Source organism: Gorilla gorilla, chromosome 23 (genome assembly GCF_029281585.2).
Source record: "Gorilla gorilla gorilla isolate KB3781 chromosome 23, NHGRI_mGorGor1-v2.1_pri, whole genome shotgun sequence".
Lineage (NCBI taxonomy): Eukaryota > Metazoa > Chordata > Mammalia > Primates > Hominidae > Gorilla > Gorilla gorilla.
In genome coordinates, this window is record NC_086018.1 from 7,721,467 (window position 1) to 7,793,555 (window position 72,089).

The following is a 72,089-nucleotide window of genomic DNA, read 5'->3' on the forward strand; positions in this document are numbered from 1 at the left end:
TGCAGAGTTATGATATCACAATGAACACTAAGGCAGATGACAGACTAGGGCCTGGGGCTTGGGTGACCATTGCAGAATCATGAGGTCACATTTCCCCGTTAGGCAGATCACAGACAAGGGCCTGTCTCCTGGGTACCCAGTGCAGGGTTATGATGTCACAATGTCCCTTAGGCGGATCACAGACAAGGGCTTGTCACCTGGGTGCCCAGTGCAGAGTTATGATGTCACAATGCCCCCTTAGGCAGATCACACACAAGGGCCTGTCACCTGGGTCACCAGTGCAGATTTATGAAGTCACAATGCCCCCTTAGGCAGACCACAGGCAAGGGATTGTCACCTGAGTGACCAGGGTAGGGATATGATGTCACAATGTCCCTAAGGCAGATCAAAGACAAGTGCCTGTCACCTGGGTACCCAGAGCGCAGTTATGATGTCACAATGACCCCTTAGGCAGATCACAGACAAGGGCCTGTCACCTGGCTGACCAGTGCAGAGTTATGAAGTCACAATGCCCCCTTAGGCTGATCACAGGCATGCGCCTGTCACCTGCATGCCCAGTGCAGAGTTATGATGTCACAATGCTCCCTTAGGCAGATCAGAGGCAAGGGCCTGTCACCTGGGTGACCAGTGCAGGGTTATGATGTCACAATGCCCCCTTAGGCAGATCACAGACAAGGACCTGTCACCTGGGTGCCCAGTGCAGAGATAGGATGTCACAATAACCCCTAAGGCTGATCAAAGACCAGGGCCTGTCACCTGGGTGCCCAATTCAGAGTTACGATATCACAATTCCACCTTAAGCAGAAAACAGACAAGGGCTTGTCACCTGGGTGCACAGTGCAGACTTACGATGTCACAATTCCCGCGTAAGCAGATAACAAACAAGGGTCTGTCACCTGGGTGACAAGCGCAGAGTGATGAAGTCACAATGCCCCCGTAGGCAGATCACAGACAAGGGCCTGTCTCCTCGGTGACCAGTGCAGAGTTATGATATCACAATGCCCCTTAGACAGATCACAGACAAGGGCCTGTCACTTGGGTGACCAGTGCAGGGTTATGATGTGACCATGCCGTCCTAGGCAGATCACATACAAGGGCCTGTCACCTGGGTGCCCTGTGCAGAGATACGATGTCACAATGCCCCCTTAGGTAGATCCAAGAGAAGGACATGTCACCTGGGTGCCCAGTGCAGAGTTACGATGTCACAATGCCCCCTTAAGCAGATCACAGACAAGGGAATGTCACCTGGGTGACCAGTGCAGATTTATGATGTCACAATGCCCCCGTAGGCAGATCACAGACAAGGGCCTGTCACCTGTGTGCCTAGTGCAGAGTTATGATGTCACAATGCCCCCTTAGGCAGATCACAGACAAGGGCCTGTCACCTGGGTGACCAGTGCAGAGATATGATGTCACAATGCCCCCTTAGGCAGATCACAGACAAGGGCCTGTCACCTGGCTGACCAGTGCAGTGTTATGATGTCACAATGCCCCCTTAGGCAGATCACAGACACGGGTCTTTCACCTGTGTGACCAGTGCAGAGTTATGATGTCACAATGTCACCTTAGGCAGATCACAGACAAGGGACTGTCACCAGTGTCACCAGTACAGAGTTATGATGTCACAATGCCCCCTTAGGCAGATCACAGACAAGGGCATGCCAACTTGGAGCCCAGTGCAGAGTTAGGGTGTCACAATTTCCCCTTAGGCAGGTCAAAGTCATGGGCCTGACACCTGGGTGCCCAGTGCAGAGGTTTGATGCCACAATGCCCCCTTAGTCTGATGAAAGACATGGGCCTGTCACCTGGGTGCCCAGTGCGGAGTTAAGATGTCACAATGCCCCCTTAATAGGATGAAAGACATGGGCCTGTCACCTGGGTGCACAGTGCGGAGTTATGAAGTCACAATGCCCCCTTAGGCAGAACACAGACAAGGGCCTGTCACATGGGTGCCCAGTGCTGTGTTATGATGTCACAATGCCCCCTTAGGCAGATCACAGAAAAGGGGCTCTCACCTGGGTGACCAGTGCAGAGATATGATATCACAATGCCCCTTAGACAGATCACAGACAAGGGCCTGTCGCCTGGGTGACCAGTGCAGGGTTATGATGTGACCATGCCCTCCTAGGCAGATCACAGACAACTGCCTGTCACCTGGGTGCCTAGTGCAGATTTATGATGTCACGATGCCCCCGTAGGCAGATCACAGATGAGGGCCTGTCACCTGGGTGCCCAGTGCAGAGTTATGATGTCACAATGCCACCTTAGGCAGATCACAGACAAGGGCCTGTCTCCTTGGGGGCTACTGCAGAGTTATGATGTCACCATGCCCTATTAAGCAGATCAAAGGCAAAGGTCTGTTACCTGGGTTTCCAGTGCAGAGTTATGATGTCAAAATGCCCCCTTGGACAGATGACAGACAAGGGCCTGTCACCTGGGTGACCAGTGCAGAGTTATGATCTCACAATGCCCCCTTAGGCAGATCACAGACAAGGGCCTGTCACCCGGGTGACCAGTAAAGATTCATGATGTCACAATGCCCCCTTAGGCACATCACAGACAAGGGCCTGCCACCTGGGATACCAGTGCGGAATTATGATGTCCCATTGCACCTTTAGGCAGATCACAGACAAGGGTCTGTCACCAGGGTGAACAGTGCAGAGTTGTGATATCACAATACCCCCTGAGGCAGATCACAGACAAAGGCCTATCACCTTGGTTACCAGTGCAGTGTTATGATGTCACAGTGCTCCCTTAGGCAGATCACAGACAAGGGTCTGTCACCTGTGTGCCCAGTACAGAGTTATGATGTCACAATGCACCCTTAGGCAGATCACAGACAAGGGCCTGACACATGGGTGCCCAGTGCAGAGTTATGATTTCACAATGCCCCCTTAGTCAGATCAAAGACAAGGGTCTGTCACCTGGGTGACCAGTGCAGAGTTATGATAACACAATGCCCTCATAGGAAGATCACAGACAAGAGTTTTTCACCTCGGTGACCAGAGAGGAGTTATGATGTCACAATCGCCCCCTTAGGCAGATCGCGGACAAAGGCCTGTCACCTGGGTGACCAGTGCAGAGTTATGATATCACACTGCCCCCTTAGGCAGATCACAGACAAGGGCTTGTGACCTGATAGACCAGTTCAGGTTTATGATGTCACAATGACCCCTTAGGCAGATCACAGACAAGCGCCTGTCACGTGCATGCCCAGTGGAGAGTTATGATGTCACAATGCACCCATAGGCAGATCACAGACAAGGGTCTGCCACCTGGGTGACCAGTGCAGGGTTTTGATGTCACAATGCCCCCTCAGGCACGTCACAGACAAGGGCCTGTCACCTGGGTGCCCACTGCTGGGTTATGATGTCACAATGTCCCCTTAGGGAGGTCACAGGAAAGGGTCTCTCACTTTGGTGACCCGAACGGAGTTATGGTGTCACAATGCCCCCTTAGGCAGATCACAGACAAGGGTATGTCACCTTTGTGACCTGTGCAGATTTTTGATGTCACAATGCCCCTTCAGGCAGATCACAGACAATGGTCTCTCACCTCGGTGACCAGTGCAAAGTTATGAAGTCACATTGCCCCTTTCGGCAGATCATAGAAATGGGTCTGTCTCCTGGGTGACCAGTGCAGAGTTATGACGTCACAATGCACCCTTAGGCAGAGCACAGACAAGGGTCTGTCACCTGGGTGACCAGTGCAGACTTATGATGTCACAATGACCCCTTAGGCACATCAGAGGCAAGGGCATGTCACCTGGGTGACCAGTGCAGAGTTATGATGTCACAATACCCTATTAGGCAGATCACAGACAAGGGTTTGTCACCTGGGTGACCAGTGCAGGGTTATGATGTCACAATGCCCCCGTATGAATATCAGAGACAAGGGCCTGTCCCCTGGGTGCCCAGTTCAGAGTTATGATGTCACAATGCCCCCTTAGGCAGATCACAGACAGGGGTCTCTCTTGTTAGTGACCAGAGCAGAGTTATGATGTCACAATGCCCCCTTAGAGAGATCACAGACAAGAGTCTATCTCCTGGGTGACCAGTGCAGAGTTATGATGTCACAATGCCCCCTTAGGCAGATCAAAGACAAGGGCGTGTCAATTGGGAACGCGGTGCAGAGTTATGATGTCACAATGCCCCCTAAGGCAGATCACAGACAAGGGCGTGTCACCAGGTGACCAGTGCAGAGTTATGATGTCACAATGACCTTTTAGGCAGATCACAGACAAGCGCCTGTCACCTGCTTGCCCAGTGCAGAGTTATGATGTCACAATGCACCCATAGGCAGATCACAGACAAGGGCCTTTCACCAGGGTGACCAGTGCAGAGTTATGATGTCACAAAGCACACTTAGGCAGATCACAGACAAGGGCCTGTCACCAGGGTGACCAGGGCAGAGTTATGATGTCACAATGCCCCCTTTGGCACATCACAGAAAAGGGGATGTCACCTCGGAAACCAGTGCAGAGTTATGATGTCGCATTGCCCCCTTAGGCAGATCACACACAAGGGACTGTCACCAGTGTCACCAGTACAGAGTTATGATGTCACAATTCCCCCTTAGGCAGATCACAGACAAGGGCATGCCAACTTGGAGACCAGTGCAGAGTTATGGTGTCACAATTCCCCCTTAGGCAGGTCAAAGTCAGGGACCTGACACCTGGGTGCCCAGAGCAGAGGTTTGATGTCACAATGCCCCCTTAGTATGATGAAAGACATGGGCCTGTCACCCGGGTGCCCAGTGCGGAGTTAAGATGTCACAATGCCCCCTTAGTAGGATGAAAGACATGGGCCTGTCACCTGGGTGCACAGTGCGGAGTTATGAAGTCACAATGCCCCCTTAGGCAGATCACCGACAAGAGCCTGTCACATGGGTGCCCTGTGCAGGGTTATGATGTCACAATGCCCCCTTAGGCAGATCACAGACAAGGGTCTTCCACCTGCGTGACCAGAGCAGAGTTATGATGTCACAATTCCCCCTTAGGAGGATCAGAGACTAGGGTCTGTCACCTGGGTGCCCAGTGCAGTGTTATGATGTCACAATGACCCCTTAGGCAGATCACAGAAAAGGGCCTCTCACCTGGGTGACCAGTGCAGACTTATGAAGTCACAATACCCCTTACGCAGACCACAGACAAGGGCCTGTCACCCGGGTGACCAGTGCAGAAATATGATGTCACAATGCCCCCTTGGGCAGATCACAGTCAACGGCCTGTCACCTGGGTACCCAGACCAGTGTTGTGATGTCACAATGCCCCCTTGGACAGATCACAGACAAGGACCTGTCACCTGGGTGACCAGTACAGAGATATGATGTCACATTGCTCCCTTAGGCAGATCACAGACAAGCGCCTATCACCTGCGTGCCCAGTGCAGAGTTAGGATGTCACAATGCACCCTGAGGCAGATCACAGACAAGGGCCTGTCACCTGGGTGACCAGTGCAGAGTTATGGTGTCACTATGCCCCCTTAGGCAGTTCACAGACAAGGGCCTGACACCTGGGTGACCAGTGCAGAGTTATGATTTTGCAATGCCCCCTTACGCGGATCGAAGACCAGGGTCTTTCACCAGGGTGACCAGTGCAGAGTTATGATGTCACAATGCCCCCTTAGGCAGTTCACAGACAAGGGTCTGTCACCAGGGGGAACAGTGCAGAGTTGTGATGTCACAATGCCCCCTTAGGCAGATCACAGACAGGGGTCTCTCACGTTGGTGACCAGAGTAGAATTATTATGTCACAATGCACCCTTAGGCGGATCACAGGCAAGGGTCTGTCACCTGGGTGACCAGTGCAGATTTATGATGTCACAATGCCCCCTTAGTGTGATCACAGACAAGGGTCTCTCACGTGGGTGTCCAGTGCAGGGTTATGATGTCACAATTACCCCTTAGGCAGATCAAAGACAAGGGCCTGTCACCTGGGTGCCCAGGGCACAGATATGATGTCACAATGCCCCTTTGGTGGATCAAAGACTGGGGCCTGTCACCTGGGTGCTCAGTGCAGAGTTATGATGTCGCAATGCCACCTTAGGCAGATCACAGACAAGGGTCTGTCACCAGGGTGACAGGTGCAGAGTTATGATGTCACTATGCCCCCATTGGCAGTTCAAAGACAAGGACCTGTCACCTGGGTGACCAGTGCAGAGATTTGATGTCACAATGCCCCCTCAGTCAGATGAAAGACAAGGGCCTGTCACCTGGGTGCTCTGTGTAGAGTTATGATGTCACAATGCACCCTTAGGCAGATCAAAGACAAGGGTCTGTCACCTGGGTGACCAGTGCAGAGTTATGATATCACAATGAACACTAAGGCAGATGACAGACTAGGGCCTGGGGCTTGGGTGACCATTGCAGAATCATGAGGTCACATTTCCCCGTTAGGCAGATCACAGACAAGGGCCTGTCTCCTGGGTACCCAGTGCAGGGTTATGATGTCACAATGTCCCTTAGGCGGATCACAGACAAGGGCTTGTCACCTGGGTGCCCAGTGCAGAGTTATGATGTCACAATGCCCCCTTAGGCAGATCACACACAAGGGCCTGTCACCTGGGTCACCAGTGCAGATTTATGAAGTCACAATGCCCCCTTAGGCAGACCACAGGCAAGGGATTGTCACCTGAGTGACCAGGGTAGGGATATGATGTCACAATGTCCCTAAGGCAGATCAAAGACAAGTGCCTGTCACCTGGGTACCCAGAGCGCAGTTATGATGTCACAATGACCCCTTAGGCAGATCACAGACAAGGGCCTGTCACCTGGCTGACCAGTGCAGAGTTATGAAGTCACAATGCCCCCTTAGGCTGATCACAGGCATGCGCCTGTCACCTGCATGCCCAGTGCAGAGTTATGATGTCACAATGCTCCCTTAGGCAGATCAGAGGCAAGGGCCTGTCACCTGGGTGACCAGTGCAGGGTTATGATGTCACAATGCCCCCTTAGGCAGATCACAGACAAGGACCTGTCACCTGGGTGCCCAGTGCAGAGATAGGATGTCACAATAACCCCTAAGGCTGATCAAAGACCAGGGCCTGTCACCTGGGTGCCCAATTCAGAGTTACGATATCACAATTCCACCTTAAGCAGAAAACAGACAAGGGCTTGTCACCTGGGTGCACAGTGCAGACTTACGATGTCACAATTCCCGCGTAAGCAGATAACAAACAAGGGTCTGTCACCTGGGTGACAAGCGCAGAGTGATGAAGTCACAATGCCCCCGTAGGCAGATCACAGACAAGGGCCTGTCTCCTCGGTGACCAGTGCAGAGTTATGATATCACAATGCCCCTTAGACAGATCACAGACAAGGGCCTGTCACTTGGGTGACCAGTGCAGGGTTATGATGTGACCATGCCGTCCTAGGCAGATCACATACAAGGGCCTGTCACCTGGGTGCCCTGTGCAGAGATACGATGTCACAATGCCCCCTTAGGTAGATCCAAGAGAAGGACATGTCACCTGGGTGCCCAGTGCAGAGTTACGATGTCACAATGCCCCCTTAAGCAGATCACAGACAAGGGAATGTCACCTGGGTGACCAGTGCAGATTTATGATGTCACAATGCCCCCGTAGGCAGATCACAGACAAGGGCCTGTCACCTGTGTGCCTAGTGCAGAGTTATGATGTCACAATGCCCCCTTAGGCAGATCACAGACAAGGGCCTGTCACCTGGGTGACCAGTGCAGAGATATGATGTCACAATGCCCCCTTAGGCAGATCACAGACAAGGGCCTGTCACCTGGCTGACCAGTGCAGTGTTATGATGTCACAATGCCCCCTTAGGCAGATCACAGACACGGGTCTTTCACCTGTGTGACCAGTGCAGAGTTATGATGTCACAATGTCACCTTAGGCAGATCACAGACAAGGGACTGTCACCAGTGTCACCAGTACAGAGTTATGATGTCACAATGCCCCCTTAGGCAGATCACAGACAAGGGCATGCCAACTTGGAGCCCAGTGCAGAGTTAGGGTGTCACAATTTCCCCTTAGGCAGGTCAAAGTCAGGGGCCTGACACCTGGGTGCCCAGTGCAGAGGTTTGATGCCACAATGCCCCCTTAGTCTGATGAAAGACATGGGCCTGTCACCTGGGTGCCCAGTGCGGAGTTAAGATGTCACAATGCCCCCTTAATAGGATGAAAGACATGGGCCTGTCACCTGGGTGCACAGTGCGGAGTTATGAAGTCACAATGCCCCCTTAGGCAGAACACAGACAAGGGCCTGTCACATGGGTGCCCAGTGCTGTGTTATGATGTCTCAATGCCCCCTTAGGCAGATCACAGAAAAGGGGCTCTCACCTGGGTGACCAGTGCAGAGATATGATATCACAATGCCCCTTAGACAGATCACAGACAAGGGCCTGTCGCCTGGGTGACCAGTGCAGGGTTATGATGTGACCATGCCCTCCTAGGCAGATCACAGACAACTGCCTGTCACCTGGGTGCCTAGTGCAGATTTATGATGTCACGATGCCCCCGTAGGCAGATCACAGATGAGGGCCTGTCACCTGGGTGCCCAGTGCAGAGTTATGATGTCACAATGCCACCTTAGGCAGATCACAGACAAGGGCCTGTCTCCTTGGGGGCTACTGCAGAGTTATGATGTCACCATGCCCTATTAAGCAGATCAAAGGCAAAGGTCTGTTACCTGGGTTTCCAGTGCAGAGTTATGATGTCAAAATGCCCCCTTGGACAGATGACAGACAAGGGCCTGTCACCTGGGTGACCAGTGCAGAGTTATGATCTCACAATGCCCCCTTAGGCAGATCACAGACAAGGGCCTGTCACCCGGGTGACCAGTAAAGATTCATGATGTCACAATGCCCCCTTAGGCACATCACAGACAAGGCCCTGCCACCTGGGATACCAGTGCGGAATTATGATGTCCCATTGCACCTTTAGGCAGATCACAGACAAGGGTCTGTCACCAGGGTGAACAGTGCAGAGTTGTGATATCACAATACCCCCTGAGGCAGATCACAGACAAAGGCCTATCACCTTGGTTACCAGTGCAGTGTTATGATGTCACAGTGCTCCCTTAGGCAGATCACAGACAAGGGTCTGTCACCTGTGTGCCCAGTACAGAGTTATGATGTCACAATGCACCCTTAGGCAGATCACAGACAAGGGCCTGACACATGGGTGCCCAGTGCAGAGTTATGATTTCACAATGCCCCCTTAGTCAGATCAAAGACAAGGGTCTGTCACCTGGGTGACCAGTGCAGAGTTATGATAACACAATGCCCTCATAGGAAGATCACAGACAAGAGTTTTTCACCTCGGTGACCAGAGAGGAGTTATGATGTCACAATCGCCCCCTTAGGCAGATCGCGGACAAAGGCCTGTCACCTGGGTGACCAGTGCAGAGTTATGATATCACACTGCCCCCTTAGGCAGATCACAGACAAGGGCTTGTGACCTGATAGACCAGTTCAGGTTTATGATGTCACAATGACCCCTTAGGCAGATCACAGACAAGCGCCTGTCACGTGCGTGCCCAGTGGAGAGTTATGATGTCACAATGCACCCATAGGCAGATCACAGACAAGGGTCTGCCACCTGGGTGACCAGTGCAGGGTTTTGATGTCACAATGCCCCCTCAGGCACGTCACAGACAAGGGCCTGTCACCTGGGTGCCCACTGCTGGGTTATGATGTCACAATGTCCCCTTAGGGAGGTCACAGGAAAGGGTCTCTCACTTTGGTGACCCGAACGGAGTTATGGTGTCACAATGCCCCCTTAGGCAGATCACAGACAAGGGTATGTCACCTTTGTGACCTGTGCAGATTTTTGATGTCACAATGCCCCTTCAGGCAGATCACAGACAATGGTCTCTCACCTCGGTGACCAGTGCAAAGTTATGAAGTCACATTGCTCCTTTCGGCAGATCATAGAAATGGGTGTGTCTCCTGGGTGACCAGTGCAGAGTTATGACGTCACAATGCACCCTTAGGCAGAGCACAGACAAGGGTCTGTCACCTGGGTGACCAGTGCAGACTTATGATGTCACAATGACCCCTTAGGCACATCAGAGGCAAGGGCATGTCACCTGGGTGACCAGTGCAGAGTTATGATGTCACAATACCCTATTAGGCAGATCACAGACAAGGGTTTGTCACCTGGGTGACCAGTGCAGGGTTATGATGTCACAATGCCCCCGTATGAATATCAGAGACAAGGGCCTGTCCCCTGGGTGCCCAGTTCAGAGTTATGATGTCACAATGCCCCCTTAGGCAGATCACAGACAGGGGTCTCTCTTGTTAGTGACCAGAGCAGAGTTATGATGTCACAATGCCCCCTTAGAGAGATCACAGACAAGAGTCTATCTCCTGGGTGACCAGTGCAGAGTTATGATGTCACAATGCCCCCTTAGGCAGATCAAAGACAAGGGCGTGTCAATTGGGAACGCGGTGCAGAGTTATGATGTCACAATGCCCCCTAAGGCAGATCACAGACAAGGGCGTGTCACCAGGTGACCAGTGCAGAGTTATGATGTCACAATGACCTTTTAGGCAGATCACAGACAAGCGCCTGTCACCTGCTTGCCCAGTGCAGAGTTATGATGTCACAATGCACCCATAGGCAGATCACAGACAAGGGCCTTTCACCAGGGTGACCAGTGCAGAGTTATGATGTCACAAAGCACACTTAGGCAGATCACAGACAAGGGCCTGTCACCAGGGTGACCAGGGCAGAGTTATGATGTCACAATGCCCCCTTTGGCACATCACAGAAAAGGGGATGTCACCTCGGAAACCAGTGCAGAGTTATGATGTCGCATTGCCCCCTTAGGCAGATCACACAAAAGGGACTGTCACCCGGGTGACCAGTGGAGAGTTATGATGTCACAACCCCCCCATAGGGAGATCACAGACAAAGGCCTGTCACCTGGGTTACCAGTGCAGTGTTATGACGTCACAATGCCCACTTAGGCAGATCACAGAGAAGGGCATGTCTATTGGGTGCCTAGTGCAGAGTTACGATGTCACAATGCCCCCTTAAGCAGATCACAGACAAGGGAATGTCACCTGGGTGACCAGTGCAGATTTATGATGTCACAATGTCACCTTAGGCAGATCACACACAAGGGACTGTCACCAGTGTCACCAGTACAGAGTTATGATGTCACAATGCCCCCTTAGGCAGATCACAGACAAGGGCATGCCAACTTGGAGCCCTGTGCAGAGTTATGGTGTCAGAATTCCCCCTTAGGCAGGTCAAAGTCAGGGGCCTGACACCTGGGTGCCCAGTGCAGAGGTTTGATGTCACAATGCCCCCTTAGTCTGATGAAAGACATGGGCCTGTCACCTGGGTGCCCAGTGCGGAGTTATGAAGTCACAATGTCCCCTTAGGCAGATCACGGACAAGGGCCTGTCACATGGGTGCCCAGTGCATGGTTATGATGTCACAATGTCCCCTTAGGCAGATCACAGACAAGGGTCTTCCACCTGCGTGACCAGAGCAGAGTTATGATGTCACAATTCCCCCTTTGGTGGATCAGAGACTAGGGTCTGTCACCTGGGTGCCCAGTGCAGAAATATGATGTCACAATGCCCCCTTGGGCAGATCACAGTCAACGGCCTGTCACCTGGGTGCCCAGACCAGTGTTATGATGTCACAATGCCCCCTTGGACAGATCACAGACAAGGACCTGTCACCTGGGTGACCAGTACAGAGATATGATGTCACACTGCCCCCTTAGGCAGATCACAGACAAGCGCCTATCACCTGCGTGCCCAGTGCAGAGTTAGGATGTCACAATGCACCGTGAGGCAGATCACAGACAATTGCCTGTCACCTGGGTGACCAGTGCAGAGTTATGATGTCACTATGCCCACTTAGGCAGTTCACAGACAAGGGCCTGTCACCTGGGTGACCAGTGCAGAGTTATGATTTGCAATGCCCCCTTACGCAGATCAAAGACCAGGGTCTTTCACCAGGGTGACCAGTGCAGACTTATGAAGTCACAATACCCCCTTAGGCAGACCACAGACAAGGGCCTGTCACCTGGGTGACCAGTGTAGAAATATGATGTCACAATGTCCCCTTGGGCAGATCGCAGTCAACGGCCTGTCACCTGGGTACCCAGACCAGTGTTAGGATGTCACAATGCCCCTTTGGACAGATCACAGACAAGAACCTGTCACCTGGGTGACCAGTACAGAGATATGATGTCACATTGCCCCCTTAGGGAGATCACAGACAAGCGCCTATCACCTGCATGCCCAGTGCAGAGTTAGGATGTACCAATGCACCCTGAGGCAGATCACAGACAAGGGCCTGTCACCTGGGTGACCAGTGCAGAGTTATGATGTCACAATGCCCCCTTAGGCAGTTCACAGACAAGGGTCTGTCACCAGGGGGAACAGTGCAGAGTTGTGATGTCACAATGCCCCCTTAGGCGGATCACAGACAGGGGTCTCTCACGTTGGTGACCAGAGTAGAATTATTATGTCACAATGCACCCTTAGGCGGATCACAGACAAGGGTCTGTCACCTGGGTGACCAGTGCAGATTTATGATGTCACAATGCCCCCTTAGTGTGGTCACAGACAAGGGTCTCTCACGTGGGTGTCCAGTGCAGGGTTATGAAGTCACAATTACCCCTTAGGCTGATCACAGGCATGCGCCTGTCACCTGCATGCCCAGTGCAGAGTTATGATGTCACAATGCTCCCTTAGGCAGATCAGAGACAAGGGCCTGTCACCTGGGTGACCAGTGCAGAGTTATGATGTCACAATGCCCCCTTAGGCAGATCACAGACAAGGACCTGTCACCTGGGTGCGCAGTGCAGAGATAGGATGTCACAATAACCCCTAAGGCTGATCAAAGACCAGGGCCTGTCATCTGGGTGCCCAATTCAGAGTTACGATATCACAATTCCACCTTAAGCAGAAAACAGACAAGGGCTTGTCACCTGGGTGCACAGTGCAGACTTACGATGTCACAATTCCCGCGTAAGCAGATAACAAACAAGGGTCTGTCACCTGGGTGACAAGTGCAGAGTGATGAAGTCACAATGCCCCCGTAGGCAGATCACAGACAAGGGCCTGTCTCCTCGGTGACCAGTGCAGAGTTATGATATCACAATGCCCCTTAGACAGATCACAGACAAGGGAATGTCACCTGGGTGACCAGTGCAGAATTATGATGTCAAAATGCCCCCTTAGGCAGACCACACGCAAGGGCCAGTCACCTGGGTGCCCAGGGCACAGATATGATGTCACAATGCCCCCTTATGCAGATCAAAGTTAAGGGCCTGTCACCTGGGTGACCAGTGCAAAGTTATGATATCACAATGCCCACTAAGGCAGATGACAGACTAGGGCCTGGCGCTTGGGTGACCAGTGCAGAGTTATGATGTCACATTTCCCCCTTTGGCAGATCACAGACAAGGGCCTGTCTCCTGGGTTCCCAGTGCAGGGTTATGACGTCTCAATGGCTCCATAGAGAGATCACAGGCAAGGGCTTGTCACCTGGGTGCCCAGTGCAGAGTTATGAAGTCACAATGCCCCCTTAGGCACATCACAGACAAGGGCCTGCCACCTGGGATACCAGTGCGGAATTATGATGTCCCATTGCACCTTTAGGCAGATCACAGACAAGGGTCTGTCACCAGGGTGAACAGTGCAGAGTTGTGATATCACAATACCCCCTGAGGCAGATCACAGACAAAGGCCTATCACCTTGGTTACCAGTGCAGTGTTATGATGTCACAGTGCTCCCTTAGGCAGATCACAGACAAGGGTCTGTCACCTGTGTGCCCAGTACAGAGTTATGATGTCACAATGCACCCTTAGGCAGATCACAGACAAGGGCCTGACACATGGGTGCCCAGTGCAGAGTTATGATTTCACAATGCCCCCTTAGTCAGATCAAAGACAAGGGTCTGTCACCTGGGTGACCAGTGCAGAGTTATGATAACACAATGCCCTCATAGGAAGATCACAGACAAGAGTTTTTCACCTCGGTGACCAGAGAGGAGTTATGATGTCACAATCGCCCCCTTAGGCAGATCGCGGACAAAGGCCTGTCACCTGGGTGACCAGTGCAGAGTTATGATATCACACTGCCCCCTTAGGCAGATCACAGACAAGGGCTTGTGACCTGATAGACCAGTTCAGGTTTATGATGTCACAATGACCCCTTAGGCAGATCACAGACAAGCGCCTGTCACGTGCGTGCCCAGTGGAGAGTTATGATGTCACAATGCACCCATAGGCAGATCACAGACAAGGGTCTGCCACCTGGGTGACCAGTGCAGGGTTTTGATGTCACAATGCCCCCTCAGGCACGTCACAGACAAGGGCCTGTCACCTGGGTGCCCACTGCTGGGTTATGATGTCACAATGTCCCCTTAGGGAGGTCACAGGAAAGGGTCTCTCACTTTGGTGACCCGAACGGAGTTATGGTGTCACAATGCCCCCTTAGGCAGATCACAGACAAGGGTATGTCACCTTTGTGACCTGTGCAGATTTTTGATGTCACAATGCCCCTTCAGGCAGATCACAGACAATGGTCTCTCACCTCGGTGACCAGTGCAAAGTTATGAAGTCACATTGCTCCTTTCGGCAGATCATAGAAATGGGTGTGTCTCCTGGGTGACCAGTGCAGAGTTATGACGTCACAATGCACCCTTAGGCAGAGCACAGACAAGGGTCTGTCACCTGGGTGACCAGTGCAGACTTATGATGTCACAATGACCCCTTAGGCACATCAGAGGCAAGGGCATGTCACCTGGGTGACCAGTGCAGAGTTATGATGTCACAATACCCTATTAGGCAGATCACAGACAAGGGTTTGTCACCTGGGTGACCAGTGCAGGGTTATGATGTCACAATGCCCCCGTATGAATATCAGAGACAAGGGCCTGTCCCCTGGGTGCCCAGTTCAGAGTTATGATGTCACAATGCCCCCTTAGGCAGATCACAGACAGGGGTCTCTCTTGTTAGTGACCAGAGCAGAGTTATGATGTCACAATGCCCCCTTAGAGAGATCACAGACAAGAGTCTATCTCCTGGGTGACCAGTGCAGAGTTATGATGTCACAATGCCCCCTTAGGCAGATCAAAGACAAGGGCGTGTCAATTGGGAACGCGGTGCAGAGTTATGATGTCACAATGCCCCCTAAGGCAGATCACAGACAAGGGCGTGTCACCAGGTGACCAGTGCAGAGTTATGATGTCACAATGACCTTTTAGGCAGATCACAGACAAGCGCCTGTCACCTGCTTGCCCAGTGCAGAGTTATGATGTCACAATGCACCCATAGGCAGATCACAGACAAGGGCCTTTCACCAGGGTGACCAGTGCAGAGTTATGATGTCACAAAGCACACTTAGGCAGATCACAGACAAGGGACTGTCACCAGGGTGACCAGGGCAGAGTTATGATGTCACAATGCCCCCTTTGGCACATCACAGAAAAGGGGATGTCACCTCGGAAACCAGTGCAGAGTTATGATGTCGCATTGCCCCCTTAGGCAGATCACACAAAAGGGACTGTCACCCGGGTGACCAGTGGAGAGTTATGATGTCACAACCCCCCCATAGGGAGATCACAGACAAAGGCCTGTCACCTGGGTTACCAGTGCAGTGTTATGACGTCACAATGCCCACTTAGGCAGATCACAGAGAAGGGCATGTCTATTGGGTGCCTAGTGCAGAGTTACGATGTCACAATGCCCCCTTAAGCAGATCACAGACAAGGGAATGTCACCTGGGTGACCAGTGCAGATTTATGATGTCACAATGTCACCTTAGGCAGATCACACACAAGGGACTGTCACCAGTGTCACCAGTACAGAGTTATGATGTCACAATGCCCCCTTAGGCAGATCACAGACAAGGGCATGCCAACTTGGAGCCCTGTGCAGAGTTATGGTGTCAGAATTCCCCCTTAGGCAGGTCAAAGTCAGGGGCCTGACACCTGGGTGCCCAGTGCAGAGGTTTGATGTCACAATGCCCCCTTAGTCTGATGAAAGACATGGGCCTGTCACCTGGGTGCCCAGTGCGGAGTTATGAAGTCACAATGTCCCCTTAGGCAGATCACGGACAAGGGCCTGTCACATGGGTGCCCAGTGCATGGTTATGATGTCACAATGTCCCCTTAGGCAGATCACAGACAAGGGTCTTCCACCTGCGTGACCAGAGCAGAGTTATGATGTCACAATTCCCCCTTTGGTGGATCAGAGACTAGGGTCTGTCACCTGGGTGCCCAGTGCAGAAATATGATGTCACAATGCCCCCTTGGGCAGATCACAGTCAACGGCCTGTCACCTGGGTGCCCAGACCAGTGTTATGATGTCACAATGCCCCCTTGGACAGATCACAGACAAGGACCTGTCACCTGGGTGACCAGTACAGAGATATGATGTCACATTGCCCCCTTAGGCAGATCACAGACAAGCGCCTATCACCTGCGTGCCCAGTGCAGAGTTAGGATGTCACAATGCACCGTGAGGCAGATCACAGACAATTGCCTGTCACCTGGGTGACCAGCGCAGAGTTATGATGTCACTATGCCCCCTTAGGCAGTTCACAGACAAGGGCCTGTCACCTGGGTGACCAGTGCAGAGTTATGATTTGCAATGCCCCCTTACGCAGATCAAAGACCAGGGTCTTTCACCAGGGTGACCAGTGCAGACTTATGAAGTCACAATACCCCCTTAGGCAGACCACAGACAAGGGCCTGTCACCTGGGTGACCAGTGTAGAAATATGATGTCACAATGTCCCCTTGGGCAGATCGCAGTCAACGGCCTGTCACCTGGGTACCCAGACCAGTGTTAGGATGTCACAATGCCCCTTTGGACAGATCACAGACAAGAACCTGTCACCTGGGTGACCAGTACAGAGATATGATGTCACATTGCCCCCTTAGGGAGATCACAGACAAGCGCCTATCACCTGCATGCCCAGTGCAGAGTTAGGATGTACCAATGCACCCTGAGGCAGATCACAGACAAGGGCCTGTCACCTGGGTGACCAGTGCAGAGTTATGATGTCACAATGCCCCCTTAGGCAGTTCACAGACAAGGGTCTGTCACCAGGGGGAACAGTGCAGAGTTGTGATGTCACAATGCCCCCTTAGGCGGATCACAGACAGGGGTCTCTCACGTTGGTGACCAGAGTAGAATTATTATGTCACAATGCACCCTTAGGCGGATCACAGACAAGGGTCTGTCACCTGGGTGACCAGTGCAGATTTATGATGTCACAATGCCCCCTTAGTGTGATCACAGACAAGGGTCTCTCACGTGGGTGTCCAGTGCAGGGTTATGAAGTCACAATTACCCCTTAGGCTGATCACAGGCATGCGCCTGTCACCTGCATGCCCAGTGCAGAGTTATGATGTCACAATGCTCCCTTAGGCAGATCAGAGACAAGGGCCTGTCACCTGGGTGACCAGTGCAGAGTTATGAAGTCACAATGCCCCCTTAGGCAGATCACAGACAAGGACCTGTCACCTGGGTGCGCAGTGCAGAGATAGGATGTCACAATAACCCCTAAGGCTGATCAAAGACCAGGGCCTGTCATCTGGGTGCCCAATTCAGAGTTACGATATCACAATTCCACCTTAAGCAGAAAACAGACAAGGGCTTGTCACCTGGGTGCACAGTGCAGACTTACGATGTCACAATTCCCGCGTAAGCAGATAACAAACAAGGGTCTGTCACCTGGGTGACAAGTGCAGAGTGATGAAGTCACAATGCCCCCGTAGGCAGATCACAGACAAGGGCCTGTCTCCTCGGTGACCAGTGCAGAGTTATGATATCACAATGCCCCTTAGACAGATCACAGACAAGGGAATGTCACCTGGGTGACCAGTGCAGAATTATGATGTCAAAATGCCCCCTTAGGCAGACCACACGCAAGGGCCAGTCACCTGGGTGCCCAGGGCACAGATATGATGTCACAATGCCCCCTTATGCAGATCAAAGTTAAGGGCCTGTCACCTGGGTGACCAGTGCAAAGTTATGATATCACAATGCCCACTAAGGCAGATGACAGACTAGGGCCTGGCGCTTGGGTGACCAGTGCAGAGTTATGATGTCACATTTCCCCCTTTGGCAGATCACAGACAAGGGCCTGTCTCCTGGGTTCCCAGTGCAGGGTTATGACGTCTCAATGGCTCCATAGAGAGATCACAGGCAAGGGCTTGTCACCTGGGTGCCCAGTGCAGAGTTATGAAGTCACAATGTCCCCTTAGGCAGATCACAGACAAGGGCCTGTCACATGGGTGCCCAGTGCAGACTTATGATGTCACAATGACCCCTTAGGCACATCAGAGGCAAGGGCATGTCACCTGGGTGACCAGTGCAGAGTTATGATGTCACAATACCCTATTAGGCAGATCACACACAAGGGTTTGTCACCTGGGTGACCAGTGCAGGGTTATGATGTCACAATGCCCCCTTATGAATATCAGAGACAAGGGCCTGTCCCCTGGGTGCCCAGTTCAGAGTTATGATGTCACAATGCCCCCTTAGGCAGATCACAGACAGGGGTCTCTCATGTTAGTGACCAGAGCAGAGTTATGATGTCACAATGCCCCCTTAGAGAGATCACAGACAAGAGTCTATCTCCTGGGTGACCAGTGCAGAGTTATCATGTCACAATGCCCCCTTAGGCAGATCAAAGACAAGGGCGTGTCAATTGGGAACGCGTTGCAGAGTTATGATGTCACAATGCCCCCTAAGGCAGATCACAGACAAGGGCGTGTCACCAGGGTGACCAGTGCAGAGTTATGATGTCACAATGACCTTTTAGGCAGATCACAGACAACCGCCTGTCACCTGTGTGCCCAGTGCAGGGTTATGATCTCACAATGCACCCATAGGCAGATCACAGACAAGGGCCTGTCACCAGGGTGACCAGTGCAGAGTTATGATGTCACAAAGCACACTTAGGCAGATCACAGACAAGGGCCTGTCACCAGGGTGACCAGTGCAGAGTTATGATGTCACAAAGCACACTTAGGCAGATCACAGACAAGGGCCTGTCACCAGGGTGACCAGGGCAGAGTTATGATGTCACAATGCCCCCTTTGGCACATCACAGAAAAGGGGATGTCACCTCGGAAACCAGTGCAGAGTTATGATGTCGCATTGCCCCCTTAGGCAGATCACACAAAAGGGACTGTCACCCGGGTGACCAGTGGAGAGTTATGATGTCACAACCCCCCCATAGGGAGATCACAGACAAAGGCCTGTCACCTAGGTTACCAGTGCAGTGTTATGACGTCACAATGCCCACTTAGGCAGATCACAGAGAAGGGCATGTCTATTGGGTGCCCAGTGCAGAGTTACGATGTCACAATGCCCCCTTAAGCAGATCACAGACAAGGGAATGTCACCTGGGTGACCAGTGCAGATTTATGATGTCACAATGTCACCTTAGGCAGATCACACACAAGGGACTGTCACCAGTGTCAAAAGTACAGAGTTATGATGTCACAATGCCCCCTTAGGCAGATCACAGACAAGGGCATGCCAACTTGGAGCCCAGTGCAGAGTTATGGTGTCACAATTCCCCCTTAGGCAGGTCAAAGTCAGGGGCCTGACACCTGGGTGCCCAGTGCAGAGGTTTGATGTCACAATGCCCCCTTAGTCTGATGAAAGACATGGGCCTGTCACCTGGGTGCCCAGTGCAGAGTTATGAAGTCACAATGTCCCCTTAGGCAGATCACAGACAAGGGCCTGTCACATGGGTGCCCAGTGCATGGTTATGATGTCACAATGCCCCCTTAGGCAGATAACAGATAAGGGTCTTCCACCTGCGTGACCAGAGCAGAGTTATGATGTCACAATTCCCCCTTTGGTGGATCAGAGACTAGGGTCTGTCACCTGGGTGCCCAGTGCAGTGTTATGATGTCACAATGACCCCTTACGCAGATCACAGAAAAGGGCCTCTCACCTGGGTGACCAGTGCAGACTTATGAAGTCACAATACCCCCTTAGGCAGACCACAGACAAGGGCCTGTCACCTGGGTGACCAGTGCAGAAATATGATGTCACAATGCCCCCTTCGGCAGATCACAGTCAACGGCCTGTCACCTGGGTACCCAGACCAGTGTTAGGATGTCACAATGCCCCTTTGGACAGATCACAGACAGGGACCTGTCACCTGGGTGACCAGTACAGAGATATGATGTCACATTGCCCCCTTAGGCAGATCACAGACAAGCGCCTATCACCTGCGTGCCCAGTGCAGAGTTAGGATGTCCCAATGCACCCTGAGGCAGATCACAGACAAGGGCCTGTCACCTGGGTGACCAGTGCAGAGTCATGATGTCACAATGCCCCCTTAGGCAGTTCACAGACAAGGGTCTGTCACCAGGGGGAACAGTGCAGAGTTGTGATGTCACAATGCCCCCTTAGGCGGATCACAGACAGGGGTCTCTCACGTTGGTGACCAGAGTAGAATTATTATGTCACAATGCACCCTTAGGCGGATCACAGACAAGGGTCTGTCACCTGGGTGACCAGTGCAGATTTATGATGTCACAATGCCCCCTTAGTGTGATCACAGACAAGGGTCTCTCACCTGGGTGTCCAGTGCAGGGTTATGATGTCACAACTACCCCTTAGGCAGATCAAAGACAAGGGCCTGTCACCTGGGTGCCCAGTGCAGAGATATGATGTCACAATGCCCCTTTGGTGGATCAAAGACTGGGGCCTGTCACCTGGGTGCTCAGTGCAGAGTTATGATGTCGCAATGCCACCTTAGGCAGAGCAGAGACAAGGGTCTGTCACCAGGGTGACAAGTGCAGAGTTATGATGTCACTATGCCCCCATAAGCAGTTCAAAGACAAGGGCCTGTCACCTGGGTGACCAGTGCAGAGATTTGATGTCACAATGCCCCCTCAGTCAGATGAAAGACAAGGGCCTGTCACCTGGGTGCTCAGTGCATGGTTATGATGTCACAATGCACCCTTAGGCAGATCAAAGACAAGGGTCTGTCACCTGGGTGACCAGTGCAGAGTTATGATATCACAATGAACACTAAGGCAGATGACAGACTAGGGCCTGGCGCTTGGGTGACCATTGCAGAGTTATGATGTCACAATGTCCCCTTAGGCGGATCACAGACAAGGGCTTGTCACCTGGGTGCCCAGTGCAGAGTTATGATGTCACAATGCCCCCTTAGGCAGATCATAGAGAAGGGCAAGTGACCTGGTTGACCAGTGCAGATTTATGACATCACAATGCCCCCTTAGGCAGATCACAGACAAGGGTCTCTCACCTTGGTTACCAGTGCAGTGTTATAATGTCACAATGCCCCCTTAGGAAGATGACAGACAAGGGTCTGTCACCTGGGTGCCCAGTGCAGTGTTATGATGTCACAATGCCCCCTTAGGCAGATCACACACAAGGGCCTATCACCTGGGTCACCAGTGCAGATTTATGAAGCCACAATGCCCCCTTAGGCAGACCACAGACAAGGGCTTGTCACCTGGGTTACCAGTGCAGGGATATGATGTCACAATTCCCCCTTATGCAGATCAAAGACAAGGGCTTGTCACCTGGTTACCCAGAGCAGAGTTCTGATTTCACAATGACCCCTTAGGCAGATCACAGACAAGGGCCTGTCACCTGGCTGACCAGTGCAGAGTTACGAAGTCACAAAGCCCCCTTAGGCTGATCACAGGCATGCGCCTGTCACCTGCATGCCCAGTGCAGAGTTATGATGTCACAATGATCCCTTAGGCAGATCAGAGACAAGGGCCTGTCACCTGGGTGACCAGTGCAGAGTTATGATGTCACAATGCCCCCTTAGGCAGATCACAGACAAGGACCTGTCACCTGGGTGCCCAGTGCAGAGATAGGATGTCACAATAACCCCTAAGGCTGATCAAAGACCAGGGCCTGTCACCTGGGTGCCCAATTCAGAGTTACGATATCACAATTCCACCTTAAGCAGAAAACAGACAAGGGCTTGTCACCTGGGTGCACAGTGCAGACTTACGATGTCACAATTCCCACGTAAGCAGATAACAAACAAGTGTCTGTCACCTGGGTGACAATTGCAGAGTGATGAAGTCACAATGCCCCCGTAGGCAGATCACAGACAAGGGCCTGTCTCCTCGGTGACCAGTGCAGAGTTATGATATCACAATGCCCCTTAGACAGATCACAGACAAGGGAATGTCACCTGGGTGACCAGTGCAAAGTTATGATATCACAATGCCCACTAAGGCAGATGACAGACTAGGGCCTGGCGCTTGGGAGACCAGTGCAGATTTATGATGTCACATTTCCCCCTTTGGCAGATCACAGACAAGGGCCTGTCTCCTGGGTTCCCAGTGCAGGGTTATGACGTCTCAATGGCCCCATAGAGAGATCACAGGCAAGGGCTTGTCACCTGGGTGCCCAGTGCAGAGTTAAGATGTCACAATGCCCCCTTAGGCAGATCACAGACAAGGGCCAGTGACCTGGTTGACCAGTGCAGAGTTATGATGTCACAATGCCCCTTAGGCAGATCACAGACAAGGGTCTCTCACCTTGGTTACCAGTGCAGTGTTATAATATCACAATATCCCCTTAGGAAGATGACAGACAAGGGTCTGTCACCTGGGTGCCCAGTGCAGTGTTATGAAGTCACAATGCCCCCTTAGGCAGATCACACACAAGGGCGTGTCACCTGGGTCACCAGTGCAGATTGATGAAGTCACAATGCCCCCTTAGGCAGACCACAGACAAGGGCTTGTCACCTGGGTGACCAGTGCAGGGACATGATGTCACAATGCCCCCCTAGGCAGATCAAAGACAAGGGCTTGTCACCTGGGTACCCAGAGCAGAGTTATGATGTCACAATGACCACTTAGGCAGATCACAGACAAGGGCCTGTCACCTGGCTGACCATTGCAGAGTTATGATGTCACAATGCCCCCTTAGGCAGTTCACAGACAAGGGCCTGTCACCTGGGTGACCAGTGCAGAGTTATGATTTCACAATGCCCCCTTACGCAGATCAAAGACAAGGGTCTTTCACCAGGGTGACCAGTGCAGAGTTATGATGTGACAATGCCCCCTTAGGCAGTTCACAGAAAAGGGTCTGTCACCAGGGGGAACAGTGCAGAGTTATGATGTCACAATGCCTCCGTAGGCAGAACACAGACAGGGTTATGTCTCCTGGGTTACCAGTCCAGATTTGTGATGTCACAATGCCCCCTTAGGGAGATCACAGACAAGGGTCTATCCCCTGGGTGACCAGTGCAATGTTATGATGTCACAATGCCCCCTTAGGCAGATCAAAGACAGGGGTCTGTCACCTGGGTGACCAGTGCAGAGTTATGATGTCACAATGACCCCTTAGGCAGAGAAAAGCCAAGGGTCTGTCACCTGGCTGACCAGTGCATAGTTATGATGTCACAATTCCCCTTAGGCATATCACAGACAAGTGTCAGTCACCTGGGTGACCAGTGCAGAGTTATGATGTCACAATGCCCTCTTAGGCAGATCAGACAGAAGGGCCGGACAGCTGGGTGACCAGTGCAGAGTTATGATGTCAAAATGCCCCCTTAGGCAGACCACACACAAGGGCCAGTCACCTGGGTGCCCAGTGCACAGATGTGATGTCACAATGCCCCCTTAGGCAGATCAAAGACTAGGGCCTGTCACCTGGGTGACCAGTGCAAAGTTATGATATCACAATGCCCACTAAGGAAGATGACTGACTAGGGCCTGGCGCTTTGGTGACCAGTGCAGAGTTATGATGTCACATGTCCCCCTTTGGCAGATCACAGACAAAGGCCTGTCTCCTGGGTACCCAGTGCAGTGTTATGATGTCTCAATGGCCCCTTAGAGAGATCACAGGCAAGGGCTTGTCACCTGGGTGCCCAGTGCAGAGTTAAGATGTCACAATGCCCCCTCAGGCAGATCACAGACAAGGGCCAGTGACCTGGTTGACCAGTGGAGATTTATGATGTCACAATGACCCCTTAGGCAGATCACAGACAACCGCCTGTCACCTGCGTGCCCAGTGCAGATTTATGACATCACAATGCCCCGTTAGGCAGATCACAGACAAGAGTCTCTCACCTTGGTTACCAGCGCAGTGTTATAATATCACAATGCCCCCTTAGGAAGATGACAGACAAGGGTCTGTCACCTGGGTACCCAGTGCAGTGTTATGATGTCACAATGCCCCCTTAGGCAGATCACCCACAAGGGCCTGTCACCTGGGTCTCCAGTGCAGATTTATGAAGTCACAATGCCCCCTTAGGCAGACCACAGACAAGGGCTTGTCACCTGGGTGACCAGTGCAGGTATATGATGTCACAATTCCCCCTTATGCAGATCAAAGACAAGGGCTTGTCACCTGGTTACCCAGAGCAGAGTTCTGATTTCACAATGACCCCTTAGGCAGATCACAGACAAGGGCCTGTCACCTGGCTGACCAGGGCAGAGTTATGAAGTCACAATGCCCCTTTAGGCTGATCACAGGCATGCGCCTGTCACCGGCATGCCCAGTGCAGAGTTATGATGTCTCAATGCTCCCTTAGGCAGATCAGAGACAAGGGCCTGTCACCTGGGTGACCAGTGCAGAGTTATGATGTCACAATGCCCCCTTAGGCAGATCACAGACAAGGGCCTGTCACCTGGGTGCCCAGCGCAGAGACAGGATGTCACAATAACCCCTAAGGATGATCAAAGACCACGGCCTGTCACTTGGGTGCCCAGTTCAGAGTTACGATGTCGCAATTCCACCTTAAGCAGAAAACAGACAAGGGCTTGTCACCTGGGTGCACAGTGCAGACTTACGATGTCACAATTCCCCCTTAAGCAGATAACAAACAAGGGTCTGTCACCTGGGTGACCATTGCAGAGTTATGAAGTCTCAATGCCCCCGTATGCCGATCACAGACAGGGGCCTGTCACCTGGGTGCCCAGTGAAGAGATATGATGTCACAATGCCCCTTTGGGGGAATCAAAGACTGAGGCCTGTCACCTGGGTGCTCAGTGCAGAGTTATGATGTCACAATGCCAGCTTAGGCAGATCACAGACAAGGTCCTGGCACCTTGGGGGCTAGTGCAGAGTTATGATGTCACAATGCCCCCTTAAGCAGATCACAGTCAAGGGCCTGTAACCTGGGTGACCAGTGCAGTGTCATGATGTCACAATGCCCCCTTAGGCAGATCACTGACAAGGGCCTGTCACCTGGGTGACCAGTACAGAGTTATGATATCACAATGTCACCTTAGGCAGATCACAGACAAGGGACTGTCACCAGTGTCACCAGTGCACAGTTATGATGTCACAATGCCCCTTAGGCAGATCACAGACAAGGGTCTGTCACCTGGATTACCAGTGAAGGTTTATGATGTCACAATGCCTCCTTAGGGAGATCACAAACAAGGGTCTGTCACCTGGCTGTCCAGTTCAGGGTTATGATGTCACAATACCCCCCTTTGTCAGATCAAAGACAATGGCCTGTCACCTGGGTGCCCAGTGCAGAGATATAATGTCACAATTCCTCTTTGGCAGATCAAAACAAGGGCTTGTTACCTGGGTGCCCAGGGCAGGTTTATGATGTCACAATGCCCCCTTAAGGTGATCACAGACAATGGTCTCTCACCTGGGTGTCCAGTGCAGGGTTATGATGTCATAAATACCCCTCAGGGAGATCAAAGACAAGGGCCTGTCACCTGGGTGTCCAGAGCAGAGACATGATGTCACAATGCCCCTTTGGTGGATCAAAGACTGGGGCCTGTCTCCTGGGTTCCCAGTGCAGAGTTATGATGTCACAATGCCCCCTTAGGCAGATGACAGACAGGGGCCTCTCACGTTGGTGACCAGAGCAGAATTATCACGTCACAATGCACCCTTAGGCGGGTCACAGACAAGGGTCTGCCACCAGGGTGACCAGTGAAGATTTATGATGTCATAATGCCCTCTTAGGCAGATCACAGACAAGAGACTCTCACCTTGATGACCAGTGTGGGGTTATGATGTCACAATGGCCCCTAAGGCAGATCACAGCCAAGGATCTGTCACCTGGGTGACCAGTGCAGAGTTATGATGTCCCAATGACCCCTCAGGCAGTTCACAGTCAAGGGTATGACACCTGGGTGACCAGAGCATAGTTATGATGTCACAATGCCCCCTTAGGCAGATCACTGACAAGGGTCTGTCACCTGGGTTACCAGTGCTGATTTATGATGTCACAATGCCCCCTTAGGGTGATCACAGACAAGGGTCTCTCACCTGGGTGTCCAGTGCAGGGTTATGATGTCACAATTACCCCTTAGGCAGATCAAAGACAAGGGCCTGTCACCTGGTTGCCCAGTGCAGAGATATGATGTCACAATGCCCCTTTGGAGGATCAAAGACTGGGGCCTGTCACCTGGGTGCTCAGTGCAGAGTTATGATGTCACAATGCCACCTTAGGCAGATCACAGACAAGGGCCTGTCACCTTGGGGGCTAGTGCAGAGTTATGATGTCACAATGCCCCCTTAAGCAGATCAAAGGCAAGGGTCTGTCACCTGGGTTTCCAGTGCAGAGTTATGATGTCAGAATGCCCCCTTAGACAGATGACAGACAAGGGTCTCTCACCTTGGTGACAAGTGCAAAGTTATGATGTCACAATACCCCCTTAGGCAGATCAAAGAAAAGGGTCTGTCACCTGGGTTACCAGTGCAGAGTTATGATGTCACAATGCAAACTTAGGCAGATAACAGACAAGGGTCTGTCACCTGGGTGACCAGTCCAGAATTATGATGTCCCAATGTCCTCTTAGGCAGATCACAGACAAGGGTCTGTCACCTTGGTGACCAGGGCAGACTTATAATATCACAATGACCCCTTAGGCACAACAGAGGCAAGGTCCTGTCACCTGGGTGCGCAGTGCAGAGTTATGATATCACAATGCCCCCTTAGGCAGATCACAGACAAGTGCCTGTCACCTGGGTGACCAGTGCAGAGTTATGATGTCACAATGCCCCCTTAGGAAGATCACAGACAATGGCCTGTCCCCTGTGTGCCCAGTTCAGAATTATGATGTCACAATGCCCCCTTAGGCCGATCACAGACTGGGGTCTCTCACTTTGGTGACCAGAGCAGAATTATGATGAAACAATGCACCCTTAGGTGGATCACAGACAAGGGTCTGTCACCTGGGTGACCAGTGTAGGGATATGATGTCACAATGCCCTCTTAGGCAGATCACAGACAAGAGACTCTCACCTTGATGACCAGTGCAGAGTTATGATGTCCCAATGACCCCTTAGGCAGATGGCAGACAAGGGTCTGACACCTGGGTGACCAGTGCATAGGTATGATGTCACAGTGCCTCCTTAGGCGGATCACTGAAAAGGGTCTGTCACCTGGGTTACCAGTGCAGATTTATGATGTCACAATGACCCCTTAGGGTGATCACAGACAAGGGTCTCTCACCTGGGTGTCCAGTGCAGGGTTATGATGTCACAATTACCCCTTAGGGAGATCACAGACATGGGCCTGTCACCTGGGTGCCCAGTGCAGAGATATGATGTCACAATGCCCCTTTGGGGGATCAAAGACTGGGGCCTCTCACCTGGGTGCTCAGTGCAGAGTTATGATGTCACAACGCCAGCTTAGGCAGATCACAGACAAGGTCCTGGCACCTTGGGGGCTAGTGCAGAGTTATGATGTCACAATGCCCCCTTAAGCAGATCACTGTCAAGGGCCTGTAACCTGGGTGACCAGTGCAGTGTCATGATGTCACAATGCCCCCTTAGGCAGATCACTGACAAGGGCCTGTCACCTGGGTGACCAGTGCAGAGTTATGATATCACAATGTCACTTTAGGCAGATCACAGACAAGGGACTGTCACCAGTGTCACCAGTGCAGAGTTACGATGTCACAATGCCCCTTAGGCAGATCACAGACAAGGGTCTGTCACCTGGATTACCAGTGAAGGTTTATGATGTCACAATGCCCCCTTAGGGAGATCACAAACAAGGGTCTGTCACCTGGCTGTCCAGTGCAGGGTTATGATGTCACAATACCCCCCTTAGTCAGATTAAAGACAATGGCCTGTCACCTGGGTGCCCAGTGCAGAGATATAATGTCACAATTCCTCTTTGGCAGATCAAAACAAGGGCTTGTTACCTGGGTGCCCAGGGCAGAGTTATGATGTCACAATGCCCCCTTAGGCAGATCATAGACAAGGGCATGCCAAATTGGAGCCCATTGCAGAGTCATGTTGTCACAATGCCCCCGTAAGCAGATCAAAGACAAGGGTCTGTCACCTGGGTGACGAGTGAATAGGTATGATGTCACAATGCCCCCTTAGGCAGATGAAAGACAAGGGACTGTCACCTGGGTTCCCAGTGCAGAGTTATGATGTCACACTGCCCCCTTAGGGAGATCACAGACAAGGGTGTGTCCCCTCGGTGACCAGTGCAGAGTTACGATGTCACAATGCTCCCTTAGGCAGACAACAGACAAGGGTCAGTCTCCTGGGTGACCAGTGCAGAGTTGTGATGTCACAATGCCCCCTTAGGCAGATCACAGACAAGGGCCTGTCACCTGGGTGACCACTGCAGATTTATGATGTCACAATGCCCACTTGGGCAGATCAAAGACAAGGGACTGTCACCTGGGTGACCGGTGCAGAATTATGATGTCACAATGCCCCCTTAGGCAGACCACAGTCAAGGGCCTGACAACTGGGTGCCCAGTCCAGAGATATGATGTCACAATGCCCCCTTAGGCTGATCAAAGACCAGGGCCTGTCACCTGGGTGCCCAGTTCAGAGTTACGATGTCACAATGCCCCCTTAAGCAGATAACAGACAAGGGCCTGTCACCTGGGTGACCAGTGCAGAGTTATGATGTCACAATGCCCCCTTAGGCAGATCACAGAAAAGGGCCTGTCACCTGGGGGACCAGTGCAGAATTATGATGTCACAGTGCCCCATTAGGCAGATCACAGACAACGGCCTGTCACCTGGGTGACCAGTGCAGAGTTATGAGGACACAATGACCCCTTAAGCAGATCAAAGTCAAGGGCTTGTCACCTTGGTGACCAGTACAGAGTTATGATGTCTCAATGCCCCCTTAGGCATATCACTGACAAGGGTCTGTCACCTGGGTTACCAGTGCAGATTTATGATGTCACAATGCCCCCTTAAGATGATCACAGACAATGGTCTCTCACCTGGGTGTCCAGTGCAGGGTTATGATGTCACAAATACCCCTCAGGGAGATCAAAGACAAGGGCCTGTCACCTGGGTGGCTAGTGCAGAGATATGATGTCACTATGCCCCTTTGGCGGATCAAAGACTGGGCCTGTCACCTGGGTGCTCAGTGTAGAGTTATGATGTCGCAATGCCACCTTAGGCAGATCACAGACAGGGGCCTGTCGTCTTGGGGGCTAGTGCAGAGTTATGATGTCACAATGCCCCCTTAAGCAGATCAATGGTAAGGGTCTGTCACCTGGGTTTCCAGTGCAGAGTTATGATGTCACAATACCCCCTTAGACAGATCACGGGCAGGGGTTTCTCACCTGGGTGACCAGTGCAGAGTTATGATGTCACAATGCCCCCTTAGGCAGACCACAGACAAGGGTCTGTCACCTGGGTGACCAGTGCAGAGTTATGATGTCACAATGCCCCCTTACGCAGATCAGAGACAAGGGTCTCTCACCTTGGTGACCAGTGCAGAGTTATGATGTCACAATGCACCCTTAGGCAGAACACAGACAAGGTTCTGTCACCTGGGTGACCAGTGCAGAGCTATGATGTCACAATGCCCCCTTAGACAGATCACAGGCAGGGGTTTCTCACCTGGGTGACCAGTGCAGAGTTATGATGTCACAATGCCCCCTTAGGCAGACCACAGACAAGGGTCTGTCACATGGGTGACCAGTGCAGAGTTATGATGTCACAATGCCCCCTTACGCAGATCAGAGACAAGGGTCTCTCACCTTGGTGACCAGTGCAGAGTTATGATGTCACAATGCACCCTTAGGCAGAACACAGACAAGGTTCTGTCATCTGGGTGACCAGTGCAGAGCTATGATGTCACAATGACCCCTTAGGCAGATCACAGAAAAAGCTCTGTCACCTGGGTGACCAGTGCAGAGTTATGATGTCACAATGCCCTCTTAGAGAGATCAAAGGCAAGGGCCTCTCACCTGGGTGCCCAGTGCAGAGTTAGGATGTCAGAATGCCCCCTTAAGCAGATGAAAGACAAGGGACTGTCACCTTTGTGACCAGTGTAGATTTATGATGTCACAATGCCCCCTTAGGCAGATCACAGACAAGGGTCTCTCACGTTGGTGACAAGTGCAAAGTTATGATGTCACAATACACCCTTAGGCAGATCAAAGAAAAGGGTCTGTCACCTGGTTGACCAGTGCAGAGTTATGATGTCACAATGCACCCTTAGGCAGATCACACACAAGGGTCTGTCACCTGGGTGACCAGTGCAGAGTTATGATGTCACAATGTCCCCTTAGGCAGATCACAGACAAGGTTCTGTCACCTTGGTGACCAGTGCAGGCTTATGATTTCACAACGACCCCTTAGGCACATCAGAGGCAAGGGCCTGTCACCTGGGTGACCGGTGCAGATTTATGATGTCACAATGCCCCCTTAGGCAGATGACAGACAGGGGTCTCTCACGTTGGTGACCAGAGCAGAATTATCACGTCACAATCCACCCTTAGGCGGGTCACAGACAAGGGTCTGCCACCTGGGTGACCAGTGCAGATTTATGATGTCACAATGTCCTCTTAGGCAGATCACAGACAAGAGACTCTCACCTTGATGACCAGTGTGGGGTTATGATGTCACAATGGCCCCTAAGGCAGATCACAGCCATGGATCTGTCACCTGGGTGACCAGTGCAGAATTATGATGTCCCAATGACCCCTTAGGCAGTTCACAGGCAAGGGTCTGACACCTGGGTGACCAGAGCATAGTTATGATGTCACAATGCCCCCTTAGGCAGATCACTGACAAGGGTCTGTCACCTGGGTTACCAGTGCTGATTTATGATGTCACAATGCCCCCTTAGGGTGATCACAGACAAGGGTCTCTCACCTGGGTGTCCAGTGCAGGGTTATGATGTCACAATTACCCCTTAGGCAGATCAAAGACAAGGGCCTGTCACCTGGGTTACCAGTGCAGAGTTATGATGTCAGAATGCCCCCTTAGACAGATGACAGACAAGGGTCTCTCACCTGGGTGACCAGTGCAGAGTTATGATGTCACAATGCCCCCTTAGGCAGATCACAGACAAGGGTCTGTCACCTGGGGGCCCACTGCAGAGTTGTGATGTCACAATGCCCCCTTAGGCAGATCACAGACAAGGGACAGTCATCTGGGTGACCAGTGCAGATTTATGATGTCACAATGCCCCCTTAGGCAGACCACAGGCAAGGGCCTGTCACCTGGGTGCCCAGTCCAGAGATATGATGTCACAATACCCCCTTAGGCAGATCAAAGGAAAGGGCCTGTCACCTGGGTGCCAAGTGCAGGGTGATGATGTCACAATGCCCCCTTAGGCAGATCAAAGACAAGGGACTGTCACCTGTGTGCCCAGTGCAGAGTAATGATGTCACAATGCCCCCTTAGGCAGATCACAGACAAGGGCCTGTCTCCCGGGTGCCCAGTGGAGAGATACGATGTCACAATGCCCCCTTAGGGAGATCAAAGACAAGGGCCTGTCACCTGGATGCCCAGTGCAGAGTTACGATGTCACAATACCCACTTAAGCAGATCACAGACAGGGGCCTGTCACCTGGGTGACCAATGCAGAGTTATGACGTCACAAAGCCCCCGTAGGCAGATCACAGACAAAGGCCTGTCACCTGTGTGCCCAGTGCAGAGTTATGATGTCACAATGACCCCTTAGGCAGGTCACACACAAGGACCTGTCACCTAGGTGACGAGTACGGAGTTATGATGTCACAATGCCCCCTTAGGCAGATCACAGTCAAGGGCCTGTAACCTGGGTGACCAGTGCAGTGTCATGATGTCACAATGCCCCCTTAGGCAGATCACAGACACGGGTCTTTCACCTGGGTGACCAGTGCAGAGTTATGATATCACAATGTCACCTTAGGCACATCACAGTCAAGGGACTGTCACCAGTGTCACCAGTGCAGAGTTATGATGTCACAATGCCCCCTTAGGCAGATCACAGACAAGGGTCTGTCACCTGCGTTACCAGTGAAGGTTTATGATGTCACAATGCCCCCTTAGGGAGATCACAAACAAGGGTCTGTCACCTGGCTGTCCAGTGGATGGTTATGACGTCACAATACCACCCTTAGTCAGATCAAAGACAAGGGCCTGTCACCTGGGTGCCCAGTGCAGAGATATAATGTCACAATGCCTCTTTGGCAGATCAAAACAAGGGCTTGTTACGTGGGTGCCCAGGGCATAGTTATGATGTCACAATGCCCCCTTAGGCAGATCACAGACAAGGGCATGTCAACTTGGAGCCCATTGCAGAGTCATGATGTCACAATGCCCCCTTAAGCAGATCAAAGACAAGAGACTGTCACCTGGGTGCCCAGTGCAGAGATATGATGTCACAATGCCCCTTTGACGGATCAAAGACTGGGGCCTGTCACCTGGGAGCCCAGTGCAGAGTTATGATGTCACAATGCCACCTTAGGCAGATCACAGACAAGGGCCTGTCACCTTGGGGACTAGTGCAGAGTTATGTTGTCACAATGCCCCCTTAAGCAGATCAAAGTCAAGGGTCTGTCACCTGGGTTTTCAGTGCAGATTTATGATGTCAGAATGCCCCCTTAGACAGATCACAGACAGGGGTCTCTCACCTGGATGACCAGTGCAGAGTTGTGATGTCACTAAGCCCCTTTAGGCAGATCACAGACAATGGTCTCTCACCTTGGTGGCCAGTGCAGTGTTATGATGTCACAATACCCCCATAGGCAGATCACAGACAAGGGTCTGTCACCTGGGGGCCCACTGCAGAGTTATGATGTCACTATGCCCACTTAGGCAGATCACAGACAAGGGCCTGTCAACTGGGTGCCCAGTGCAGAGATATGATGTCGCATGCCCCATTAGGCAGACCACAGAAAAGGGCCTGTCACCAGGTTGCCCAGTGCAGAGTTCTGATGTCACAACGCCCCCTTAGATCACAAACAAGGGTCTCTCAGCTTGGTGACCACTGCAGAGTCATGATGTCACAATGCCCCCTTAGGCAGATCACAGTCAAGGGTGACCAGTGCAGAGTTATGATGTCACAATGCCCCATTAGGCAGATCAGAGAAAATGGTCTCTCACCTTGGTGACCAGTGCAGATTTATGATGTCACAATGCCCCCTTTGGCAGATCACAGACAAGGTTCTGTCACCTCGGTGACCAGTGCAGACTTATGATGTAACAATGACCCCTTAGGCAGATCACAGAAAAAGTTCTGTCACCTGGGTGACCAGTGCAGATTTATGATGTCACAATACCCCCTTAGGCAGATCACAGACAAGGGCCTGTCACCTGTGTTACCAGTGCAGAGTTATCATGTCACTATGCCCCCTTAGATCACAGACAAGGGAGTGTCACCTGGGTGCCCAGTGCAGAGATACGATGTCACAATGCCCGCTTAGGCAGATTACAGGCATGGGTCTTTCACCTGGGTGACCAGTGCATTGCTATGATGTCACAATGCCCCCTTAGGCAGATCACAGGCAAGGTTCTACCCCCTGGGTGACCAGTGCAGAGTTATGTTATCACAATGCCCCCTTAGTCAGATCACAAAAAAGATCTGTCACCTGGGTGACCAGTGCAGGGTTCTGATGTAACAATGCCAGGTTTGGCAGATCAAAGTCAAGGGTCTCCCACCTGGGCGACACGTGCAGAGTTATGATGTCACAATGCAAACTTAGGCAGATCGCAGACAAGGGTGTGTCACCTGTTTGATCAGTGCAGAGTTATGATGTCACAATGCGCAGTTAGGCAGATGAAAGAAAAGGGTCTGTCAACTGGGTGACCAGTGCAGAGTTATGATGTGACATTGCCCCTTAAGAAGATCAATGGCAAGGGTATGTCACCTGGGTGACCAGTGTAGAGTTATTATGTCACCATGCCCCCTTAGGCAGATCACAGACAAGGGTCTGTGACCTTGGAGACCAGTGCAGAGTTATGGTGACACAATGCCCTCTTAGGCAGATCACAGACAAGGGTTTGTCACCTTCATGCCAAGTGCAGAGTTATGATGTCACAATGCCTCCTTTGGCAGATCACAGTCAAGGGCCTGTCACCTGATTTACCCGCGCAGAATTATGTTGTCACAATGCCCTCTTAGGCAGATCACAGACAAGGGCTTGTCACCTTGATGCCAAGTGCACAGTTATGATGTCACAATGCCCCCTTAGGCAGATCACAGACAGGGGTCTGTCACCTGGGTGCCCAGTGCAGAGTTGTGATGTCACAATGCACCCTTAGGCAGATCACAGACAAGTGTCTCCCACCTTGGTGCCCAGTGCAGTGTTATGATGTCACAATGCCCCCTTAGGCAGATCACAGAAAAGGGTCTGTCACCTGGGTGACCAGTGCAGAGTTATGATGTCACAATGCACCCTTAGGAAGATTGCAGACAAGGGTCTCTCAACTTGGTGATCAGTGCAGAGTTATGGTGTCAGAATGCCCACTTAGGCAGATCACAGACAAGGGTCTGTCACCTGGGTGACCAGTGCAGGGTTATGATGTCACGATGCCCTCTTAGGCAGATCACAGACAAGGGCCTGTCGCCTGGTTGAGCAGTGCAGAGTTATGTTATCACAATGCCCACTTAGGCAGATCACAGACAAGGGCCTGTCACATGGGTGACCGCTGCAGAGTTATGTTGCCACAATGCTGAATTAGGCAGATCACAGACAAGGGTCTGTCACCTGGGTTACCAGTGAAGATTTATGATGTCACAATGCCCCCTTAGTGAGATCACAGACAAGGGTCTGTCACCTGGATGTCCAGTGCAGAATTATGATGTCACAATGCCCCTTTAGGCATATCAAAGACAAGGGCCTGTCACCTGTAGCCCAGTGCAGAGATATGATGTCACAATGCCCCTTTTTCAGATCAAAGACAAGGGCCTGTCTCCTGGGTTCCCAGTGCAATGTTGTGATGTCACAATGCCACCTTAGGCAGATCGCAGGTAAGGGCCTGTCACCTTGGTGCCTAGTGCAGATTTATGATGTCACAATCCCCCCTTAAGCAGATCAAAGATATGGGTCTGTCACCTGGGTGACCAGTGCAGGGTTATGATGTCACTATGCCCCCTTAGGCAGATCACAGACAAGGGTATCTCACCTGGGTGACCAGTGCAGAGTTATGATGTCACAATGCCCCCTTTGGCAGATCACAGACAGCGGTCTGTCACCTGGGTGCCCAGTGCAGAGTTATGATGTAACAATGCACCCTTAGGCAAATCACAGACAAGGGTCTCCCACCTTCATGCCCAGTGCAGTGTTATGATGTCACAATGCCCCCTTAGGCAGATCACAGACAAGGGTCTGTCACCTGGGTGACCAGTGCAGAGATATGATGTCACAATGCCCCCTTAGGCAGACCAAAGACAAGCGTCTGTCACCTGTTTGACCAGTGCAGAGTTATGATGTCACAACGGCCTCTTAGGCAGATCACAGAATAGGGTCTGTCACCTGTTTGACCAGTGCAGAGTTATGATGTCACAATATCCCCTTAGGCAGATGAAATAAAAGGGTCTGTCAACGGGGTGACCAGTGCAGAGTAATGATGTGACATTGCCCCTTAGGCAGATCAAAGGCAAGGGTCTGTCACCTGGGTGAATAGTGTAGAGTTATTATGTCACAATGCCCCCTTAGGCAGATCAGAGACAAGGGTCTGTGACCTGGGTGACCAGTGCAGAGTTATGGTGACACAATGCCCCCTTAGGCACTTCACAGACAAGGTTCTGTCACCTGGAAGACCAGTGCAGAATTATGATGTCACAAGGCCCCCTTAGGCAGATCACAGACAATGGTCTGTCACATGGGTGACCAGTGCAGAGTTATGATGCCACAATGCCTAATTAGGCAGATCACAGTCAAGGTTCTGTCACCTGGGTTGCCAGTGAAGATTTACGATTTCACAATGCCCCCTTAGTGAGATCGCAGACAAGGGTCTGTCACCTGGGTGACCAGTGCAGAGTTATGATGTCACAAGGCCCTTTAGGCAGATCACAGACAAGGGCCTGTCACCTGGCTGACCAGTGCTGAGGGAGCATGTCACAATGCCCCTTTAGGCAGATCACAGAAAAGGGCCTGTCATCTGGGTGACCAGTGCAGTGTTGTGATGTCACAATGACCCCTTAGGCAGATCACAGAAAAGGGTCTGTCACCTGGGTGACCAGTGCAGAGTTCTGATGTCACAATGCCCCGTTAGGCAGATCAAAGTCAAGGGTCTCTCACCTGGGTGACCAGTGCAGAGTTATGATGTCACAATGCAACCTTTGGCAGACCGCAGACAAGGGTCTGTCACCTGTTTGACCAGTGCAGAGTTATGATGTCACAATGCCCCCTTAGGCAGATGAAAGAAAAGGGTCTGTCAACTGGGTAACCAGTGCAGAGTTATGATGTGACATTGCCCCTTAGGCAGATCAAAGTCAAGTGTCTGTCACCTGGGTGACCAGTGTAGAGTTATTATGTCACAATGCCCCCTTAGGCAGATCACAGACAAGGGTCTGTGACCTGGGTGACCAGTGCAGAGTTGTGGTGACACAGTGCCCCCTTAGGCAGTTCACACACAAGGGTCTGTCACCTGGATGGGCAGTGCAGAATTATGATGTCACAATGCCCCCATAGGTTGATCACAGACAAGAGACTGTCACCTGGGTGAAAAGTGCATAGTTATGAAGTCACAATGCCCCCTTAGGCAGATCACAGTCAAGGGCCTGTCACTTGAGTGACCCGTGCAGTTATGTTGTCACAAGGCCCCCTTAGGCAGATCACAGTCAAGGGTTTGTCACCTTGATGCCCAGTGCAGAGTGATGATGTCACAATGCCCCCTTTGGCAGATCACAGACTAGGGCCAGTCACCTGGTTGCCCAGTGCCGAGTTATGATGTCACATCGCCCCCTTAAGCAGATCACAGACAATGGTCTGTCACCTTGATGCCCAGTGCAGAGTTATGATGTCACAATGCCCCCTTAGGCAGATCACAGACAAGGGCCTGTCACCTTGATGCCCAGTGCAGAGTTATGATGTCACAATGCCCCCTTAGGCAGATCAAGGACAAGGGTCTGTTACCTGTGTGTCCAGCACAGAGTTGTGATGTCACAACGCCCCCTTAGAGAGATGAAAGACCAGGGCCTGTCACCTGGGTGACCAGTGGAGAGTCATGATGTCACAATGACCCCTCAGGCAGATCAAAGACAACTGCCTGTCACCTAGGAGACCAGTGCAGAGTTATGATCTCACAATGCCCACTTAGGCAGATGAAAGGCCAGGGCCTGGCACGTGGGTGACCAGTGCAGAGTTATGATGTCACAATGCCCCCTTTGGCAGATGACAGAGTAGGGCCGGTCACCTGGGTGCCCAGTGCCGAGTTATGATGTCACAACGCCCCCTTAGGCAGATCACGGACAAAGGCCTGTCACCTGTGTGACCAGGGAAGAGTTATCATGTCACAATGCCCCTTGGATCACAGAAAAGGGCCTGTCACCTGGGTGGCCATTGCAGAGTTATGATGCCACAATGCCCAATTAGGCAGATCACAGACAAGGGTCTGTCACCTGGGTTACCAGTGAAAATTTATGATGTCACAATGCCCCCTTAGTGAGATCACAGAAATGGGTATGTCAGAAGGGTGACCAGTGGAGTGTTATGATGTCACAATGCCCCCGTAGGCAGATCACAGACAAGGGTCTGTCACCTGGGTTACCAGTGCAGATTTATGATGTCACAATGCCCCCTTAGGGGAATCACAGACAAGGGCCTGTCACGTGGGTGCCATGTGCGGAGATATGATGTCACAATCCCCCTTTGGCAGATCAAAGACAAGGGCCTGTCACCTGGGTGCCCAGTGCAGGGTTATGATGTCACAATGCCCCCTTAGGCATATCACAGAGAAGGGCCTGGCATCTTGGTTCCCAGTTCAGAGTTATGATGTCACAATGCCCCCTTAAGCAGATCAAAGACAAGGGTCTGCCACTTGGGTGACCAGTGCAGATTTATGAAGTCACAATGCCCCCTTAGGCAGATCACAGACAAGGGTCTGTCACCTGGGTTACCAGTGAAGATTTATGATGTCACAATGCCCCCTTAGTGAGATCACAGACAAGGGTCTGTCACCTGGATGTCCAGTGCAGAGTTATGATGTCACAATGCCCACTTAAGCATATCAAAGACAAGGGCCTGTCACCTGGTGCCCAGTGCAGAGATATGATGTCATAATGCCCTTTTCCAGATCAAAGACAAGGGCCTGTCTCCTGGGTGCCCAGTGCAATGTTGTGATGTCACAATGCCCCCTTAGGCAGATCGCAGGTAAGGGCCTGTCACCTTGGTGACCAGTGCGCAGTTATGATGTCACAATGCCCACTTAAGCACATCAAACACATGGGTCTGTTACCTGGGTTACCAGTACAGAGTTATGATGTCACTATGCCCCCTTAGGCAGATCACAGACAAGGGTCTCTCACCTGCGTGAACAGTGCATAGTTATGATGTCATGATGCCCCCTTTGGCAGATCACAGACAGGGGTCTGTCACCTGGGTGCCCAGTGCAGAGTTGTGATGTCACAATGCACCCTTAGGCAGATCACAGACAAGGGTCTCCCACCTTGGTGCCCAGTGCAGTGTTATGATGTCACAATGCCCCCTTAGGCAGATCACAGAAAAGGGTCTGTCACCTGGGTGACCAGTGCAGAGTTATGATGTCACAATGCACCCTTAGGAAGATTGCAGACAAGGGTCTCTCAACTTGGTGATCAGTGCAGAGTTATGGTGTCAGAATGCCCACTTAGGCAGATCACAGACAAGGGTCTGTCACCTGGGTGACCAGTGCAGGGTTATGATGTCACGATGCCCTCTTAGGCAGATCACAGACAAGGGCCTGTCACCTGGGTGACCATTGCAGTTTTATGATGTCACTACGCCCCCTTAGGCAGATCACAGACAAGGGCCTGTCTCCTGGTTGAGCAGTGCAGAGTTGTGTTATCACAATGCCCACTTAGGCAGATCACAGTCAATGGCCTGTCACGTGGGTGACCACTGCAGAGTTATGTTGCCACAATGCTGAATTAGGCAGATCACAGACAAGGGTCTGTCACCTGGGTTACCAGTGAAGATTTATGATGTCACAATGCCCCCTTAGTGAGATAACAGACAAGGGTCTGTCACCTGGATATCCAGTGCAGAATTATGATGTCACAATGCCCCTTTAGGCATATCAAAGACAAGGGCCTGTCACCTGTAGCCCAGTGAAGAGATATGATGTCACAATGCCCCTTTTTCAGATCAAAGACAAGGGCCTGTCTCCTGGGTTCCCAGTGCAATGTAGTGATGTCACAATGCCCCCTTAGTGAGATCGCAGACAAGGGTCTGTCACCTGTTTGACCAGTGCAGAGTTATGATGTCACAATGCCCCCTTAGGCAGATGAAAGAAAAGGGTCTGTCAACTGGGTGACCATTGCTGAGTTATGATGTGACATTGCCCCTTAGGCAGATCAAAGTCAAGTGTCTGTCACCTGGGTGACCAGTGTAGAGTTATTATGTCACAATGCCCCCTTAGGCAGATCACAGACAAGGGTCTGTGACCTGGGTGACCAGTGCAGAGTTGTGGTGACACAGTGCCCCCTTAGGCAGTTCACACACAAGGGTCTGTCACCTGGATGGGCAGTGCAGAATTATGATGTCACAATGCCCCCATAGGTTGATCACAGACAAGAGACTGTCACCTGGGTGACAAGTGCATAGTTATGAAGTCACAATGACCCCTTAGGCAGATCACAGTCAAGGGCCTGTCACTTGAGTGACCCGTGCAGTTATGTTGTCACAAGGCCCCCTTAGGCAGATCACAGTCAAGGGTTTGTCACCTTGATGCCCAGTGCAGAGTGATGATGTCACAATGCCCCCTTTGGCAGATCACAGACTAGGGCCAGTCACCTGGTTACCCAGTGCCGGGTTATGATGTCACATGGCCCCCTTAAGCAGATCACAGACAATGGTCAGTCACCTTGATGCCCAGTGCAGAGTTATGATGTCACAATGCCCCCTTAGGCAGATCACAGACAAGGGCCTGTCACCTTGATGCCCAGTGCAGAGTTATGATGTCACAATGCCCCCTTAGGCAGATCAAGGACAAGGGTCTGTTACCTGTGTGTCCAGCGCAGAGTTATGATGTCACAACGTCCCCTTAGAGAGATGAAAGACCAGGGACTGTCACCTGGGTGACGAGTGCAGAGTTATGATGTCACAATGACCCCTCAGGCAGATCAAAGACAATTGCCTGTCACCTAGGAGACCAGTGCAGAGTTATGATCTCACAATGCCGACTTAGGCAGATGAAAGGCCAGGGCCTGGCACGCGGGTGACCAGAGCAGAGTTATGATGTCACAATGCCCCCTTTGGCAGATGACAGAGTAGGGCCGGTCACCTGGGTGCCCAGTGCCGAGTTATGATGTCACAACGCCCCCTTAGGCAGATCACAGACAATGGCCTGTCACCTTGATGCCCAGTGCGGAGTTATGATGTCACAATGCCCCCTTAGGCAGATGACAGACAAGGGCCTGTCACCTTGATGCCCAGTGCACAGTTATGATGTCACAATGCCACCTTAGGCAGATCAAGGACAAGGGTCTGTCACCTCGGTGACCAGTGCAGGGTTATGATGTCACAATGCCCCCTTAGGCAGATCACAGACAAGGGCCTGTCACCTGGGTGACCAGTGAAGACTTATGATGTCACAATGACCCCTTAAGCAGATCACAGACAAGTGTCTGACACCTGGGTGACCAGTGCAGATTTATGATGTCACAATGCTCCCTTAGGCAGATCGCAGACAAGGGTCTGACACCTGGGTGACCAGTGCAGATTGATGATGTCACAATGCCGCCTTAGGCAGATCACAGACAAGGGTCTGTCAGCAGGGTGACCAGTGCAGAGTTATGATGTCACAATGCCCCTCATGCGGATCAAAGATAAGGGCCTGTCACCTGTGTGACCAATGAAGAATTATCATGTCACAATGCCCCTTGGATCACAGACAAGGGCCTGACACCTGGGTGACCAGAGCAGAGTTATGATGTCACAATGCCCCCTTAGGCAGATCACAGACAAGGGTCTGTCAACTGGGTGACCAGTGTAGAGTTTCAATGTCACAATGCCCCCTTAGGCAGATGAAAGGCCAGGGCCTGGCAAGCGGGTGACCAGTGCAGAGTTATGATGTCACAATGCCCCCTTAGGCAGATCCAAGACAACTGCTTGTCCGCAGGCTGAACAGTGCAGAGTTATGATGTCAGAATGCCCCTTAGGCAGATCACAGACAAGGGTCTGTCACATGTGTGACCAGTGCAGAATTATGATGTCACAATGCCCCCTTAAGCAGATCACAGAAAAGGGTCCGACACCTTGGTGACCAGTGCAGATTGATGATGTCACAATGACCCTTAGGCAGATCACAGAAAAGGGTCAAACACCTGGGTGACCAGTGCATATTGATGATGTCACAATGCCCCCTTAGGCAGATCACAAACAAGGGTCTGTCACCTGGGTGACCAGTGCAGAGTTACGATATCTAAATGCCCCTTTGGCATATCAAAGACCAAGGTCTGTCACCTGGGTGACCAGTGCAGAGTTATGATGTCACAATGACCCCTTAGGGAGATCACTGACAAGGGTCTGTCACCTGGGTGACCAGTGCAGAGTTATGATACCACAATGCCCCCTTAGGCAGATCAAAGACAAGGGTCTGTCACCTGTGTGACCAGTGCAGAGTTATGATGTCACAATGCCCCCTTAGGCAGATCACAGGCAAGGGTCTCTTACCTGGTTGACCAGTGCAGAGTTATGACGTCACAATGCCACCTTAGGCAGATCACAGACAAGGGTCTGTCACCTGCATGACCAGGGTAGAGGTAGTATGTCACAATGCCCCTTTCGGCAGAACAAATACAAGGGCCTGTCACCAGGGTGCCCAGTGCGGAGATATGATGTCACAATGCCCACTTAGGCAGATCAAAGACGAGGGCCTGCCACCTGGTGGCCCAGTGCCGAGTTATGATGTCACAATGACCCCTTAGGCAGATCACAAACAAGGTCCTGTCACCTTGCTGCCCAGTGCAGAGTTATGATGTCACAATGCCCCCTTAGGCAGATCAAAGTCAACGGTCTGACACCTTGGTGACCAGTGCAGAGTTATGATGTCACAATGCCCCCTTAGGCAGATCACAGACAACCGTCTCTCAACTTGGTGACCAGTGCAGAGTTATGATGTCACAATGCCCCCTCAGGCATATGACAGTCAAGGTTCTGACACCTGGGTGACCAGTGCAGAGTTATGATGTCACAATGTCCCCTTAGGCAGATCACAGACAAGGGTGTGTCACCTGGGTGGCCCGTGCAGAGTTATGATGTCACAATGCCCCCTTAGGCAGATCACAGACAAGGTCCTGTCACCTGGGTGACTAGTGAAGACGTATGATGTCACAATGACCCCTTAAGCAGATCACAGACAAGGTTCTGACACCTGGGTGACCAGTGCAGATTTATGATGTCACAATGCTCCCTTAGGCAGATCGCAGACAAGGGTCTGACACCTGGGTGACCAGTGCAGATTGATGATGTCACAATGCCGCCTTAGGCAGATCACAGACAAGGGTCTGTCAGCAGGGTGACCAGTGCAGATTTATGATGTCGCAATGCCCCTCATGCAGATCACAGATGAGGGCCTGTCACCTGTGTGACCAATGAAGAATTATCATGTCATAATGCCCCTTGGATCACAGAGAAGGGCCTGACACCTGGGTTACCAGAACAGATTTATGATGTCACAATACCCCTTTAGGCAGATCACAGACAAGGGTCTGTCAACTGGGTGACCAGTGTAGAGTTTCGATGTCACAATGCCCCCTTAGGCTGATCAGAGACAAGGGTCTCTCACCTTGGTGACAAGTGCAGAGTTATGATGTCACAATGCCCCCTTAGGCAGATCACAGACAAGGACCTGTCACCTGGGTGACAAGTGCAGAGCTATGATGTCACAATTCCCCCTTAGGCAGATGAAAGGCCAGGGCCTGGCACGTGGGTGACCATTGCAGAGTTATGATGTCACAATGCCCCCTTAGGCAGATCAAAGACAACTGCCTGTCCGCTGGCTGAACAGTGCAGAGTTATGATGTCAGAATGCCCCTTAGGCAGATCACAGACAAGGGTCTGTCACATGTGTGACCAGTGCAGAATTATGATGTCACAATGCCCCCTTAAGCAGATCACAGAAAAGGGTCCAACACCTGGGTGACCAGTGCAGATTGATGATGTCACAATGACCCTTAGGCAGATCACAGAAAAGGGTCAAACACCTGGGTGACCAGTGCAGATTGATGATGTCACAATGCCCCTTAGGCAGATCACAAACAAGGGTCTGTCACCTGGGTGACCAGTGCAGAGTTATGATATCTAAATGCCCCTTCGGCATATCAAAGGCCAAGGTCTGTCACCTGGGTGACCAGTGCAGAGTTATGATGTCACAATGCCCACTTAGGGAGATCACTGACAAGGGTCTGTCACCTGGGTGACCAGTGCAGAGATATGATGCCACAATGCCCCCTTAGGCAGATCAAAGACAAGGGTCTGTCACCTGTGTGACCAGTGCAGAGTTATGATGTCACAATGCCCCCTTAGGCAGATCACAGGCAAGGGTCTCTCACCTGGTTGACCAGTGCAGAATTATGATGTCACAATGCCCCCTTAGGCAGATCACAGACAAGGGTCTGTCACCAGCATGACCAGGGTAGAGGTAGTATGTCACCATGCCCCTTTCGGCAGAACAAATACAAGGGCCTGTCACCTGGGTTCCCAGTGCAGAGATATGATGTCATAATGCCCCCTTAGGCAGATCAAAGACCATGGCCTGCCACCTGGTGGCCCAGTGCCGAGTTATGATGTCACAATGACCCCTTAGGCAGATCACAGACAAGGTCCTGTCACCTTGGTGCCCAGTGCAGAGTTATGATGTCACAATGCCCCCTTAGGTTGATCACAGACAAGAGACTGTCACCTGGGTGACAAGTGCAGTGTTATGATGTCACAATGCCCCCTTAGGCAGATCACAGTCAAGGGCAAGTCACTTGAGTGACCCGTGCAGAGTTATGTTGTCACAATGCCCCCTTAGGCAGATCACAGTCAAGGGTTTGTCACCTTGATGCCCAGTGCAGAGTGATGATGTCACAATGCCCCCTTTGGCAGATCAGAGACTAGGTCCTGTCACCTGGGTGCCCAGTGCCGAGTTATGATGTCACTATGCCCCCTTAGGCAGATCACTGAGAAGGGCTTTTCACCTTGGTGACCAGTGCAGATTTATGATGTCATAATGCCCCCTTAGGCAGATCAAAGACAAGGGCCTGTCACCTGGGTGACCACTGCAGAGTTATGATGTCACAATTCCCCTATTGGCAGATCACAGACAAGGGTCTGTCACATGGATGACCATTGCAGAGTTATGCTGTCACTATGCCCCCTTAGGCAGATCACAGACAAGGGCCTGTCACCTGGGTGACCCATGCAGAGTTATGCTGTCACAATGTCCCCTTAGGCAGATCACATACAATGGCCTGTCACCTGGGTGACCCGTGCAGACTTATGATGTCACAATGCCCCTTAGGCAGATCACAGACAACGGTCTGTCACCTGCGTGACGAGTGTAGAGTTATGATGTCACAATGCCCCCTTAGACAGATCAACGAGAAGGATCTGTCACCTGGGTGACCAGTGCAGAGTTATGATGTCACAATGCTCCTTAGGCAGATCAAAGTCCAGGGACTGTCACCTGGGTGACCAGTGCAGAGTTATGATGTCACAATGCCCCCTCAGGCAGATCACTGGCAAGGGTCTGTCACCTGGGTTACCTGTGCAGAGTTATGATGTCACAATGCCCCCTTAAGGAGATCACAGAGAAGTGTCTGTCACCTGGGTGACAACTGCAGTGTTATGATGTCACAATACCCCCTTAGGCAGATCACAGTCAAGGGTCTGTCACCTGGGTGTGAAGTTCAGGGTTATGATGTCACAATGCCCGCTTTCACAGATCACAGACAAGGGCCTGTCACCTGGTTGACCAGTGCAGAGTTAAGATGTCACAATGCCCCCATAGGCAGATCACAGACAAGGGTCTGTCACCTGGATGACCATTGCAGAGTTATGCTGTCATAATACTCCCTTAGGCAGATCACAGACAAGGGCCTGTCACCTGGGTGAGCCGTGCAGAGTTATGATGTCATACTGCCCCCTTAGGCTGATCACAGTCAAGGGCCTGTCACCTGGGAGACCCGTGCAGAGTTATGTTGTCACAATGCCCCCTTAGGCAGATCACAGACAAGGGTCTCTGACCTGGGTGAGCCGTGCAGAATTATGATGTCACAATGCACCCTTAGGCAGATACCAGAAAAGGGTCTGTCAGCTGGGAGACACGTGCAGAATTATGATGTCACACTGCCCCCTTAAGCATATCACTGACAAGGGTATGTCACCTGGGTGACCAGTGCAGAGTTATAATGTCACAATGCCCCCTTAGGCAGATCACATACGAGGGTCTGCCACCTGGGTGTCCCTTGCAGAGTTATTATTTCACAATGCCCCCTTTGTCAGATCACAGACCAGGGTCTTTCAACTGGGTGACCCGTGCAGAGTTAAAATGTCACAATGCCCCCTTAGGCAGATCACAGAAAAGGGTTTGTCACCTGGATGACCAGTGCAGATTTATGATTTCAAAATGCCCCCTTTGGCAGATCAAAGACAAGGGCCTGTCACCTAGGTGACCAGTGCAGAGTTATGATGTCACAATGCCCCCATAGGCAGATCGCATACAAGGCTCTGTCACATGGGTGACCATTGCAGAGTTATGCTGTCACAATGTCCCCTTAGGCATATCACAGGCAAGGGTCTGTCACCTGGCTGTCCCGTGCAGACTAATGATGTCACAATGCACCCTTAGGCAGATCACTGACAAGGGTCTGTCACCTGGGTTACCAGTGCAGAGTTATGATGTCACAATGCCCCCTTAGGCAGATCAAAGACAGGGGTTTGTCACCTGTGTGACCAGTGCAGAGTTATGATGTCGCAATGCCCCTATAGGCAGATCACATACAAGGGTCTGTCACCTGGGTCACAAGTGCAGTGTTATGTTGTCACAATATCCACTTAGGCAGATCACAGACAAGGGTCTGTCACCTGGGTGACAAGTTCAGGGTTATGATGTCACAATGCCCGCTTATGCAGATCAGAGACAAGGGCCTGACACCAGGGTGACCAGTGCAGAGTTATGATGTCACAATGCCCCCATAGGCAGATCACAGACAGGGGTCTGTCACCTGGATGACAATTGCAGAATTATGCTGTCACAATACTCCCTTAGGCAGATCACAGACAAGGGCCAGTCACCAGGGTGACCCGTGCAGAGTTACGATGTCACAATGCGCCCTCAGCAGCTCAAAGACAAGGGTCTTTCACCTGGGTGACCCGTGCTGAGTTATGATGTCACAATGCCCCGTTAGGTATACCACAGACAGGGTTCTGTCACCTGGGTGACCAGTGCAGATTTATGATGTCACAATGCCCCCTTAGGCAGATCAAAACAAGGGTCTGTCACCTGGATGACCCGTGCAGAGTTATGATGTCACAATGCCCACTTAGGCAGATCGAACATTATATACTGTACATAAAATATCAAAGTACACCAAATATACATTACATAGTGTACACAAAGTATCAAAGCACACGAAATATATAATAGATACTGTACATAAGATATCAAAATACACCAAATATATATTACATACTGTACATAAAATGCCAAAGTACACAATATATATTATATACTGTACATAAAATATCAAAATACACCAAATATATTATAAACTGTACATAAAATATCTAAGTACACCATATATATATTTTATATTGTACATAAAGTATCATAGTACAGCAATTATATATGATATACTGTTCATAAAATGTCAAAGTAAAACAAATATGTATTATATACTGTGCATAAAATATGAATGTACACCAAATATATATTATATATTGTACATAATATATTAAATTCCACCAAATATATATTATATACTGTACATAAAATATCAAACTACACCAAATATATAATATATAGTGTAAAAAGTATATCAAAGTACACAAAATGAATATTATTTACTATATATAAAATATGAAAGTACACCAAATATATATTATACAGTGCACATAAAATATCAAAGTACACCAAATATATATTACATACTGTTCATAAAATATCAAAGTACACCAAATATATATTATATACTGAACATAAAATATCAAAGAACACCTAATATATAATATACTGAACATAAAATATCAAAGTACACCAAATATATATTATATAGCGAACATAAAATATCAAACTACACCAAATATATATTATATACTCTACAGAAAATATCAAAGTACACCAAGTATATATTAAATAGTGTACATAAAATACCAAAGTGCACCAAATATATATTATATACTGTACATAAAATATAGAAGTACACCAAATATATATTATGCTCTGTATATAAAATATCAAAGTACACCAAATATATATTGTATACTGTACATAAAATATCAAAGTACACCAAATATATATTAAATATATAAAATATCACAGTACCGCAAATATATATTAAGTACTATACATAAAATATGATAGTACACTATATATAATATACTGTACATAAAATTTCAAAATACACCGAATTTATTATATACTGTACATAAAATATCAAAGTACACCTGATATATATTATATACTGTAGATAAAATATCAAAGTACAGCAAATATATATTATGTACTGTACATAAAATATCACGGTACACCAAATATATATTATATACGGCACATAAAATATCAAGTACACCAAATATATATTTTATACTGTACATAAAATATCAAGGTACACCAAACATATATTATGTACTGTACATAAAATATCAACATACACCAAATATATATTATATACTGTACATAAAATATCAAAATATACCTGATACGTATTATATACTGTAAATAAAATATCAAACTACATAAAATGTATATTTTATATTGTACATAAAATATCAAAGTATACCTAATATATATTATATAACATACATAAAATATCAAAGTGCACCAAATATATAATATAGTGTACATAAAGTATCAAAGTACACCAAATATATATTATATACTGTGTGTAAAATATAAATTTACAGCTAACATATATTATACACTGTATATAAAATATCATAGTACACCATGTATATTATATACTGTACATAAAATATCAAAGTACACCAAATATGTATTATATACAGTACATAAAATATCAAAGTACACCAAATATATTATATGCTGTACATACAATATCTAATTACACCAAATATATAGTATATACTGTACATAAAATATCAAAGTACACAAAGTATATATTATATACTGTACATAAAATATAAAAGTACACCAAAATTATATTCTCTACTATACATAAAATATCAAAATATACCTAATATATATTATATACTGTACATGAAATATCAAAGTACACCAAATACGGATTATACAGTGTACATGAAGTATCAAAGTACACCAAATATATATTATATACTGTACAGAAAATATAAAAGAACATCAAAAATATATTGTATACTGTACATAAAATAGTAAAGCACACCATATATATTATATACTATACATAAAATATCAAAGTACACGAAATATATTATACACGGTACAAAAAATTTCACAGTACACCATATACATTATGTAATGTGCATAAAATATCAAAGTAAACGTAGTATATATTATACACTGTACATAAAATATCAAAGTAAACCAAATATACGTTACATACTGTACATAATATATCAAAGTGCACCAAATATATATCACGTACTGTACATAAAATATCAAAGTACACCAAATATATAATATGTACTCTACATAAAATAACAATCTGCACAAAATATATATTATGTAGTGTACATAAAATATCAAAGTACACCAAATATATATTATAAACTGTACATAAATTAACAAACTTCATAAAATATGTATTATATACTTTACATAAAATATCAAAGCACACAAAATATATATTATATACTGTACATAATATTTCGAGGTCCACCAAATATATGTTATATACAGTACATAAAATATCAAAGTACACCTATTAAACATTATATACTGTACATAAAATATCAAAGTTCACCAAATATATATAATATAGTGTACATCAAGTATCAAAGTACACCAAATACATATTATACACTGTACATAAAATATCAAAGTACAGCAAATATATATTATATACTGTACATAAAATATCAAAGTAAACCATATGTATTATATACCATACATAAAATATCAAAATACACCAAATGTCTTATATACTGTACATAAAATATCAAAGTACACCATATATATATTATATACTGTATATAAAATATCAATGTACAGCAAATATTTATTATATTCTGTACATTATATATCAAAGTAAAATAAACATATACTATATACTGTACATAAAATATCAAAGTATACAAAATAAATGTTACATACTGTACATAAAATGTGAAAATCTCAAAATATATATTATATACTGTACATAAAATATCAAAGTACAACAAACATATTATATACTGTACATAAAATATCAAGGTACACCAAATATATACTATATACTGTAAATAAGATATCAAAGTACACCAAATATATATTACATACTGTACATAAAATATCAAAGTATATCTAATATATATTATACATTGTATATAAAATATCAAAGTACACAAAATATATATTATATACTGTACATAATGTATCAAAATATACATAATATAGATTATATAATCTACATAAAATATCAAAGGGTACCAAATATATAATATAGTGTACATAATGTGTGAAAGTGCACCAAATATATATAATATACTGTATTTAAAATATAAAATTACAGCAAATATATATTATTTACTGTATATAAAACATCAAAGTACACCCTATATATTATATACAGTATATATAATATCAAAGTACACCAAATATATATTACATACAGTAATTAAAATATCAAAGTACAACAAATATATGATATATTCTGTACATAAAATATGAAAAACTCCACGAAATATATATCATACACTGTACATAAAATATCAAAAATTTCACCATATATATTATATTCTGTACATAAAATATCAAAAATTACACAAAATATACATTATATACTGTACATAAAATATAATGTACACCAAATATATATTATACACTGTACATAAAATGTAAATTACACAAAATATATAATATATACTGTAAATAAAATATAAAAATGTACACTAAACATATATTATATATTGTACATAAAATACCATATATTATATACTGTAAATAAAATATCAAATATATATTATATACTGTACATAAAATATCAAATTACAACAAACATATATTATATACTGTACATATAATATCAAAAAGTACGCCAAACGTATATTATACTCTAAATAAAATGTCAAATATATATTATATACTCTACAAAAAAAATCTAATATATATTATATACAGTATATAAAATATCAAAGTACAGCAAATATATATTATATATTGTACATAAAATATCAAAATGTACACCAAATACATATTATACACTGTATATAAAATATCAAAATAAACCAAATATGTATTATATAGTGTACATAAACTATCAAAGTTCATGAAATATATATAATATACTGTACATAAAATATCAAAGTTCACCAAATATGTATTATATGCTGTACATGAAATATCGAAGTACACCAAATATATATTATACACTGTACATAAAATATCAAAGTACACAAAATACTTATTACATACTATACATAAAATATCAAAATACACGAAATATATATTATATGCTGTACATAAAATATCAATGTACACGACATATGTATTACATACTGTAGATAAAATATCAAAGTATAGTATATAATATATATTTGGTGTTCTTTGATATTTTATGTACAGTATATAATATGTATTTGGTGTACATTGATATTTTACGCACAGTGTATAAGATATATTTGTTGTACTTTGATATTTTATGTACAGTATATAAGATATATTTGGTGAACATTTATATTTTATGTACAGTATATAAGATATATTTGCTGTAATTTGATATTGTATGTACAATATGTAATATATATTTTGTGTATTTTCATATTTTATGCACAATATGTTACATATATTTTGTGTATTATGATATTTTATGTACCATATGTAATACATATTTTGTGTACTTTGATATTTTATTTATAATATATAATACATATTTTGTGAACTTTGATATTTTATGTACAATATAAAATACATATTTTGTGTATTTAATATTTAATATACAATATATAATACATATTTAGTGAACTTTCATATTTTATGTACAATATATAATATATATAGTGTACTTTGATATTTTATGTACAATATGTAATACATATTTTTTGTAGTTTGATATTTTATGTACAATATATAATACATATTTGTGTACTTTGATATTTTATTTATTATATACAATACATATTTTGTGTACTTTGATATTTTATGTAGAATATATAATATATATTTTGTGTAATTTTTGATATTTTGTGTACAATATACAATATATATTTTGTGTACTTTTATATCTTATGTACAATATATAATATATATTTTGTGTGCTTTAATATCTTATGTACAATATGTAGTATATATTTTGTGTAAATATTTCATGTACGATATATAATATACATTTTGTGTACTTTCATATTTTATGTACAATATATAATATATATTTTGTGTACTTTTTGAAATTTTATCTACAATATATAATATATATTTTGTGTACTTTGATATTTTATGTACAATATATAATATGTATTTTGTGTACTTTGATATTTTATGTAAAATATATAATACATATTTTGTGTACTTTGATATTTTATGTACAATATATAATACATATTTTGTGTACTTGGATATTTTATGTACAATATATAATTCATCTTTTGTGTATTTTGATATTTTGTGTAAAATATATAATACATATTTTGCGTAGTTTTTGATATTTTTTGTACATTATATAATACCTATTTTGCATACTTTGATATTTTATGTATAATACATCATATATATTTTGCGTACTTTCATATTTTATGCACAACGTATAATATATATTTTGTGTACTTTCATATTTTCTGTACAATATGGAATACATATTTTGTGTAATTTGATATTTTATGTACAATAAGTAATACATAATTTGTGGTCTTTGATATTGTATGTACAATATGTGATACATATTTTGTGTACTTTGATATTTTAGGTACAATATGTGATACATATTTTGTGTACTTTGATATTTTATGTAGAATATATAATACATATTTTGTGTTCTTTGATATTTTCTGTACAATATGTAATACATACTTTGTGTAATTTGATATTTTATATACAATAAGTAATACATATTTTGTGTTCTTTGATATTGTATGTACAATATGTGATACATATTTTGTGTACTTTGATATTTTATGTAAAATATGTGATACATATTTTGTGTACTTTGATATTTTAGGTACAATATGTGATACATATTTTGTGTACCTTGATATTTTGTGTGCAATATATATCATACATATTTTGTGTACTTTGATATTTTATGCACAGTATAGAGTATTTACTTTGTGTACTCTGATATTTTATGTACAATATAGCATATATATTTTGTATACTTTGATATTTTACGTACAATATAGAGTGTATATATTGTGTATTTTAATATTTTATGTACAACATAGAGTATATATTTTGTGTATTTTGATATTTTATGTACAGTGTATAGTATATAATTTGTGTACTTTGATATTTTATGTACAATATATAGGATATACTCTGTGTACTTTGATATTTTATGTACAATATATAATATATACTTTTTGCACTTTGATATTTTATGTACAATATATATATTTTGAGTACTTTGATATTTTATGTACAATATATAACAAACTTTGCGTACTTTGATATTTTATGTAGAATATATAATATATATTTTGTGTACTTTGATATTTTGTGTACAATATATAATATGTATTTTGTGTACTTTTAAATTTTATGCACAATATATAATATATATTTTGTGTAATTTTTGATATTTTTTGTTCATTATATAATACATATTTTGTGTACTTTTTCATATTTTATGTACATTTTATAATATATATTTTGTGTACTTTGTGATATTTTATGTACATTTTATAATATAAATTTTGTGTACTTTTTGATATTTTATGTACAATATATGATATAAATTTTGTGTACTTTTTGATATTTTATGTACAATATATAGTATATGTTTTGAGTACTTTTTGATATTTTATGTACAATATATAGTATATATTTTCTGTGCTTTTTGATATTTTTCGTACAATATATAGTATATATTTTGTGTACTTTGATATTTTATGTAAAATATAGAGTATATATTTTGTGTTCTTTGATATTTTATGTAAAATATAGAGTATATATTTTGTTTACTTTGAGACATTTTGTACAATATACAGTATATATTTTGTGTACTGTGATATTTTATGTACAATATAGACTATATATTTTGTGTACTTTGATATTTTTTGTAGAATATAGAGTATATATTTTGTGTAATTTGATATTTTATGTACAATATAGAGTATATATTTGTGTTCTTTGGTATTTTATTTACGATGTAGACTATATATTTTGTGTACTTTGATATTTTATGTACAATATATAGTATATATTTCGTGTAATTTGATATTTAATGTAAAATATATAGTATATATTTTGTTACTTTGATATTTTTGTACAAAACATAGTATATATTTTGTGTACTTTTTGATATTTTGTGTACAATATATAGTATTTATTTAGTCTACTTTTTGATATACTTTATATACAATATATAATATGTATTTTGTGTACTTTGATATTTTAGGTACAATATAAAATATGTATTTTGTGTCCTTTGATATTTTATGTACAATATATAATATGTATTTTGAGTGCTTTGATATTTCACGTACAAAATTAATATGCATTTTGTGTACTTTTAAATTTTATGCACAATATATAATATGTATTTTGTGTACTTTGATATTTTATGTACCATGTATAATATGTATTTTGTGTAATTTGTTATTTTATGCACAATATAAAATTTGTATTTTGTGTACTTTGATATTTTATACAAAACGTATGATATGTATTTTGTGAACTTTGATATTTTATGTACAATATATAATGTGTATTTTATGTGGTTTGATATTTTATGTACAACATATAAAATATATTTTGTGTACTTTGATATTTTATGTACAATATATAATTTGTATTTTGTGTACTTTGATATTTTATGTCCAACATATAATAGGTATTTTGGTAATATATTTTATGAACTATATATAATATGTATTTTTTGTTCTTTGACATTTTATGTAAAGTATATAATATATATTTTGTGAACTTTGATGTTTTATGTGCTATATATGTATTTTGTGTACTTTGATATTTTACGTATACTATATAATATGTATTCTGTGTTCTTTGATATTTTATATACAATATATAATATGTATTTTGTGTACTTTGATATATTATGTACAATATGTAATGTGTATTTTGTGTACTTGGAATGGAATGGAAACAAATCCAGTGGATTGGAATGGAATGGAATCGAATGGAATGGAATCGAATGGATAGGAATCAACCCGTCGGGAAAGGAATAGAATGGAATGGAATGGAATGGAATCAAATGGAATGGTATGGAATGCAATGAAATGGTATGGAACGGAATGGAATGGAAGGGAATGGACTGGAAAGGAATGGAATGGAATGGAATCAATCTGATTGGAATGGAATGGAATGGAACGGAATGGAATGGAATGGAATGGAATGGAATGGAATGGAACGTAATCAACGTTAATGGAATGCAATGGAATAGAAAGAAATGGAATGGAATGGAATGGAATGGAACGTAATCAACGTTAATGGAATGCAATGGAATAGAAAGAAATGGAATGGAATGGAATCAACTGGAACGAAATCGAATGGAATCAACCCAAGTGGAATGGAATGGAATGGAAAGGAAGAGTATGGAATGGAAAGGAATACTATGAAATGGAATGAAATGGAAGGGAATGGAATGAAGTGGAATGGAATGTAATCAACCCGAATGGAATGGAATGGAATGGAATCAACCCGAGTGGTATGGAAAGGAATGGAATAGAATGGAATGTAATGGAATGGAAGGGAATTAACTGGAATGGAATAGAATGGAATGAAATGGAATGGAATGGAATGGAATCAACCCTAGTGGAAAGGAATGGAATGGAATGGAACAGAATGGAGTGAAAAGGAATGGAATGTAATGGAATCAACCTGAGTGGAATGGAGTGGAAAAGAATGGAATGGAATGGAATGGAAAGGAATGTAACAGAATGCAGTGAAATGGAATGGAATGGAAAGGAATCAACCTGAGTGGAACGGAATGGAACGGAATGGAATGGAATGGAATGGAATAAACTGGAATGCAATAGAAAGGAATGGAATGGAACGGAATGGAATGGAACGGAATGGAATGGAATAGAAAGGAATGGAATTGAATGGAATGGAATGGAAAGGATTAAACCTGAGTGGAATGGAATGGAATGGAATGGAATGGAATGGAATGGAACGGAATAAACTAGAATGGAATGGAATGGAATGGAATAGAATGGAATCCAGCCGAGTGGAATTGAATGGAATGGAATGCAATGGAATGGAATGGAATGGAATCAACCCCAGGAGAATGGAATGGAACAGAATTGATTGAAATGGAATGGAATCGAATGGAACTGAATAGAATAAAGAAGAGTGATATGGAATCGAATGGAATGGAATGGAATGGAGAGGAATGGCATGGAATGGAAAGGAATATACAAGAGAGGAATGGAATGGAATGGATTGGAATGGAATGGAATGGAATGGAATGGAATGGAACGGAATGAAATTAACCTGAGCGGAATGGAATGGAATGGAATGGAATGGAATGGAATGGAATGGAATGGAATGGAATGGAATGGAATGGAATGGAATGGAAAGGAATTGAATGGAATGGAATGGAAAGGAATGGAATGGAATGGAATGGAATGGAATGGAATGGAATGGAATGGAAAGGAAGGCAATGGAATCAACCCAAGTGTAATGGAATGGAATGGAATTGAATGGAATTGAATGGAATGGAATGGAATGGAATCAACACGAGTGGAATGGATTGGATTAGAACGGAATGGAATGGGAACAACCCGAATGGAATGGAGTGGAAGGGAATGGAATGGAATGGAATCAACCCGAGTGGAATGGAATGAATGGAATGGATTAGAATGGAGTCAAGACGAGTGGAATGGAATGGAATGAAATGGAACGGAATGGAATTGAATGGAATGGAATAAATTCGAATGCATTTGAAAGGAATGGAATGGAATGGAATGGAATGGAATGGAATGGAATGGAATGGAATGGAATGGAATGGAATGGAATACAATGGAAAGGAATACAATGGAAAGGAATGGAATGAAACGGAATCAACCAATGTGGAATAGAAGGGAATGGAATGGAATGAACCAATCTAGAATGGAGTGGAATGGAATCAACACGAGAGTTGTGGAATGGAATGAAATGGAATGCAATGTTATGGAATGGAATGGAATGGAATGGAATGGAATGGAATGGAATGGAATGGAATCAACCTAAGTGGAATGGAATGGAATGGAATGGAATGGAATGGAATGGAATGGAATGGGATGTAATCACCCCGAGTGGAATGGAATGGAATGGAAAGGAATCAACAGGAGTGGAATAAAAAAGAATGGAATGGAATGCAATGGAATGGAAAGGAATCATCCAGAGTGGAATGAAATGGAGTGGAATGGAATGGAATGGAATGGAATGGAATCAACTGGAATGGAATGGAATCTAAAGTAATGGATGGGAATGGAATGCAATGGAATCACCTCTAGTGGAATGGAATGGAATGGAATGGAATGGAATGGAATGGAATGTATTGGAATCAACCAGAGAGGAAAGGAATGGAATGGAACGCAAAGGAATGGAATGGAATGGAATGGAATAGAATAGAATCAACCCAATCGGAATGAAATGGAATGGAATGGAATACAATGGAATGGAATGAAATGAAATGGAATGGAAACAACCCGAGTGGAGTGGAGTTGAGTGGAGTGGAGTGGATTGGAATGGAATGGAATGGAATGAAATTTAATGGAATGGAGTAAACTGGAGTGGAATGGAATGGAAAGGAATGTAAAAATGGAATGGAATGGAATGGAATTGAATGGAATAGAATGGAATGGAACAGAATCAACCCGAGTGGAATGTCAAGGAATGGCATGGAAGAAAGGAAAGGAATTGAATGGAAAGGAATGCAATAAAACCCAGTGGAATGGAATGGAATGGAATGGATTGAAAAAGAATGGAATCAACAGGAATGGAATGAAATGGAATGGAATGGAATGCAATGGCATGGAAAGGAAACAACACGAGTGGAATGGAGTGGATTGGAATGGAATGCAATGGAATAGAATCAACTGGAATGGAATGGAATGGAAAGTAATGGAAGGGAATGGAATGGAATGGAATCAACCCTAGTGGAATGGAATGGAATGGAAAGCAATAGAATGGAATGGAATGGAATGGAATGGAAGGGACTGGAATGGAATGGGATGGAATGCAATGGCATGGAATGGAATGGAATGGAGAGAAATCAACACGAATGGAATGGAAAGGAATGCAATGGAATGGAATGGATTGGAATGGAATGGAATGGAATGGAATGGAATGGAATGGAAAGGAATAAACTTGAGTGGAATGGAATGGAATGGAATCGACACGAGTGGAATGGAATGGAATGTAATCAAACCGAGTGCAATGTAACGGAATGGAATTGAATACAATGGAATGGAATGGAATAAAATGGAATGGAATGGAATCAACACTAGTGGAATCGAATGGAATAAATGGAATGGAATGGAATGGACTGGAATGCAAAGTAATGGAGCAGAATCAATGCGTGTTGAGTGGAATAGAATGGAATGGAATGGAAGGGAATGGAATCAATGGAACGGGTTGGAATATAATGGAATGGAATGGAATCGAATCGAATCGAATGGAATGAATAGGAATGGAATCGAATAAAATCAACCGGTGAAGAATGGAATGGAATGGAATGGAATGGAATGGAATGGAATGGAATGGAATGGAATGGAATGGAATGGAATGGAATGGAATGGAATGAAAGGCAATGGAATCAACCCGAGTGTAATGGAAAGGAATGGAATTGAATGGAATTGAATGGAATGGAATGGAATGGAATCAACCCAAGTGGAATGGATTGGATTGGAACGGAATGGAATGGGATCAACCCGAATGGAATGGAGTGGAAGTGAATGGAATGGGATGGAATTAACCCGAGTGGAATGGAATGAATGGAATAGATTAGAATGGAGTCAAGACGAGTGGAATGGAATGGAATGGAATGGAATGGAATGGAATAAATTCGAATGCATTTGAATGGAATGGAATGGAATGGAATGGAATAGAATGGAAAGGAATGGAATGAAATGGAATCAACTCATGTGGAATAGAAGGGAATGGAATGGAATGAACCAATCTAGAATGGAATGGAATGGAATCAACCCGAGAGGTATGGAATGGAATGGAATGGAATGCAATGTTATGGAATGTATTGGGATGGAATGGAATGGGATGGAATGGAATGGAATGGAATCAACACGAGTTTAATGGAATGGAATGGAATGGAATGGAATGGAATGGAATGGAATGGAATGGAATGGAATGGAATGGAATCAATTCGAGTGGATTGGAAGGGAATGGATTGGAATGGAATGGAATGGAAGCAACTCGAGACGAATGGAAAGGAATGGAACGAATTGGAATGGAATGGAATGCAATGGGATGGAATGGAATGGAATGGAAAGAAATCAACCCAAATGGCCTGGAATGGAATGGAAAGGAATGCAATGGAATGAAATGTAATGGAATGGAATCAAACCGTGTCGAAAGGAATGGAATGGAAAGGAATGGAATGGAATGGAAAAGGATCATCCCGAGTGGAAAGTAATGTAATGTAATGTAATGGAATGGAACGGAATCAACCCCACCGGAAAGGAAAGGAAAGGAATGGAATGGAATGGAACGGAATGGAATGGAATCAACAGGAATGGACTGGAATATGATAGAATGGAATAGAATGGAAAAAAATGGAATGGAACGGAATGGAATCAAACCGAGTGGAATGGAAAGGAATGGAAAGCAATGGAATGGAATGGAAAGGAATCAAACCGAGTGTAATGGAATGAAATGAAATGGAATGGAATGGAATGCAATGAAGTGGAATCAACCCGAGTGGCATGGAATGGAATGGAAAGGATTGGAATGGAATGGAATGGAATCAACCGGTGTGGAATGGAATGGAATGTTTGGAATGGAATGAATGGAATGGAATGGAATCAACCCTAGGGGAATGGAATGGAATGGAATGATTGGAATGGAATGGAATGGAATCAACCCGAGGGGAATGGAATGGAATCGAATGAAACGGAATGGAATGGAATCAACTGGAATGGAATGGAATGGAACGGAATGAAATGATATTGAATGGAATGGAATGGAATGGAATGGAAAGGAATGGAATGGAAAGGAAAGGAATTCATTAGAATGCAATGGAATGGAATGGAAAGGAAATGAATGGAAGGGAATGGAATGCAACGGAATGCAATCAACCCGAGTGGCATGAAATGGAACGGAATGGAATGGAATGGAATGGAATGTAAAGAAATGTAAGGGAATGGAATGGCAAGGAATGGAGTGGAATGGAATGGAATGGAATAGATTGTAATGGAATGGAATTGAATCCAATGGAATGGAGTGAAATGGAATGGAATGGAAAGAAATGGAATGCAATGGAATGGAATGGAATGGAATGGAATGGAGTGGAATGGAGTGGAATCGAATGGAATGGAGTGGAATGGAATGGAATGGAATGGAATGGAGTGGAATGGAATGGAATGGAATGGAATGGAGTTAACCCGAGTGGATGGAGAGGATTGGAGTGGAGTGGAGAGGAGTAGAGTGGAGAGGAATGGAATGGAATGCAACCAAATGAATGGAATGGAATCAACACGATTGGAATGGAATGGATTGGATTGGAATAATGGAATGGAATGGAAAGGAATGGAATGGAATGGAATATAATCAACTCGAGAGGAATGGAATGGAATGGAATGGAATGGAAAAGAATGGAATGGAATGGAAAGCAATGGAATGGAATGGATTGGAATCAACCAGAGAGGAAAGGAATGGAATGGAACGCAAAGGAATGGAATGGAATGGAATGGAATAGAATGGAATGGAATGGAATGGAATAGAATGGAATGGAATGGAATGGAATAAAATGGAAACAATCCAATCGGAATGAAATGGAATGGAATGGAATGAAATGGAACGGAATGGAATCAACAAGAGTGGAGGGGAGTGGAGTGGAGTGGACTGGAGTGGATTGGAAAGGAATGGAATGGAATGAAATTTAATGGATTGGAATAAACCCGAGTGGAATGGAATGGAAAGGAATGGAAAAATGGAATGGAATGGAATGGAATAAACCCGAGTGAAATGCAATGGAATGGCATGGAAGAATGGAAACTAATTGAAAGGAATGGAATGCAATCAACCCCAGTGCAATGGAATGGAATGGATTGAAAAGGAATGGAATCAACTGGAATGGAATGAAATAGAATGGAATGGAATGCAATGGCATGGAAAGGAACCAACACGAGTGGAATGGAGTAGATTGGAATGGAATGCAATGGAATGGAATCAATTGGAATGGAATGGAATGGAAAGTAATGGAAGGGAATTGAATGGAATGGAATCAACACTAGTGGAATGGAATGGAATGGAAAGCAATGGAATGGAATGGAATGGAATGGAATGGAATCAACCCGTGTGGAACGGAATGAAATACAATGGAATGGGATGGAGTGGAATGGAAAGGAATGGAATGAAATGGAATAAACCCTAGAAGAATGGAATGGAATGGAATGGGAGCAACCCCTATGGAAGGGAATGGAATGGAATGGAATGGAATGGAATGGAATGGAATCAATCCGACAGGAATGCAATAGAATGGAATGGAATGGAATGGAATGGAAGGGAGTTGAATGGAATGGGATTGAATGTAATGGCATGGAATGGAATGGAATGGAGAGAAATCAACACGAAAGGAATGGAAAGGAATGCAATGGAATGGAATGGAACGGAATGGAATGGAATGGAATGGAAAGGAATAAACTTGACTGGAAAGGAATGGAATGGAATCAACACGAGTGGAAAGGAATGGAATGTAATCAACCCGAATGGAATGTAATGGAATGGAATTGAATACAATGGAATGGAATGGAATCAACTCTAGTGGAATGGAATGGAATAAATGGAATGGAATGGAGTGGACTGGAATGCAAAGTAATGGAGCAGAATCAACGCGTGTTGAGTGGAATAGAATGGAATGGAATGGAAGGGAATGGAATCAATGGAATGGGTTGGAATATAATGGAATGGAATGGAATGGAATGGAATCGAATGGAATGAAATGGAATGGAATCGAATAGAATCAACCGGTGAAGAATGGAATGGAATGGAATGGAATGGAATGGAATGGAATGGAATGGAATGGAATGGAATGGAATGGAATGGAATCAACCTGTGTGGAATGGAATGGAATACAAAGGAATGGAATGGAATGGAATGGAATGGAATGGAATAGAGTAGAATGGAGTGGAAAAGAATGGAATGGATTTGAATCAACCCGAGTGGAATGGAATGCAATGGAATGGAATGGACTGGAACGGTATGGAATGGAATGGAATGGAATGGAACGGTATGGAATGGAATGGAATGGAAAGGAATGGAATTGAATGGAATCCACCCAAGAGAATATAATGGAATGGAGTGGAATGGAATGGAATGGAATGGAACGTGATGCAAAGGAATGGAATCAACTGGAAAGGAATGGAATGAAATTTGAAAGTGGAATGGAATGGAAAGAAATGGAATCAAATAAAATAGAATGGAATGGAATGGAACTGCATGGAATGGAATGGAATTATACTGAGTGGAATGGAATGGAATGGAATGCAATGGAATGGAATGGAATGGAACGGAATCAACCACATTGGAATGGAATACAGTGGAATGGAAAGGAATGGAATGGAATGGAATGGAATGGAATGGAATGGAAAGAAATAGAATGCAATGGAATGGAGTGGAATGCAATGGAATAAGTAGAATTGAATGGAATCAACCCGAGAGGAAATGAATGGAACGGAAAGTAGTGTAATGGAATGGAATGGAATCGAATGGAATCAACCCGAGTGTAATGGAATGGAGTGGAATGGAATGGAATGGAATGGATTGGAATCAACCTGAGAGTAAATGAATTGAACGGAAAGTAGTGTAATGGAATGGAATGGAATCGAATGGAATCAACCCGAGTGTAATGGAATGGAGTGGAATGGAATGGAATGGAATGGATTGGAATCAACCCGAGTGGAATGGAATGGAATGGAATGGAATGGAATGGAATGGAATCAACACTACTGGAATGGAATGGAATGGAATGGAATGGAATGGAATGGAATGGAAAGGAATGGAATGGAAAGAAATGGAATGCAGTGGTATGGAATGGAATGGAACGGAATGGAATGGAATGGAATTGAATGGAGTTCACTCGAGTGGATGGAGTGGAGTGGAGTGGAGTGGAGAGAAATGGAATGAAATGCAACCAAATGAATGGAATGGAATCAACCCGAGTAGAATAGAATAGAATAGAATGGAATCAACCTGAGTGGAATGGAATGGAATGGAACGGAATGGATTGGAATGGAATGGAATGGAATGGAATGGAATGGAATGGAATGGAAGGGAATGGAATCAACACTACTGGAATGGAATGGAATGGAATGGAATGGAATGGAATCAACACTACTGGAATGGAATGGAATGGAATGGAATGGAATGGAATGGAATGGAATGGAACGGAACGGAAAGGAATGGAATGGAATGGAATCAACTGGAATGGAATAGAATGTAATGGAATGAAATGGAATGGAATGGAAAGGAATGGAATGAAATGGAATCAACTGGAATGGAATGGAATGGAAAGTAATGAAAGGGAATGAAATGGAATGGAATCAACTCTAGTGGAATCGAATGAAGTGGAATGGAGTGGATTGGAATGGAATCAACTCGACGGGAATGGAATGGAAAGGAGTGGAATGGAATCAACCCAATTGGAATGAAATGGAATGGAATGGAATGCAATCGAACGGAATGGAATTGAATGAAATGGAATCTAATGGAATGAACCCGAGTGAAGAGGAGTGGAGTGGATTTGAGTGGAATGGAAGGGAAAGGAAAGAAATGGAATGGAATGGAATGGATTCAAAGAATGGAAACGAATTGAATGGTATGGAATGGAATGCAATAGAATCAACCCGAGTGGAATGGAATGGAATGGAATGGAATGGAATCAACCCGAGTGGAATGGAATGGAATGGAATGGAATCAACCTGAGTGGAATGGAATGGAATGGAAAGGAATGGAATGGAATGGAATGGAATGGAATGGAATCAACACTACTGGAATGGAATGGAATGGAATTGAATGGAATGGAATGGAATGGAAAGAAATGGAATGCAGTGGTATGGAATGGAATGGAACGGAATGGAAAGGAATGGAATTGAATGGAGATGACTCGAGTGGATGGAGTGGAGTGGAGTGGAGTGGAGAGAAATGGAATGGAATGCAACCAAATGAATGGAATGGAATCAACCAGAGTAGAATGGAATGGAATGGATTAGAATGGAATCAACCTGAGTGGAATGGAATGGAATGGAATGGAATGGAATGGAATGGAATGGAATGGAAAGGAATGGAATGGAATGGGATGCAATCTACCTGAGTAGAGCGGAATGGAATGGAATGGAATGGAATGGAAAGGAATGGAATGGAATGGAATGGAATGGAATGGAATGGAATGGAATGGAATGGAATCAACACTACCGGAATGGAATGGAATGGAATGGAATGGAATGGAACGGAAAGGAATGGAATGGAATGGAATCAACTGGAATGGGATAGAATGAAATGGAATGGAATGGAAAGGAATGGAATGAAATGGAATTAACTGGAATGGAATGGAATGGAAAGTAACGGAAAGGAATGAAATGGAATGGAATCAACTCTAGTGGAATGGAATGGAATGGAATGGAATGGAATGGAATGGAATGGAATGGAATCAAATCGACGGGAATGGAATGGAAAGGAATGGAATGGAATCAACCCAATTGCAATGAAATGGAATGGAATGGAATGCAATGGAACGGAATGGAATGGAATGGAATGGAATGAACCTGAGTGGAGTGGAGTGGAGTGGAATGAAATGGAATGGAATGAAATGGAATGGATTGGAATAAACCCGAGTGGAATGGAATCGAAAGGAACGGAAGAATGGAATGGAATGGAATGGAATGGAATGGAATGGAATGGAATGGAATGCAATCAAATCGAATGGAAAGAATGGAAAACAATCCATCCGAGTGGAATGGAATGAAATGGCATGGAAGACTGGAAAGGAATGGAATGGAAAGTAATGCAATCAACCCGAGTGGAATGGAATGGAATGGAATGGAATTAAATGAATGGAATCAACAGGAATGGAATAAAAAAGAATGGAATGGAATGCAATGGAATGGAAAGAAATCAACCCGAGTGGAATGCAATGGAGTGGAATAGAATGAAATGGAATGGAATCAACTGGAATGGAATGGAATGGAAAGTAATGGATGGGAATGGAATGCAATTGAATCACCTGCGGAGGAATGGAATGGAATGGAATGGAATGGAATGAAATGGAATGTATTGGAATCAACCAGAGAGGAAAGGAATGGAATGGAATGCAAAGGAATGGAAAGAATTGGAATGGAGTACAATGGAATCAACCCAATCAGAATGAAATGGAATGGAATGGAATGCAATGGAATATAATGAAATCGAATGGAATGGAATCAACCCGAGTGGAGTAGAGTTGAGTGGAGTGGAATGGATTGGAATGGAATGGAATGGAATGAAATTTAATGGAATGGAATAAACCGGAGTGGAATGGAATGGAAAGGAATGGAAAAATGGAATGGAATCGAATGGAATGGAATGGAACAGAATCAACCTGAGTGCAATGTAATGGAATGGCATGGAAGAAGGGAAAGGAATTGAATGGAATGGAATGCAATCAAACCCAGTGGAAAGGAATGGAATGGAATGGATTGAAAAGGAATGGAATCAACTGGAATGGAATGAAATGGAATGGAATGGAATGCAATGGCATGGAAAGGAACCAACACGAGTGGAATGGAGTGGATTGGAATGGAATGCAACGGAATGGAATTAACTGGAATGGAATGGAATGGAAAGCAATGGAAGGGAATGCAATGGAATGGAATGGAATCAACCCTAGTGGAATGGAATGGAATGGAAAGCAATGGAATGGAATGGAATGGAATGGAATGGAATGGAATGGAATGGAATGGAATGGAATGGAATGGAATGGAATGGAATGGAACCAACTCAATTGGAATGAAATGGAATTGAATGGAATAGAATGCCATGGAATGCAATGGAATCAACCCGTGAGGAATGGAATGGAATACAATGGAATGGAATGGAATGGAATGGAATGGAATGGAATGGAATGGAATGAAATGGAATAGAATAAAATGGGGTGAAAAAGAATGGAATTCATTTGAATGAACCCGAGTGGAATGGAATGGAATGGAATGGAATGGAATGGAATGGAATGGAAAGGAATGGAACGGAAAGGAACGGTATGGAATGGAATGGTATGGAAGGGAATGGAATGGAATAGAATCAACCGAAGAAAATATAATGGAAAGGAATGGAATGGAATGGGAAAGTGGAATGGAATGGAAAGGAATGGAATCAAATAAAATGGAATGGAATGGAATGGAATTGCATGGAATGGAATGGAATTATACCGAGTGGAATGGAATGGAAAGGAATGCAATGGAATGGAATGGAATAGAATGGAATCAACCACATTGGAATGGAATGCAGTGGAATGGAAAGGAATGGAATGGAATGGAATGGAATGGAAAGAAATGGAATGCAATGGAATGGAATGGAATGGAATGAGTAGAATGGAATGGAATCAACCCGAGAAAAAATGAATGCAACGGAAAGCAGTGTATTGGAATGGAATGGAATCGAATGGAATCAACCCAAGTGTAATGGAATGGAGTGGAATGGAATGGAATGGAATGGATTGGAATCAACCCGAGTGGAATGGAATGCAATGGAATGGAATGGAATGGAATGGAATGGAATCAACCCGAATGGAATGCAATGGAATGGAATGGAAGGGAATGGAATGGAATGAAACGGAATGCAATCGATTCAACCCGAGTGGAATGGAATGGAATTGAATGGAACGGAATATAATGGAACGGAATCAACCCGAGCAGAGTGGAGTGAAGTGGATTTGAGTGGAGCGGAAGGGAAAGGAAAGAAATGGAATGGAATGGAATCAACCCGAGTGGAATGGAATGGAATGGAATGGAATTGAATCAACACTTCTGGAATGGAATGGAATGGAATGGAATGGAATGGAATGGAATGGAATGGAATGGAATGGAATCAACTGGAATGGAATAGAATGGAATGGAATGAATTGGAATGGAATGGAATGGAATACAAAGGAATGGAATGGAATGGAATCAAACCGAGCGGAACATAATGGAATGGAGTGGAATGGAATGGAATGGAATGCATTGGAAAGCAATGCATTGGAATGGAATCAACTGGAATGGAATGGAATGGGAAAATGCAATGGAATGGAAAGAAATGGAATCAAATAAAATAGAATGGAATGGAAAGGAATTGCATGGAATGGAATGGAATCAACCAGAGAGAATGGAATGGAATGGAATGGAATGGAATCAACCCGATTGGAAAGAATGGAATGGAATGGAGTGGAATGGAATGGAATGGAATGGAATGGAATGGAATGGAATGAAATGGAATGGAATGGAATGGAATCAACCCGACTGGAATGGAATGGAATGGAATTGAATGGAGTGGAATGGAGTGGAATGGAATGGAATGGAATGGAATGGAATGAAATTTAATAGAATGGAATAAACCGGAGAGGAATGGAATGGAAAGGAATGGAAAAATTGAATGGAATGGAAGGGAACCAAATGGAATGGAATGGAACAGAATCAACCTGAGTGCAATGTAATGGAATGGCATGGAAGAATGGAAATGAATTGAATGGAATGGAATGCAATCAAACCCAGTGGAATGGAATGGAATGGAATGGATTGAAAATGAATGGAATCAACTGGAATGGAATGAAATGGAATGGAATGGAATGCAATGGCATGGAAAGGAACCAACAGGAGTGGAATGGAGTGGATTGGAATGTAATGCAATGGAATGGAAAGCAATGGAAGGGAATGGAATGGAATGAAATGGAATCAACCCTAGTGGAAGGGAATGGAATGGAAAGCAATGAAATGGAATGGAATGGATTGGAATGGAATGGAATGAACTCAATTGGTATGAAATGGAATGGAATGGAATGGAATGCAATGGAATGCAATGGAATAAACCCGTGAGGAATGGAATGGAATACAATGGAGTGGAATAGAATTTAATGGAATGGAATGGAATGGAATGGAATGGAATAGAATAGAATGGAGTGGAAAAGAATGGAATGCATTTGAATGAACCCGAGTGGATTGGAATGGAATGGAATGGAACGGTATGGAGTGGAATGGAATGGAAAGGAATGGAATGGAATGGAATCAACCGAAGAGAATATAAAGGAATGGAGTGGAATGGAATGGAATGGAATGGAATGCGATGCAATGGAATGGAATCAACCGGGAAGGAATGGAATGGAATGGGAAAGTGGAATGAAATGGAAAGAAATGGAATCAAATAATATGGAATGGAATGGAATGGAATTGCATGGAATGGAATGGAATTATACCTAGTGGAATGGAACGGAATGGAATGCAATGAAATGGAATGGAATAGAATGGAATCAACCACATTGGAATGGAATGCAGTGGAATGGAAAGGAATGGAATGGAATGGAATGGAATGGAAAGAAATGGAATGCAATGGAATGGAATGGAATGGAATGAGTAGAATGGAATGGAATCAACCCGAGAAAAAATGAATGCAACGGAAAGCAGTGTATTGGAATGGAATGGAATCGAATGGAATCAACCCGAGTGTAATGGAATGGAGTGGAATGGAGTGGAATGGAATGGATTGGAATCAACCCGAGTGGAATGGAATGGAATGGAATGGAATGGAATGGAATGGAATGGAATGGAATGGAATGGAATGGAATCAACCCGAATGGAATGCAATGGAATGGAATGGAATGGAATGGAATGGAATCAACCCGAGTTTAATGGAATGGAATTGAATGGAATGGAATATAATGGAATGGAATCAACCCGAGCAGAGTGGAGTGGAGAGGAGTTGAGTGGAACGGAATGGAAAGGAAAGAAATGGAATGGAATGGAATCAACCCGAGTGGAATGGAATGGAATGGAATGGAAGAATGGAAACGAATGGAATGGTATCGAGTAGAATGCAATAGAATCATCCCGAGTGGAATGGAATGGAATGGAATGGAATCAACCTGAGTGGAATGGAATGGAATGGAATGGAATGGAATGGAATCAACACTACTGGAATGGAATGGAATGGAAAGGAATGGAATGGAATGGAATGGAATGGAATGGAATGGAATGGAATGGAATGGAATGGAATGGAATGGAATGGAATCAACTGGAATGGCATAGAATGGAATGGAAAGAATTGGAATGGAATGGAATGGAATGGAATGGAATGGAATACAAAGGAATGGAATGGAATGGAATCAAACCGAGTGGAACATAATGGAATGGAGTGGAATGGAATGGAATGGAATAAACTGGAATGGAATGGAATGAAATGGAATGGAATGAAATGGAATGGCCTGGAATGGAACGGAAGCAACCCGATTGGAATGGAATGGAATGGAATCAAATGGAATGGAATGGAAAGGAATGGAATGGAATCAATTGGAGTGTTATGGAACGGAACATAATCGAATCAAGGAAATCAACCATAGTGGAATGGAATGGAATGGAATGGAATGGAATGGAATGGAATGGAATGGAATGGAATGGAATGAAATGGAATGGAATGGAATTAACCCGAGTTAAATGGAATGGAATCGAATGGAATGCAATGGAATGGAATGGAATGGAATGGAATGGAATGGAATGGAATGGAATGGAATGGAATGCAATGGAATGGAATGGAATGGAATGGAATGGAATGGAATGGAATGGAATGGAATCAACCCGATTGGAATAGAATGGAATGGAATTGAATGGAGTGGAATGGAGTGGAATGGAATGGAATGGAATGGAATGGAATGAAATTTAATGGAATGGAATAAACCGGAGTGGAATGGAATGGAAAGGAATGGAAAAATTGAATGGAATGTAAGGGAATCGAATGGAATTGAATGGAACAGAATCAACCCGAGTGCAATGTAATGGAATGGCATGGAAGAATGGAAAGGAATTGAATGGAATGGAATGCAATCAAACCCAGTGGAATGGAATGGAATGGAATGGATTGAAAATGAATGGAATCAACTGGAATGGAATGAAATGGAATGGAATGGAATGCAATGTCATGGAAAGAAACCAACAGGAGTGGAATGGAGTGGATTGGAATGTAATGCAATGGAATGGAAAGCAATGGAAGGGAATGGAATGGAATGGAATGGAATCAACCCTAGTGGAAGGGAATGGAATGGAAAGCAATGAAATGGAATGGAATGGATTGGAATGGAATGGAATGAACTCAATTGGTATGAAATGGAATGGAATGGAATGGAATGCAATGGAATGCAATGGAATAAACCCGTGAGGAATGGAATGGAATACAATGGAGTGGAATAGAATGGAATGGAATGGAATGGAATGGAATGGAATGGAATGGAATGGAATGGAATAGAATAGAATGGAGTGGAAAAGAATGGAATGCATTTGAATGAACCCGAGTGGATTGGAATGGAATGGAATGGAACGGTATGGAGTGGAATGGAATGGAAAGGAATGGAATGGAATGGAATCAACCGAAGAGAATATAAAGGAATGGAGTGGAATGGAATGGAATGGAATGGAATGCGATGCAATGGAATGGAATCAACCGGGAAGGAATGGAATGGAATGGGAAAGTGGAATGAAATGGAAAGAAATGGAATCAAATAATATGGAATGGAATGGAATGGAATTGCATGGAATGGAATGGAATTATACCTAGTGGAATGGAACGGAATGGAATGCAATGAAATGGAATGGAATAGAATGGAATCAACCACATTGGAATGGAATGCAGTGGAATGGAAAGGAATGGAATGGAATGGAATGGAATGGAAAGAAATGGAATGCAATGGAATGGAATGGAATGGAATGAGTAGAATGGAATGGAATCAACCCGAGAAAAAATGAATGCAACGGAAAGCAGTGTATTGGAATGGAATGGAATCGAATGGAATCAACCCGAGTGTAATGGAATGGAGTGGAATGGAGTGGAATGGAATGGATTGGAATCAACCCGAGTGGAATGGAATGGAATGGAATGGAATGGAATGGAATGGAATCAACCCGAATGGAATGCAATGGAATGGAATGGAATGGAATGGAATCAACCCGAGTTTAATGGAATGGAATTGAATGGAATGGAATATAATGGAATGGAATCAACCCGAGCAGAGTGGAGTGGAGAGGAGTTGAGTGGAACGGAATGGAAAGGAAAGAAATGGAATGGAATGGAATCAACCCGAGTGGAATGGAATGGAATGGAATGGAAGAATGGAAACGAATGGAATGGTATCGAGTGGAATGCAATAGAATCATCCCGAGTGGAATGGAATGGAATGGAATGGAATCAACCTGAGTGGAATGGAATGGAATGGAATGGAATGGAATGGAATGGAATCAACACTACTGGAATGGAATGGAATGGAATGGAATGGAAAGGAATGGAATGGAATGGAATGGAATGGAATGGAATGGAATGGAATGGAATGGAATCAACTGGAATGGAATAGAATGGAATGGAAAGAATTGGAATGGAATGGAATGGAATGGAATACAATGGAATGGAATGGAATGGAATCAAACCGAGTGGAACATAATGGAATGGAGTGGAATGGAATGGAATGGAATAAACTGGAATGGAATGGAATGAAATGGAATGGAATGAAATGGAATGGCCTGGAATGGAACGGAAGCAACCCGATTGGAATGGAATGGAATGGAATCAAATGGAATGGAATGGAAAGGAATGGAATGGAATCAATTGGAGTGTTATGGAACGGAACATAATCGAATCAAGGAAATCAACCATAGTGGAATGGAATGGAATGGAATGGAATGGAATGGAATGGAATGGAATGGAATGGAATGGAATGAAATGGAATGGAATGGAATTAACCCGAGTTAAATGGAATGGAATCGAATGGAATGCAATGGAATGGAATGGAATGGAATGGAATGGAATGGAATGGAATGGAATGGAATGGAATGCAATGGAATGGAATGGAATGGAATGGAATGGAATGGAATGGAATGGAATGGAATGGAATCAACCCGATTGGAATA